We start from the raw sequence: 72,089 nt of genomic DNA, 5'->3' as shown, positions 1-72,089 counted from the left end.
TATTTATCAGCTCTTAAAGGGATGTATTTTCCGCTACGGATCTCTCATCAACAGCAACCTGTGACATGCCATTTTCACACCACAAATCCCATTACCTTTATCCTTGGCTAATGCTGAGGCCCCACCACACTGCTGTCAAGGCCCACAGCACAAACAATTTGCCTTCTCCGCTTCCATTTTCTCTCCCTCTGCACCCACAGTGCCATGGCAGAAGTGCGTAGGAAGGGTGAGCAACAGGGAAGGGGCTGCGGTGAAACTGACTGCAAACACTTGAAAAAAAGATCTTCATGGAAGGGGACTTGTTTTGCTTCTCTGTTAAACTGTGCTTGAGGAATTATAAGAAAAGAAGGTATTCCGAACATCTAATGTTTGGTCTATTTTATTCACTGTAGAGTGTCTAATTTCACAGCACTCACGTTTTTTAATGGTAATTAATTGAAAGGGGAAGTGTGTATTTTTTTCATCTTTAATTATACGCCCTAGTTTAATATGCACAGAAACTATAAGCCATTTGTAGATTTGCTTAAAAGGTGGAGCTTCACAATATTCAAGAAAAATACAATATACGATAACTTGTTAACCCTCTGGGGACAAAAAACGCGCCCCCGCATTTTGATCTTTTTTTTTTTCACATAGCTGAAACTTATGCCGAGTTCAGACTGCATGATTTTCAAAGTACAGTGTTGTAGTACTCGAGACTCGGACTCGTCTCGGACTCGGTCTCGAGAACATATTTTAATGGTCTTGGTCTTGTCATGGACTCGTGTCCATTTGGACTCGGAATTGACTCGTACTCGAACAATTTTTTTTTTAGGACTCGGAATTATTCCCGAGTCCACTCGAGTTCAATTAAAAATATTTTTCATGATTATTAATGTATGTTAATAAAATATTTCTTTTAATTGATTGACACGCCCAGTGATTGGTGATTTTCTAGTGCGCAACTGCGCATGACAAATTGTAATAAAATTGCTTTTAACACCACCTACTTTGTGGCCTTTTTACCCTAAACTGATCATATTTTTTAAACTCTAAGTAAATTCATTAAAAAAAAAAAAAAGTATTTCTCTATTAAATAAAAGTAAATTAGGTAATCAACCCTCACTGGTCTCGGTCTCGACTCGGACTCGACCGTCTCTGGTCTTGGACTCGACTCGGACTCGACTCTCTCTGGTCTCGGTGTCGACTCGGACTCGAGTGAGGTGGTCTCGACTACAACACTGTCAAAGTAGTCGGGTCGCTGTTCTTTTCACACTGCATGACTATCTTGGCCAGCATTCAGTCACTGCTGTGTTCACACTGGACGATTGATTGGTGACAGAAGGTTTCACACTGGATGACTGTACAATAGGAAAAATCGCAGACAGACTCTGTCTAGCACGCTGCGCGCAAACTACGTTTCACAACAAACACACGTGAGATGTGAAAAGGAAACAACGCGACACCACACGTGCTAGTCCAGAGTTCTCACGTGAGACTTTTTTTTTTCGACCCGGTTGTGGTAACGTTACAGCTGGTGAAACGTCAAACAGAAACGAGTGTTCCTGCCAAATTTCTACTCATTTTTCTTCCATTTATTGTGTCCAAATAGACCGAGAAGAAGCTTTTTTTTCTGAAACAATGCCATATCATGTTGATATGTGATCTATAACTCCTCCCCGAACTCCCTGCTGCTCTGTATCTTGCTCTCTCACTGGCTGCCGGTGATTGCCGATGTAGTTTTCAGTCAAAACACTTTAAACACAGCAGGATTTTGAATCGCAGACAGGTCCAGATATTTAGCATGCCAAATATCTCACGGGCGTCGGCGACTCGTCGGTGATTCTTTCAGTTCGTGTCTTTGGTCATTCACACTGCGTGATTGTCACTCGCGTGAACGAGCACCGATTTGCCTGTGATTTCGGGCATTTGTCGGCGATTTCCAAGAGGTCCTCGCTGCAGTCTGTAGCACGATGACGTATCTGGACGGTCCAATACGTGTTGGACCCTGTAACGCGCGCATGTGCACTAGTCAAGTCAAGTCATCTTGATTTATATATCGCTTTTAACAATTTAGATTGTTTCAAAGCAGCTTTAATTTAATTGTTTTTGCTTTATAGCGGTTCATGAATAATGCTATTTTACAGCTAGTTAGTTTTGATTCTGTCGAAATGATAATTTGTTATTAAATTAGGGGATGACACCGTTCTCTCTAAACAGACTTTAAACGCGATCCTGTGATAAACGCTGATGGCACATGCACATTAAGAATTCATAGTTAGAGAGTTGGTGAACAATCGTTGATCTTCCAAGAATACATTTAAATATGGTCACGAGGGAAGCTCTTATTTTCAGAGCTTTCAGAATAAAACCTTTTTTTTAAATAATTGCGACTTTTTCCTTACAATTGCGAGTATACTTTTCGCAGACTTTATTTCTCAGAATTGTGAGATATAAAGTCAGAATTGCGTGAAATAAAGCCTCAATCGCATGTTATAAAGACATAATTGCTTGAAATAAAGCCTTAATCGCATGTCATAAAGACATAATTGCTTGAAATAAAGCCTCAATCGCATGTTATAAAGACAGAATTAGGTGAAATAAAGCCTCAATCGCATGTTATAAAGACAGAATTAGGTCAAATAAAGCCTTAATCGCATGTTATAGAGAAAGAATTAGGTGAAAGAAAGCCTCAATCGCATGTTATAAGGACAGAATTAGGTGAAATAAAGCCTCAATCGCTTGTTATAAAGACAGAATTGCGTGAAATAAAGTCGCAATTGTGTGCTATAAAGTCAGAATTCTTTTTTCTCGCAATTCTGAATGTATAACATAAATGCGAGTTTATTATTACAAGATTTATTTTCCCCATGCTGTTATTATTTTAGCATTTTCCTTACTTATTCATCAATAATTACTTATAATTATTTAACAGTATTATACTACACAGTTTGAACATCATCTCAGTACAATATTGAGCTTACATATCACTTAAAACCAATGCATTCGAATTATAATCAGAGATCGGCACTGCGCATGCGTAAATGACGTCACCAAAACACACATCCATCCACTACGTATTGGTCCATCCAGCTACGTCATCGTGCTACAGGCTGCAGCGAGGGGTGTCTCGCGATTTCTCAAAACCTGTCGGCGAGCCAAAATCGTGGCTAAAATCATGCAGTCTGAACTCGGCATTACACTCAAAGAAAATATATGTTGGCTTTAATTTTTTATTTTTTTGTCAACAGGTTCCACATAACTGAATTACGTTAACATAATGGAATTATGTAATTGTAAATTACCCAATTTAAGTAGTCTTAACATGAATTTTTAAAGGCTTCCTGACATGATTCAAAGGCATTTTATCATATTCATGCATCCATTTATATTTCATTTGATTCAGTGACATTTAATTAAATTGATAGACTTTAGCTAGCTATTTGCTAGCAGTAACACATAACATCTTAAATGCTAAGATTTACATGCTCCTTCATCCAAAGCAATAGAAAATAATGAAATCAGTCAACAGACAAACAAAATGCTCCACTCTTCTCCACAATGGTAACTCACTGTAATTTAAATGGTTTACTAATTCCAATTTAATTTAACATTAAACACTATTACACACTATCAAGTCTTCCCCTTTTCTAAATTTCTAAAAAAAAAAAAAATAACCCATAAAATAACACTTAATTTTAACATTTATTCTCTCTTAATTCAACCATGCAAAGCATGCTGGGAACTAAAAGCACTGCCCAGTCTGGATGTACACTTTTTTTTTTTTTTTTTTTTTACTTAACATAAATGGTTTGTGTTTAGACAAAACATTAGGTTTTTTGTACTGTGAAGTTGAGACACAATTACATGGACCTTAATAGAAAAAAAAAAACATTTAAAGTCAAAAAACACAATTATTATAAGTAAACTATATATAAATATATTATGTAAAGTGCACAACCTTCCTAGTTCCATCATTAATGGTCATATAAATAAAATCAATACACGATTATAAACTATAGATGGTCTTCTTTTTTGTGTACACTCTTATTAACACCAAAACCTTGTGTTTTTGTAAAATAAATAAAATAAACACGGTGGCGCTTTGAGCAAACTCTGTCTCCGCAAAAATCTTTCTGAAACGCGTCCGAAAAATTAACTCAGTAAATACTTGTGACAGAGACACAAAAGATGTATCTTTATGAAGCTGAAATTCTCTTATTTTAAATGAAGTAATTTATATAAAAAAGCAACTTTTCTCAGTTGATAAAATCTGTATGAAAAGAGAGTGATGTCACTCTTTTTCCTTTTACCTAATTATAGCATATGACGCGTTAATGTGACCATGCCACTGAGAGCGCTAATGTTGCGCATATGGATGTATTGCATGGTAACTGTATTGTGTTGTAAGTGAAAGTCGATTATTTCTCTTGATAAAACAAGCACACTGACAAGATAAATGACTACGGTCTAATCTTACCACTAAAAATCTGTATTAATAATAATATGATAACTTACGTTTAGAAAAACATCAGCAAATACAGCAACTAAATGACATAAGGAATTTACCCCTCAATCAGACGAAGTCAATCGGCAAACCCTTCTTTATACTGGCGGATGTTGTTGAAGTGGGGATCCTTGAAGTACTTCAGGTCACTACATCCAACAACCGAACATTTTGACTTGCCCTCTCGTAACTTCTGCATCATTGAGCTTGGATTATAAAATCGGAGCGAGAAATAATAATGGCAGATTGCTCGAAATGTTGGGCTGGTAGTCAATGTCCTTATTTGTCAGTTCCGCTGCAAATACTGCGACGTAATTGTTCAAAAAACGTAATAGAGAACAGAAAAATCTGAACAGGTTGAAAAATATGACCAAAACACACTATATAAAGATATAAACAAAGCACCTGAAGAGAATAATTTCATCTTTTCTGTACTTATAAACACAAATATACAACAAAATGCATTTCAGGGCTAAAAAATTGGATTTTGCATGATATGTCACCTTTAAAAAAAACGTAGCTAATGAAAACGTTACGAAGAAGGGTCAATCAATGGATTTCATCAAATAAGATGGGCATACTTTTAAATGTACACCTGCTGCAGTGTTTCTTACATTCAGGCTGCAGCCAAATTTTCTCAAATCAGATCTTTTCAGGCAAATTGCCTGCACATTTAATTGCAAGTGATCTAATAAGACATATGGCTTTCAAAACGGATGCAGGAAAAATGTAGGTGCATCATCTCATTCTCCAAATAGGGGGCACAAGAAAAACTTGGAGGCAATGGAGGAGACTGGTATATATGAATATATGTATGAATGTATCAATATTTCCAGCATTGACCGGTTTTTATGTGTCGTTGTGTGTTGCATTAGGAGTAATGCAAAAGACAATTTGAAATCTGTTTTAAACAGCCTGAGCATCCAGAATGAGATGCATCTGTAAAAATCTTATTGGAATCGCATTTCAAACCACCTCTTTCTTTGTTGTCCAGACTTTCAAAACCCATCTGAATATAATCCGGATATGCAAAAAAAACATCATAATCTACAATGGCAAACTCAATTCACTTGCATTAAAAAAAAACTCTCTCCTTCACTCGTTCTTTCAGCAGTCAAGGATTAATAGACATTAGTAAAAATATTTCCATCTTTCTTTGTCTACAGATTAGCAACAGTTTCTGTTTATTTCATTTAATGACACATTGCTAAATGTGTATCTGGAGAGAACAAAAGAAGATGATAAAGACATTTGTCTTTGTTATAGTTTTTGTTAAATTAGCAAATGTCTCTATTTATTTCCCTTAATAACATGCATTATCATGACTTTTCTCTAAATAATCCTCCATCTTCAATCTTATTTAGCATATTTAGAGAAGTTTAATACGTACATGATAATGCATCTCATTTTTTTTTACATTCTCTTCTTCCTCTTTCTGCAGCAAGGCCTCGTTCATTTATCGCACAAAATTGTATTTTAATAGAATCTCTTAAAACAATTAATTACTAGCTCCTCATTCCCTCATACTCCCCTCTTTCTACCCTCCCTCTGTAGGGAGGAGATGTAAGCGGCGATAAAAAGGCGTTTATTGTCAGGCCTGTTGGTTATTAACATGTAAATTAAATCATCACAGCTGTTCTGTTTTCAATCAAGGCAGGCTGATGGGAAAGTGGAAGCCACGCGATGGACCCCAGCGCTCTGATTTTATTCTGCCCACCTTCATTAGAGTATGAGTTGCCTCCACTAAACCCGCCATATACATATATTTCTACAGCTTTCTCATTAATTTTAACTTTGAGACTTGATAAAAAAAAAAAATCTGTCATTCAGAATGCCTGAAAAATAAACAGTCTAAGAATCTGCACATCTGGGATGGCTTGAGGGTGAGTAAATGAGAGAATTTTCATTGTAGGTTGATGCATCCCTCTAACTTTCCTCTAACTAATCTTTTTTTTTTTTTTTTTAGCCATTCCTCAACTTATTTTTAACCTTCTCTCAAGGTCATTTTTCATGGATGTACTGTACGATGTCTGTTCCCATCATGTTCATGCATGTGTCCTAAAAGAATAACCACCAGTGTATTTCAGTGTTGTATCATATTATAAGGAATTTTTGGGGGCCACAGTAGAATATATTAAAGCAATAGCACTGTAAAGCTGTGATTAACAGTGAATTTAGAACAGGCAAGGGCCGCTGTAAGGAATTACACAAGAGTGGAGTGCCTAAAACCCCCTTAGCTATTCTAAATTCACTGTAAATCACAGCTTCACTGGGATTATTGCTTTTATGAAACCGTTATTCCACATGTTTGGCAAGGATTCCCTAAATAAATACATAGACACAAAAATGTAATGCTGTTGATAATATTTTTAATTCTTCCGAGTCAAAGCAATTTAGTTCTCATAAGTGGAATGATTACCAAGCAACACACAGACGTAGTGGCCCATACTGATGAAAGACTATAGAATAACACAAGACACGTCATTTGTATTGTTTTGAATGGGGAAAAGTGCAACACTCAATATGGCGGAATAAGTCCAGCCATCTGAATAAGGTAAAGTCATTGCTTCACTGCAGCTGACGTTAGAAGCTCCGGTTTGATGTGAGAAGGAAGAGATAGGAGCTGCACTTGCACATAGATATCCACAATAAAGGCTGGATATCTCGTCCACGCTGCTGGCCAATGGAGGTCAACGTCTACACCTGGCGGCCATCTTGTCACAGGCAGCTCGCTCACTCGTAACATTGTGTTTTAATGGTGCATGTACTTTTTAAATAACCATAACTTGCTCAATTTTCTACCGATTTTCAAACGGTTTGGGTTGTTATAAACATCAGAGATGTAGTTATGACACTGCACACTGTGTATAAATAAAAGATCATCCAGAATTATAGCCACGTTAATAACGTTTGTAAGAAACCAAACCGTTTGTATATCCGTCAAGATTTCAATGAGATAAGAGTATTTGTGTTCGTGCTGATCACTCATCTTACATCAGCTTGCCTGTGACAAGATGGCCTCCGGTGATTAGGGTTGGGTATCGAGAATCGAGTATCGATTGGAACCGAGACTAAGTTTTTGTTTTTTTCCGGAATCGTTCAAAAGTTAAAATTTCGATTCCTAGTTTCGATATTCACAGTCTGCCGAGCGGAAAAAGAAACCGCTGAACAACACCAACGAAGAAGCGTCTACCGGAAGTGTTGGCATAACCGCGCGAGTCGAACATGAGTAGCTTACGTCGGCGGTCCAAAGTGTGGCTTCACTTTTCTAAAAAAATAACGAAATCTCGGCAAAATGCAAAATTTGTGACAGAAGGAGTATTTCCTTCAGAAAGACCGTTGGTTAGCAAGGTTAGCTAAACTTTTTTGACCCTGCCTCTTAAAAGAATCGGAATCGAGAATCGTTAGGAACCGGAATCGAAACAAGGAATCGGAATCAGAATCGTTCAAATTCAAACGATACCCAACCCTACCGGTGATGACGATAAAAACTCCGCCTTTATTGGAGTCTAGCCTTTATTGTGGATATCTATGCACTTGCATGCCTGAGAGGTGTTTAAAGATGACTGCTGAGCGAAATTACTTGTCTTAAAGGGACTTTTAAACTGATGTCATACGGTCACATGTGTATGTTTTTTGTAATTGGCTTCGAGCGTGGCTCAACCAATCATAATAAAGAACTGGATCCTATCTTTTTTATAATGGGCTCTATGCACGGCGGTATTTCAGGTAAAGGTCTAAGGAGGCTGGATTATTTCCGCCGATCGTAGAGTCCAATGCTATACCGAGAATTTATATTGGTTTTTATACTCTAAGGCTATATTAAAGAAACGTTAGTCACAAAAACAGACACCCTTCGTTTTGTTTATGCTTATTTGTTTATTATATTAAATAAACATTACTATATGTAAAATTGCATCTAAACGTATTAAAGTTTCGTTTCAAAGACGGTGGGACAGTAAATTTTGAAGACTCTGCCATAATCCCGTTTTCCTCGGTTTTCCTCCGTTTAAATCTCCCCACCCGGAAACTGAAATGCGAAACTTATTCGTGCATATAGCCTATTCAGTCCCTCCAGGATTTCACGATTTTTTTTTTGTGATTTTTGCGATCAAAATGACTGATTTTGTGGTGGTAATTTCCCAAAATTTGCGAAAAAATGTGCGATTTATATATAACATTTACCATAATAGTATTCAGTCCTTCCAGAAAAACGCAGAGTTTTTTTGTGATTGTTGCGGGCAAAAATCCTTGATTACGTGCCCCGTTTTCTTTAAAAAAGCAATGGAAAGAATATGCGGGATATTTATGCAATTTTATGCGATTGCAGGAATTTGCAAAAATTGAGGGAACTTGCAAAAATTGCCGTTTGATGAAAAAGAGAAAAAAAGTGATTCCCCCAACATCCTGTTCTCACTAGGCTAATGTAAGAGTCATTTCTTATTACTTCCTTTGATAAGCAAGCATACTACATCATAGAAAGTGCTGGGAATATTTAATTTCTCATCTTGTTTTATTTCAGACTGTAACGAATGTAAATAAGGTGTGGCCCCTTTAAGAGCTGCGCGCTCCCTGTTGAACTCTCTGCAGTGTTATATGTGCGCCTCAAACACCCCATGTGTGCGGGTAATTTCTGTTTGATGCTACTTCTTTTATCATATGTTGTTTATTAAGTAACGATGTGACGGTAGAACGTGTGACAGACAGTTATACGAGTTCGATTTGTGAGATGTCAATCGCCTCCGTGAGTCTGTCTGGCGTCGCGTAATTGCGTCACTTCATAACGTTCCCATGGAAACAGGGGGAAATGGCTGCTCTTGTGTGAAGCAAACGCAACATTTTTCAACTTTCTGCTAAGATACATGTGATTTTTTTTGCAACGAAAATGCGAGGATTATGAAATTATGCAAACCCCACATATTTTGCACGGAAATCGGCAATTTATGCGCCGAAAGTGCGGCGTATTTGAAAAAATGCGGCCCCCGCATAAATATGCGGACTTTGGCTGATTTTGCATTGAATTCAGCGATCGCATAATCGCGTTTTTCTGGAGGGACTGCCTATTGTTAGTTGTTAATGAGTCAAAAGATCTCTACCTCTGTTCGTTTAGAGAAACAAAGGGACAGCAGAGCACACATGCTTTTCACGTTATCTTTTGTATTGAATATTATACACAGCAAATTGCTGACCAAAAACATGAGATTAAAGGAGAAAGAATAAAATAAACCCAACAAGTTTACTTTTCTGTTGAAAATTTGGAGCGTCTCCCACTTTCTCCGGCTTGCACATTTCAGAGTAGTGATGTAATCTCATATGGTTGACCTTACAGATTTTGTGAGGTCATCCCTCTTGTTCTGTCTTTTTCAAACTACAAGCACATATGCAGGAACACCAGTTTCTTATTTGCATCAGTCTTCTCAGGTCCTTCAACATCAGCTGGCAACCCAACCCCCACCCAACTGCACTCATGATACACACAGAATGCCTGCACATGTGGCAACTATTAGACAACTCTTAAACCGTAACATTATACCTCTAATAGCAGTCATGCATTAAATTTTAATCACTTAAAGCCTAAATGTTAAAGAACCAGTGGCCATTGTCTAACCAACACAGTAAAAATTAAGTGCCGGTTCACACAGAATGTGCTTTTGTAGTTAAAAATTTGAGATTCAGGTCAGTGGAACAAAAAAAAAATGCAGTCTACACAAGTTTAACTTCTTTTAAATTGAGCACCGTGTTTTATGCTGATATGGTGCAAAAGACACGAAATACAAGCGCAATGGTCAAACGTGTTCATCTGGTGTGTGTTTGCAGTACATAGAAAAATCATTGAATACTTAGGACACATTTTTTGCTGTTAAACATAAAAGATGTATGTCAGTGAAGAAAAAAAAACTGGAAAAAAAATCAGAAGGTCTAGAGATGCACATTTTAAAAGTTGAACAACATTTACCTTGAGTGTCGTGATGTAATCTGTAGTAGAGGCAAAGGCTACCCTTCGAATTGGGGATATCGTGGGACAGGTACAGCATGGAAGAGGGGATTTTGGGCTCAGTTTAGCTCCTCCTAAAGGCAGGCCCAGCTCAAAGGAGGAAGCTAGTTGTCAATGAGGTGCAAAAGCAGGAGGATAGGATGAGGTGGGCGAGAGTGGAACAACACAAGATGGGCTGGCAAGACCTTTGGTCAATGGAAGAGAGTAGGATCAGTTTCCTTATTAGGTCAACATTTGATGTTCTCCCATCATGGCAGAACCTAAACCTCTGGCTAGGAGAGGATCCCTCTTGTCCTTTGTGTTCATCACCTGCCACATTATGGCACATTTTGACAGGATGTAAGGTGGCTCTTAGCCAAGGTCGGTTTACTTGGCACCATGACCAAGTACTGCGATGTTTGGCTTTAGCATTGGAAGGCAAGCGTAGTATGACCAATAAGTTGCTGCCTGTTCTAGAAAAAACATTACACGCAGAAGACCACCCAGGTGAGCAACCACCAAGAAAAGGTGTAAACACCAATTCTCGCTCAGGACAACTGGAAGCTGCTAGGGACCGGAAGTCAACGGCTTATTTTTCCACCCGAGATTGCCACCACTAACCTACGACCAGATATTGTTTTGTGGTCTGGATCAGCACGCATTGTTCAGATGATAGAGTTAACAATGCCATGGGAGGATGTGGTAGGTGAGGCATATGAGAGGAAGAAACTGCGGTATCTCATCTGGCCATTGAAGCAGAACAGCGACGATAGAGAGTCCAAGTTTACCCAGTGGGTTGTCGAGGTTTTGTGGCAGTGTTGTAGTCGAGACCACCTCACTCGAGTCCGAGTCGACACCAAGACCAGAGAGAGTCGAGTCCGAGTCAAGACCGAGTCCATAGAGAGTCGAGTCCGAGTCGAGTCCGAGACCCGAGACGGTCGAGTCCGAGTCAAGACTGAGACCAGTGAGGGTTGATTACCTAATTTACTTTTATTTAATAGAGAAATCCTTTTTTTTTTAATGAAATTACTTAGAGTTTAAAAAATATGATCAGTTTAGGGTAAAAAACGCCACATAGTAGGTGGTGTTAAAAGTAATTTTATTACAATTTGTCATGCGCAGTTGCGCACTAGAAAATCACCAATCACTGGGCGTGTCAATCAATTTAAAGAAATATTTTATTAACATACATTAATAATCATTACAAATATTTTGAATTGAACGGATTCGGGAATAAATCTCGGGAATGGACCCGAGAATAATTCCGAGTCCTAAATGTTCGAGTACGAGTCAATTCCGAGTCCAAATGGACACGAGTCCATGACAAGACCAAGACCATTAAAATATGGTCTTTTAAAATTAAAATTACTGAGTCTCGAGTACTACAACACTGTTTTGTGGCACACCATACAACCCGGTTCCTCAGAGACGTCGGATTCAGTGGCCAAGAGTTGCGTCGCACAGTAAAGAACTTATCTGAAGCAGCAGAAAGGAGCACCAACTGGCTGTGGTTGAGACGGAAAGATTCTAGCTGGCCACGCTACAGTTTCGTAAAATTCCGGAAAACTTGAAGAGTCTATTGGTTTAGGGGGGTGACTCTGGGAATCCAGAGTCACTGTCGAAACCTCTAGAGGTGTCATGGGCTAGTCGACGAAATACTGAGGACAGAAGGTGCCCACTCGAAGACCCTAGAGATGTCCCCTACTCCAGGGGTTCTCAACTCGTGACCCACTGCTCTGCATATTGTGTATGTCTCCCTTATTTAACACACCTGATTCAGATCCTCAGCTCGTTAGGATTGGGATAGAGTCTATCCTAACGAGCTGAGGATCTGAATCTAGGTGGGGAGACATACACAATATGCAGAGCAGTGGGTCGCGAGGACTTGAGAACCCCTGCCCTACTCGACTCAATCCAGACGGTTATCATGTTGGTCCACTAGGGAGACCACACTGTAGTTGCAGTGTGTGCTGTGTGAGTGTTTAGAGTCTAAGACTGTTTTTCTAGGCGTTTTGTTGCAAGGATTTTCCATCTTTTTTTGATCAATGTTAAATGATGTTTTGTTAACAATGTTCAGACGGAAAACACATTCAAATGGTCTATCAGGTCGGCATGAAAGGAGGCCTATCGCCACCCCGACTCCTCACTATCGCCTGGTTGCTATACAAGACAGGGATACCAGGGGAGTACTCTGTGTTCGGCCAAATTCCAAGCTCGGAGACCTCCCCTCGGACAGCATTCCAGATATACATACACTCTTTTACCCTTTTCACTCTTTTCAAACATGCGTACATCTGATTATTTGTAAGTGTAAAAACTCATGAAAGAAAGATCTCTTTTAAACAGCAATTAAGGCCAATATCATTTTCTTTAAAAAGTGGCTTGACCACAGGATTGTCCTTGGCTTTTACATCTGGAACAATGTTGTAAAATGTACACGTTAACCACATTAAAGACCCTTTGATGAGCATTAAAATCCTCTTTGTGGTGTAGTATAGGCATCATCAAAATCTGGTTGATTAGCACACCATTGGTTTTGGCAGAAGCTGGAAATGTCTATCTGTTCAACTACACAGATGTTTTTTTGGAAGCACCAGTCACAAATGTTTACAATCTTCAGGATGAATGGTTAAGTACTGTTAAAAAACACAGACCAACCAAATTATAAAAAAGGAAATCATGCATGAGACACATTAACAGAAAGGAAACCAGAGGAGGGGTTTAGAAGAAGAGGATTAGCATTCAATGTGGAGCCGTTTATCCTGAAAAGCAGCGAAGGGAGATAAAAACACAGTTGAACTGGCGTTGGTTCCCCAGAGAACCTCAGAAATACAACTGTGCCAGGTGAGCAGATTATCTCCTCCTGCGAGCCAAAAGATGAATGGGTTTTAGGTGGGCAAAGTGCTTTCTCAGAGCCCTCCCACATGGCCACTCATTCAAGTTTTGGGTAAATAGGAAGCAAAGACCATATAAGGGGCTTATCCATGAGGTGCAGAATAATCAAAACTGTATACATGTAATTTGATTTATAAGGTGAGATCTTATAGACCATTTCACAAGATGTAAACAACACTGGTCCAGAAGCACTTCCTGTTTCAGTTTTTTAACACTACATAAAAGCTGGGATAAAACAGAACATTTAAAACTGAATCAAAAAGTTAAACAAACATCTTTAAGATGTTTTCTTGACATGTGAAATAAAGAAAACAGTTACAAACTGAAACAGGAAGTGCTTCTGGACCAGTGTTGTTTACATCTTGTGAAATGGTCTATACAAGAAGAATGATATCACATGCTATTATTTCTTTTCATTAAACATTTATAATAGACACCAACCCATGCTTGAATTTTTTTTTTTTATACCTGTAATGAATTATAAAATGAGATTGTAAAACCATGGAGAAGCGAGGGCTTGATTCTTGATGAGTGTGATCTAAACTAACTTATAAGAACTAAACTTCCACATTGATAGTCTAGTACTTTCTGCCTCTTCATTTGTGTTTTCTGCATTTATTTATTAATTTTGGAGTGGTTCTGAATACTAAACAGCCCAGTGCCGTTTTGCATGCTGGTTTCTATTTTTGAAATGTTCTGAAATGATGTTTGCATACATTTGCATAGGCAAGTGCAAATTGATCCATGAATATGCAAATATAGGGGCTGATGTCTGTGGCAGGCTCCACTCTGCAAGAGAGCGCAAACATGCGCACACACACAAACTCTCTGACATGCAAACACTTTCAGACACATCCCTCGCACATCTTGACAGCCCACCCTCCCCTCATAAAAATACCCCCTCTCTCTGTCACACACACACACACGCACAAACACAGTTTTTTCTTTTACCTCTCACAAAGAGAACTGTATATATTTGCTTATTTCAACATTGTGATTAAAAAATCTGTAGCTTTGTTTGTCTGTTTGGGTACATGCACGCGTTTTATGTGCTTATTAATTTGCTCGGTGTACACATAGGCTACAGGGTTTCAGAGACTAACATCTGGGCAAGCTGCCAGAACAAACTATTTGCTACAAACCGTTTGCTCGTATAATAGACCCTGACTTAATTTGTTCACTATACGCATTTTATTCCGTTTCTCTCCCTCTCATTTGCTGCATGTATGTGACATCATTTGTCAATATTAGAAGACAGTTAGTTGACTGCCCTCACCGGTATCTGGTGTGGCCAGCCTTCTCATGAACTACACCAGATCAACTGCAGACAGTCCTTGCTTTGAGATGTTAACTCACTCTTCCACCAAGATATTTGCAAGTTCCTGGACATTTTTGGGGGAATGGCCCACAGCTTTCGATCCAACAAGTTCCAACTTTGCACAATGGGTTTGTAATCTATCTCTTAGCTGGATGTGGCAGAACAGGAAACCACACACAGAGCGAGCAGTATGGCTGGTGCAATGAAAACAAGAGTCTATAGCCTGAAAATATATAAAATGTATGCCGTAATAATTTTAAAACATTTAAAAAATAGAAACCAGTAGAAATGACACTGGGTCTTACTATTTAGAAGCACTCTGTAATAAATAAATAAATAAATAAATAAAAATCAAATGAATAGTCAGAAAGTACTAGTGAAAAGGAGGGGAGGACCCTTGTTAGAAAAAAAAAGCCTTTGAGCTAGTGCTGTCTAACGATTAAAATATTTAATCGCGATTAATCGCATTGATGTCATAGTTAACTCGCGATTAATCGCACATTTTTATCTATTCTAAATGTCTCTTGACTTCTTTTTGTTACATTATTTTTTTCTCATTTTAATGCTCTTATCAATATGGAAAAATTATTATTGAAAATAACATTGGAATAGTGTTGGAATAGTGGAATAGTGTTTCGGCGTCTTGCGCTCGTCATCCACTCAAAAGTAACGTTACTATTTGGCAAGCCGAAACGAGTGTGTGCGGCACAAAACGTCCTCGCGCTGGGCTCTGACTGAAACCCATTCATTTCAATAGCTTTTTTCAATAGTGTTGTTGTTGCTTCTTCAACCAAAGCGCAAGCGGATCTAGACCGGAAACAAAACAACAGGCACGCCGCAAACACATGTTTCGGCTCGAGACGCCGAAATGGATCAGGACGCATGCCGCGTCCTCTTGCAAAAGCATGTGAAATAACTACAAAGTTCGCTAGGACAAAAAGACCGTTAATCGCGCGATAAAAAAATTAACGCCATTAAAATGGGTTTGCGCATTTAACTGAAAGCCCTACTTTGAGCTCTTTATAACTCTATATGACTCCCATGGTAGGCAGCATACAAACAGGCTAATGATTCACTTGCCTCAGTGTATGTTAGAGAACGTCTCGGTTACTTATGTAACCCTCATCCCCTGAAGGAGGGAACGGAGACGTAGTCGACATATCGACTGATTGGGATCACGCTTAGGGAGCCTATCATCCTCTGTACTGTACTGTTAAAACGATCCAATGCACTTTGGCGTGTGAGATCTGTATCTCACACTCCGCCCAAGAGCTCAGGTATAAATACGGAAGTGGATGCACACACCAGTTGTTTTTTTTGCTGAGGAGCCGAGCGGAGTCAGCAGTGGTCCAGCAATCGTGGCGACGAGACTATGTCTCCATTACCTCCTTCGGGGAATGAGGGTTACAGTACGTAAGATAAGTAGACTATCCAGTAGACTAGCCTTACTGTTACCATTTTCTATGCATGGCTACAGGTGTTTACGACATAATATCAGATTAGGCGTTAAGGAATGAGACAAGAACTCGATGCAGAAGATGGGCTTTTATTTAATCAAAAACAAAACAAAACAAACAACAAAAACTACCCCATGGGGAAAACACAACCTGCGACTGGACTGAACTGGACTATGTGCGCTTTTGAGCATTGAGCATTGAAGCTTCATGAAGCTTCGAGACCTTTATGAGTCTTTGTTTCAAATCAGTGATTCTGAGCATGTCTCAATCCGCCAAAGTCAAGCAATTTTTGTAAACGGGGCTTTGTTACGTCTTAACTGTTTTAAAACATTTCGAAATTTCAATGGTTCACCAATGTGGGACGATCTCTGTGAACCCATGAATCATGTGGATCAAGTCTCTATGGGTTTTACCTGAACTCTGATCAGTTGTATGCATTTGTGCACATTTTAATTAGACTTTAGTATACATTCTCATATTGGACTGTTTAGCTAACACAGTCTCATCCCAAGACGTCATATAACTGACGTCTTGGGACATCTTTTGACCATACGTCAACATCCACCGTTTTAGGGTACCCATAAACGTCAGTTACATGACGATCCTGGGATGTCATACAACTGATGCTTTACCTTTAATGTCAGTTAGGGGTAGGTTTAGGTCTGGGGTAGGGTTAGGATCCGATAACGTCATCTAACCGACGTTAAAGGGTACCCTAAAACGGCGGATGTTGACGTATGGTCAAAAGACGTCCCAAAACGTCAGTTACTGTATATGACGTTTTGGGATGAGACTGCGCTGGTTTAGCTGAGCAATCAATGAAAAAAAAACAAAAAAAACAACAACAAAAAAACAAACATGAAAATTGATGAAAAAAAAACATCTTACACAGACACTTGATATTTAATCTTATTAAATGATTAGTTAATTGCATATGATAGATTTTATCTTCAATAAAACACTTGCAATGTGTTTGTAAAAGGTGTTTTTATGCGTGTTTGGCCTGAGTTTTTACTGTATTTCTACTGTTCTGACCAGCAGGGTCACTCACTAGTGTGTGTTGTTTTGAACCATTCGAAACAGTGAATCATTTTGAGAAGCAATTGATTTGATGCTTTGAAAAGCTTAATTTCTCCAATCACTTGACTGTACTGGACTGGACAAGGCGGAATACAGACTAAACACGACAACAAACATTAAACGGCAATCTGGCACAGGACTTGAAACACAAGGAGAATGGCCCTTTCCTAATACCCACACTTGCATTCTTGGCCACTTGAGAACGCATGTACGTGACAGGAAGTAAATGCGCAAGACTGCCCCATATCTAAAAAATGCCGAAAGTGCAGTTCCCTGAACGCATATTAAACGCACACTATCTTGAATACTGCTAAAAGCTAAGTGGCTACAGAGGCTAATCCATTATAAATTCAATTACTTAGATATTACATGTAATTTGGTAGTAAAACAAATTGTTAATGCGTCTTTTTATTGGTGTAAAGATCAGTCGGCTATGTGTATTGTGTACAACATCACAACCCAGATAGCAAACTGACATTGAATCAACGTGGAAACATGACATCGAAACAACGTTGATCTGACCATCGAATTAACGTTGAACCAACGTCAGACGCGTCATTCTTTCAAAACTAGCGGAAAATCAACTTGAAATCAACGTTGTTTCAACGTTATGAAAGCAAACCAATTTTCGCTTTTCATTTAGCTTTGAAGAATGCCGCGTCTGACGTTGGTTCAACGTTAATTCGATGAGCAAAATCAACGTTGTTTCGATGTCATCAGAGACGTCGTTTCCACGTTGATTCAATGTCAGTTTGCTGTCTGGGAAACCACACGCTCACAACAGAAGACAAACACACACGGAGCATGAATGTCTGAATTAACTCAACCGAAGTTCCACCAGTGTACGGCCCGAGCAAACTGAGACCTGCACGCTCACAACGACAAGACAGGTGAGAGCTCTGTCACCAAACCAAGAATAAACAGATTGAAGTGACAGAACGGCGACACATAAACATAAAATTAATACATACAGTATATAATTTAGCTCTTCATTGAAGAAACATTAGTCTATTATAAGGAACGGAAATGTCTTCTTTCTTCATTTTTTTAATGCAGCTGAAATGCAAATTACTGTATAGTATTTTTTTAACAATCTGTTGCAACAATTCTCCAAAATAAAGGGAACATTTAAGAGGTTTTCCTCCTTTCTATAGCCACACAGTACCAGGCTTCGGGATTGCACGCAGATTGGAAGTTCCAGTACCCCAGCTGTGTAAATGTTTTTGGTCGCTGTGCGACTAAAGCTGTTTTTTTTTTACGTACTCTTCCTCCTTTATTTTTCTCCTTGTCTCCTTTTTCTTATCTGGAGCCAAAATAAGCCTAGCTCAGGTTGTTCTTGGCAGTTGCTTGGAATGTCAGTATGACTTTTAAAATATGGTACTTTGTAATTTGGAGAGCGGAGTGAAAGCTGAGCTGCCTGTGCATTCTGTGATTGCCTCTTTCGCCTACACCAACATGGAAAAGAATTCATGCATCAAGAATTTATTTAGCGAAATATGTTAGCAACACTTGTCCAACTTATATATGCTTAGGGTTTCAGTGTCAAACCCTTTTTTATGATGTCATTCATGTTGGCATCACAACATTTATGATGGCATACTTTTTACATTAACAAAAAAACTTTTATATTAAAAAACACATGGACATATTGACATAAAACAGTGTACATTGAGAATAAAACTATATGCACATTAAAAAATTAAATAATGCACATTCAAATAGATGTAGAAATCCTTGAATGAGGACTCACCCATTTTATGAAACATTAGAAATACAAAAAGTTCTTAACCTCAGAAAAACCACAGGCACGCTTGGTTGTGATGTTATCAATAGGTGAACGCTTAGCTCATAAATAATACATTTGGCTATATTTTAATCATTTAACATGAACATAGTAGGTCTTTAAATGAGTTTTCTTATAGATTAAAGACATTTTTACACATCTGAGTTAAGGCTGCGTTGTGTGTTTAATGAAAAAGGCAATATTATAGTTTTAATTTTGAAAAAATACTCCATAGTTGCCAAATGCAGTCTTGGGAAAATGCTTTTTCTTGTGGTCCAAGAGGTTGGCGATCCTGTCGCTTGTTTGTTCCAAAACTCTGGTGGTCAGAGACCGCTTCGAATGTGAGGACTTTTAGAGTACACTTCCTATGGCTAGTGTGTTTATTTCCTTTTGCTTATTTAATATAAAATGATCAAAAAATAGAGAACAAGAAATTGATGGTTATGAATATTTCTCTCTTTAAGTTCTGTTTATAATGTTCTCAAATTCCATTATATGAAATGTAATGTGAATAGTTGTGCTAAAAGTACACAATGGAGACCAGCAGACACCATGTATGCACAGCATGAAAATGTGATCACTGTTACAATAGGTAGTTGATGACAATAAAAATGCAATAAAAATGATCATTGACATAGCGGTGCACAGAAGCGTACGTTAATAAGGTCATTTAGATTTTCTTAGGAATACCCAAGGCTGCATTGGAAGAGGAAAATGGAGAGAGACGCTTCTACTAAAAAACAAAACAAAAAAAAAACATCGACTACACTTTATTTTGATGGTCCTTTTTTAACATTGTTGACTATAAGTAACGTTACACACGTCAACTAACTCTCATTAGAGTATTAGTAAACTCTGCTTAATATCTGCTAACACTTAATTATGATACTCCTCAGATATATAACTTTTTAACATGACCCTAACATTTGAAAAACGAGTCGTTTGCTGAGACTGGTGTCAATAAAATCTTTTAATGGACTAACAAGGACGTTTTCAGTTCTGAAACTTACAGGATATTCTTATAATATGATGACCTCTTAAAAGCTCAAGGAAAATTTGATTTCTCAGTTCATCACCCCTTTAAAAGGGACCATCAAAATAAAGTGAAATCATCCATCCAGGCTTTTGCAGTGACTGGTATCAATTGATTTTATTAATTCTGTCCATTTCTAAATGTGTATTACTCATTCCCCGATACTTAAGAAAGCAGGTGTAATGTGTAGTGTGAGTAAGAGAAGCGTAGAGAAGATGGGCAGGAAGAAGAAGAGGAGAGTTATGAAGTTATATGGAGGTAGGGATAGAGTGAGAGCAGAAGGGATATGGATAGTGTTAGCAGCTGATTAGTATTCGAACGGCGTGCAGCTCCAAAGAGGATTAATGGACTCTGATGCTTAATATCCTGGAGAACAATTAATTTGCCCACAGTTTTGTCATGGTTGAAAGTCAAATGCTGGAACGGATCGATGTGGCCCGGCCCGGCGGTGGAATCGTGCGAGCCCCTTCTGCTGGCTGCAGAATTTTAATTTCATCATCATCATTTCGCCTGCCAACATCTCAGCCCCCTCCCCCTCAGCCCCCTCCCCCTGCAGACAGAGAGAGCTGTGCCTGACATGGTTGAAAGGGTTGGGGTGGGTGGGGCTTTGTTAGACGTACACACATACATACATACAAAAATTCTCAAAGGGCAAAAGCGCGCTTATCTCCAGCCTGAAGCCTGACATGTATTATTTTGTGAAGTAAAATGAAGCAAAGCTAATTCTCTTACACATCTAATCACATTTAAATCTACAGTAGAAATGACACGTTTGGAAATGGAAAGAAAATCCCACTAGCGCCGTCAGTTCTTGTGTTTTTGTTGGGTGGGTTTTTCACATGTTTAGGTTCTGTTTCTTATGTCTGTTTCCTTGGTTTCTTATTGATTGATTATGTTTAACACGTGGGGCTTGTTTAGTTAATTGGTTTGGTCTTGTTTATATTGAGCTTGTTTGCCTTCAGTCTTTGTTGGGTATTCATCAAGTTCACTTCACTCAAAAAAATGTTGTAAAAGCCTTTTGGTTATTTTTCAGTATTTGGGTAGTATTTGCATCACCCAGTTCCTGGGACAGACATAACAACCCAGTGTTTGCGTAGTTTTTGTGTTACCCAGATCCTGGGTCAGACATAACAACCCAGGGATTGAGTTATTTATCGCAGGTTTTTTTTCGATCTCTTCAGGAAAGAGCAGTGCAGCTCCATCAAAATGGTGCATGTCTTTGGTCAAATACAGGTTTGCGTATATTAATTAGGCTACTTGTTTAATTTTTACTTCTAATATTTGTTAAACAAGTTTTAATGTTGGCAATCTGTATTAAAAATGATATAAATATGCAATACTGTAAAATATGATTGAAAATAAAGGAATTATTACATGCAAGCCAGTGGTTGTATCGAGTATTTAAAAAAAATGTTTAGAGGATTTAAGTTAATCCATATACAATAATTAATGTATGAAGTTAATAAGCTTGTATTCAGTGTTGGGGAGTAGTTAACTACAAGTAGCGACGCTACTAACTTAACTACATATTTCAGTAGCTTGGCAGTAGCTCAGTTGCTTTTTAAACAGTGTAGCTTTTCCAGTAGCTAACTACTTTTTGCAGCAAGTAGCGGTGTAGCTCGAGCAAAAGCAACATTGCGTTTCTCGAGCCTGCGCGAATCAGCGCGATGCAAGGATATTCTTCTTGTCGTTAGATTACAAACTAATTTTTTTGCCATTACCGCCACCTGTTGTTTAATCACGCGTCTTGCGGCTAACGGTTCACTGACGTAAAGTGGGTTGACAGTGACACACCCATATTATGATTATCCATGATGGAGCAAGAGGTGACGGCAGATTTGGATGATGGAGAAACAACTGACGTTAATTACCCATGGTCTTATTTGTCCAAGTTCAATCGGTATTTTTGAGAAAATGTTCTAAATGCAATTTATGTTGGATGTATATTTTGTTCTTGCAATGTTGTAGGCTATTTGTTGCAATTTTGCACTTTTGATAAACAGTCTGAGATATTTGAGTGTTGTGTGTAATAAAACAAAACTCTATGAAATCATAATTGTATTGCATTGTTTTAAACACTAAATATTTTAATTAAAACATTCATCAGACACTTATTCAGTTATTTATAATATATAATTTATAGCATGTTATAATAATAATATGTAATATAATATTTATAATATGTTGTTCAAAAAGCAAAAGTAGTTTCAACGTAGCTAGCTACTTTTTGATAGTAACTTGTAGTGTAGCTAGCTACTTTTCCAAAAGGGTAACTTGACTGAAGTAGTTTAACTACTTTAACGTACGAGTAGCTTGTAGCTTGTCAAACTACAGTTTCAGAGTAGCTTCCCCAACACTGCTTGTCTTATAGTTGCCACAGTCAGGTTGCCACAACCTGGTGTCTGTCACCTCTGCGGCACTACACTTCCCAGTATCCCTCATGGCGGAAATCGGGGGTAACACGGATATGACGCCATTGATAGGCGACTCCTCACCCCTGCCCACACGCCCCGTTTTCTTGGTTAAAATTGCAATTTTCTCACGATTTACAAATACTGTAGTTGGAAACATTTGAGATATTGTAAGTAATCAACTAAACAAAATATGTAACATTGGCCTAGTGGTTTTTGGATATTTTACTGCAAAAATCCTGCATATTGTACCTTAAACACACCTCAGATTAATTTATGACAATCTGAGCATCCTTAAGATTGTCGGAAGGTGTAAATCAGGGCTAAAATTGGCCTAATTGTCCTGCCGTTTGAATCAGGCTTTAGATATTGTAGTAGTTTAGAACGCAAATAAATCTCTGACCCATCGTCGTCTTCCTCGTCTAATTTTTTTCGCTCCACATACATGAGTTATGTACAGGTGCATTTGATAGACATTCGTAGCACCCAATAAACGGCTCTGGGCATTCGTAAACCACGCCTCAAATACATGAAAATGAACATGTGGTTCCCAGACCACATCTCAATGTAAATGAGATGTGGTCTGGCGTTAGCCAGGCTAGACCACAGCATCTTCTCGACATGATGCTGTCCAGTATCCACAGGAATCAGCTGCCGGTTTGAGGTTTAAGTTTTCCCAGGTGTCTGCGCTCGCAATAAGTGGAAGGGCAATATGCTTATGTTTCATCTTGACGTCACTACGAAACGGCTTGTGACTCGTTTGAAAAACGATTAATTTCATTGACTCGGAGTTGACTCTTACTTTTGAAAGACGATAAATTTATATAAGGCGCAGTTTCAGATTTAAAACTTTGCAGGATGTTTTCATTCCCTTAGAGCTATGTTACACACTTTAAAGGTCATTTTCAAAAATCCATAATAGGTGCACTTTAAAACCTAAGCGTGAGCTGAAAAAAAAGTCTTGTTTTATCTAACATCTCTCTCTCTCTCTCTCTCACCTCACACACACACACACACAACATGAGACATTCCTCTGCAAGTGTGGGTAATTACTGCTACATTTATGTGATAATGAGAATGTCCTTTAGAACAGTGGTGAAAACTTAACTAGGGGGTTTTCAGCTTAGGGGCTGAAGAGGGAACTCTCTGGCAGTGTGTGTGTCTCGGTGTTATGCCAAAATCCCGACCCCTGCCAGATTATTATTGCTCTCACTCCCCAATATAGTTAGGTTTAAAGTTAAGTCTGGGGGTTTGAGAGATCTTTAGGGATCCTGAGGCATGCTGTAGCACAGAAAAGACCTAATCATTAGGGGGCACTCATGTTTCATTCTTTGAACAAGCATTTTCCCAGTAGATACTGTAGATTTGTATTGTCAACATATCGTTAGCTGTCCTCTAAGGGTATTTTCATTTAGATTTATGCATTTAGCAAATGCTTTTGTATGCCACCGCATTAATGGCATACATTTTTATCAGCTCATGCATGTTAATTTAGCCGGGAATTGAACCATGTTCTGTCAACTGTTTGAGTTTCAGGAGGGCACACAGATTACGTTTTTTTTCCCCCACACTTCTGTTAACTATGTAAAACTGTTTTTAAATTTTTTTATAATAGTTTTAGTTTCATAATTAGTTATAATAGGCTTTTTTTATAAAATGTACTTTAAAAAGTTTCTAAATTCATGTTTACAATCATATGTTCTCGTTTTTTGTAATGAGTGAGAGCTAATGTTATGTAAACATTTTATCTTTACTTTTTAATGTTTAGATGGAAAAAAAAACTCATACAAATTTGAAACAACTTGAGGGTGAGTAAATGATGACAGATTTTACATTTATAGGTGAACTATCCCTTGAACTCACCAACATTTTTTCACATATGTTTACACACTCAGTTGTCATGGCTACACTCTTGGCTAGAGCTCTTCTTCCTCGCAGGGTCCTTCTCAATTGGAAGGCTACATCTTAGTAGGCTACATCTGCATATCTCGGCTGCCAATTTTAATTCGTTAATTTAGTATTTCTTTCTCACCATGACCATGGGGATGGAGACATTTTTGACATAGCCATGTGCACTTACTAGTTCTCATTCATGCTTATAATACTCAGGAGGACTCTAATCTACAAGACTCCAAAGGACTGCACTAGGAAGGACACAACCTCACAAGGATGCAGACGTTCAACATTCATCATCCAACACGTTCTCATATAGTGACACTTTTGAAATTTCATCTAAATCCAACGCACATGGCATCCTTTAGCGGCAATATAACACGCACAGAGCTTTGTTCGGTTATGGTAGGTTTAGTTCTGGGGTAGGGTTAGGGTTAGACCACTAGGAGGCGCCTTCTGGCCCATATATATCTGCGTCTCATATTGACGCTAAAAGGTGCCATGTGCGTTGGATGTAGACGAAATGTCAAAAGCGTCAGTATATGACGCCTTGGGAACGAGAACGGGCTGCCATAGTCACCAACACACTCTGTTCACTGTCATCCACATTCTAATTGCACACACCTGGTCACCAATTACCTACTCATGAACAGCTTTTATACTCTGATCACACACACTCTTTGTCTGGTCACGTCTGTGCCACACAAAGACTGTTCACAATTTTAGCTGCTGTACATACTTGCTTGGATTCCCAGAAAGCAAACTGACATTGAATCAACGTGGAAACGACGTCTCTAATGACATCGAAACAACGTTGATTTTGCTCATCGAATTAACGTTGAACCAACGTCAGACGCGGCGTTGTCTTCAAAGCTAAATGGAAATCGTAAATTGGTTTGCTTTCATAACGTTGAAACAACGTTGATTTCAAGTTGATTTTCCGTTAGTTTTGAAAGAATGACGCATCTGACGCTGGTTCAACGTTAATTCGATGAGCAAAACAATGTCAGATCAAGTTGTTTCGATGTCATGTTTCCACGTTGATTCAATGTCAGTTTGCTATCTGGTTTAGGCCTAATTCATCTTCTGCTCATTTGGCAGTTCTCCGTCAGAAACATTCGTGAGTTTTTACATCAGACCAATGCAGAGAATAATGAGGATGAGACTGTCATTAGTTTAGTTAACTAACCCCCCAGATCACGGCTGCCTGCCATTTTCAGAATCTGTCCCTTCAATTGAGTAGATCCAACTTCTCTTTGGGAGAATTGGAGGACCTCAGCCATTCTGATCCTTTTCACTACGGTCATCCCAGAGTGGTCAAAATCAACTCTAGATTGCCCTCCTGTTGACCAATCACAGAGGAGGCAAAGGAGGAAGAAGTCCAGCTCTAAACACTCTTGAAAGATCATCCCGCGAGCCGCAAATGGCCCGCGGGCTGCGAGTTTGAGACCTCTGACATAGAGTCATCTAACGACGTTAAAGGGTACCCTAAAACGGCAGATGTTGACATATGGTCAAAAGCGTCAGTTGTATGATGTCTTGGGATGAGACTGCGCTGGTTTAACGTGCATAAATGACGACGAAAATGAGACGAAGGGAAGTTGGTGAGGGAAAAAATGGATTTAAACACAGCCCTGGTCCCCAGATCTACTGGTTACTTTGTGGTACCATGGTCTCTTGCTCAGGCAGATTTCTTAATGCTCCTGATCTCCCAATACCGATGTCTCCCACTCTCGTCTGGAGTCTTTTCAATCTCCCCTATCTATTTTACCTGTTGTATAATACTCACCTACTTCTTGTGTGCTCGTCTCACCTGCCAACATAGAACTGTTGATCTCAAGGTAATGTCAAATGTGATAACTATGTCGGCATCTTTGATATTTCTTTAGTCACCGTCACAGTTGAGGTTATTGTTGCCAGATGGTAGTCTTGCACACAGCAAAAACCACACAACAAAGCCCTTCATGACCACAAAAATATTATTATTATTATTCCAACACAGTCTCATGAAGATGCGTATCTATACCACGAGTGTCATTTCTCGTGGCATTTATACGCCAAAAGTGTTTTTTTCGTGTATATGGTACGCACTAAAAAACCCTGGGTTATGTTTAGGGGGGAGGGGGGTGGGGAGTTCGTGCGTATTATACGCAAAAAAGTGCGTATCATATGTACGCGAAAATCGCGTGCCAAATACACGCAAAAACTGTTTTTGCCGTATAAATGCCACGAGAAATGACATTCGTGCCATAGACACGAACTTTCATGAGATCGGGCTGTATTATTCTGTAAGACACAAAGTAGATGGTTAAAATGAAATTTTTCGTTAAGTTTAATTGACATCTGTTTTTAATGTCAGCTAATATTTCCAACCTCCTTTAAAAAAAAAAAAAAAATCAAATTAAGACTGCTCACACAACACTGTCTTATGAATATATAATGATAACAATTGTGAGGATACAAATTTAATGAGATTTAATGGCCTACTGGAGCTCATAGTCCCGGTAATTTCATGTAGTCTTTTTAATGCTTTGGTTAAGCAGTCACCTCTGAGGCTGTGTGTAAAAAGACAGCCCAATGAATTTTGGAAAGTAGAATAAAATGTTACAGTTAATAAGCTTTACTTACATTTAATAGAGACATTGGACGAAACCACCAGAAGACAGGACAAAACGACGAAAGATTTATAGACAAGGGGGTAAGAAAAGGACAATAAGGGAGCGTATGGGACTTAGCCTAAGGAAACCAACCAACAAGTGGATAACATCCCTTTCAGTCCTTAACCTCCTTTGCTCTATCCGCCATTGATGAAATGATACGAACATGTCTCAGATGACTGCAGTGGCCAGAGGCAGTGTATGACTGCAGAGTGTGTGTATGTACACACAGATAGACACACTTCATGTCAGAAGTAATCTTTGTGTATGTTACTTTAGATGTCAGATTCAAAAGTGGGATTATTGTCAAAAGGAAATATGCCTGAGCTCCTAAACGCGGATATCACTGCTAGTAGTACAGATTTCTACACAGCAATAAAATCCCACATGTACACCACCACACCCATACTGTAGTGATTTTTATACTGTACAAATGGTATTTCCCCTAACTCTAACCCTCTCCCTAAACCTACCCATCACAGAAAAAATTCTGCATATATTTAGATTTGATTGATTGCCAACAAAAATGTCCCCATAAGGTCAAAACATACTCACTATCCTATTACTTTCCCCACACACACACACGGAGAGAAAGAGAGCATTCACTCATTTTGTCCACAATGCAAGACCTCATTGAGTAGGTGTGGTTGGTAATAGGAATGGACCAGGATCAATAATGTGGAGGATGGGCCAAATGCAGATGTAATGACTTTGGGCTTCTCAGTGATTAAGATACTGTCACCCTACTGACACTAGAGGTCAGTTACTCTTTAACCCCCTGTTAAGTATTCCTGTTTTTAAATAGATTGTCTCTACCCAATAAAAAGCACAAAAAAGTCAAAGCACACAGTGTAAGCAGCGGTGCAGAGGTATGCTGTAACTGCAACCTCACACACAGAATTTTCTCACTGACATAATGTCTAATATCAGGGCTGTGGATCTAAAACCGTTACCATATACATAGTGTAAGTGGCCACTGGAGGCCGCTAGAGGTAGTATATTCTTAGTGAGGTAATTCATGTGACTGGGTTGGAGGCTGTGCACCCAGGAACCTGTATAACTAATAATTCGATTTGCACTTGCCTGACTTCTCTCATCTCCGAAGATCAGGGACATGTAAGTTGACTCTTAAACTGTGTAAATTGTGAAATCCTGGTGCTCTTCACTTTACAATATTAAGTAGTTCATGTATTTCCATTTTCATGCGTTTTTGGTGAAGTTTGCTTTGTCTTATTTCCACACATGTGTGTGCTGTTTTAGTTCAGAGACCTTCAAGCTAGCGGCTAATTCCGAAAAGCAGCAAATCTAAAATTTGCACCCTTGGTGAGCGGAGTAAGGTGTGTATCATTTGGCTCTATGTATAATAGGACTTCAAGGATGTAAAATGTCAAATTTTGACTGTTATTGGAAATTATTTTTGTTGTTTATCTTGTACCATGAAAGTGTATATGTTAAGGGAGACAATTATTGTCTTTAGTTGTTATTTAAATAACTTCAAAGGTCACTTGATTTGTATTGTACATGTACAAAAATGCATCTTGATGTACTGTAAATGAGGTGAGGATTTTGTTTGCGAATTTGTGTCTAAAGGTTCATTAATCAGCTATTTGTGTTTACTTATAGTTTTCACGGTGCTCACGCTGATTTGGACGAATAAAAATTACTGCACCCGTTTGAGACTCTCTGCCATTTATTAAGGAGCCAAGGGCTGCAACAGTGAAAACTTATCGCGGAGTCATCCACCAATGCAGACGTCTTCATCAGCCAGTGGACACAAGATCATCCGATGTTTGCACGCCAATATATGGATGCCACAGCTGCAGTGAGAGATTTTGTCTAAGTGGGTAAATCCAATCACAGATACACAAACAGGAGCACTACATTAAAGTCAACGGGTTTTAAAGGACTATGTGCTCAGCTAATTCATTACATGGGACATTGGACCTCTAGAGAAATCAAGAACTGCCATATTCTGAATAATTCCAAGAAGGGTTTTGGATGTGTAACACAAAATACGCTAAATGCTAGACCCATAAGGTTGACCAGTACAAAGTCTAAGAGTGTGGCTAAGGTCAACGTTATCTGATAAGATTTAATTCCTGAACTAACAATATCTGAGGAGCAAAATTGTCTGTCACAAGACTATCAGCAGTATTGTTGTTTATGACGTTCAGTAGCTGTTTCTGTTTAACCCCCTTGATGTGTCCACAAAGTGTAAATGTCTGATGTGAGTGGTAATATATAGTTTTAAAGATAAGTTAAAGTCACCACTCATCCAAATTGGAGTCTAGACATAAAACACTCTAAGGCCTTAAAGTACAAACAGACCTACAAGATGTCATTACCTGCTGAGGAAATAGACAAGACCCCAGAAGCACAACAAGTCAGGTCAAGCTCCCGTGACCGTATTTTAACAACAAAGGGTCAAGAATTACATGATCAGGAAGCAAAGAGGAATGAAAAGGCATTCAACAAAGCGTATGATTCTTGGAAAAATTCGGCAAAGGAATTCAGAGTTAAATTGAAGGCTTTCTGCTTGTCTGAGGACCTTGATAAAATTCAAACTAACATTAAGTCCAAACAAGCTATAGTGCATCAAAATTATGAGCCCATTCGACGCAACCATACCACTACTCCTGATATTGTCAAAAGAATGGATGCATGTGACACCCTTACAGCTGAGATTTGTGACCTTGTCAGTAAACGACTTGAGAACATAGATGAGGCTTTCAATGACCAACTAGAGAAAGAGAGGGTGAGAATGGCGCTAAATAAGGATGAGTATGAGTCAGTCTTTGGAAATACGAAAACAGAAACAGTAATTTCAGAGTCATCACAAGGATCCGGCAACCACTCAAGCGCCACCTCCAGGTCCTCTAGCAAACGTGCAGATGCAGAAGCCGAACTGGCCGCCAAGGTAGAACAGGCAAAAGCCATGCAAAAAATACACCTTCAACAGGCAAGACTCGACAAACTGGAGAGTGAATGGAAACTCAAGGAAACACAGATGCTAGCAGAAATCAAACAAAAGGAGGTTGAAATGAAACTAAAGCTAGAAGAGGAAAAAACAAGGTTACAACAGCTACAAGCGGACAATGAAGTGAAGGTAGCAGCAGCTCGGGTGAGAGCGTACAACAATTTTGAGGGTGCTGAAAGCTTTGAGGAGGAGACTGACCAAAAAACTCAGTATAGTGGGCACAATGCTGGACTCAGAACCCCACTAAATCCACAAGCAATGCCATTCCAGCCTCATCCTGCACACTCAGAGGTGCCAGTAGCTCAGGAGGTCAGCCTAGCCCAGGCAATTGCAAGCTCACTTACCCTAAGCCGTCTACCTGTCCCAGAACCAACCACGTTTACTGGTGATCCCTTGAGGTTCATAGACTGGAAGATATCCTTTATGGCTCTTATCGACCAGAAGCCGCTCCCAGCTAGCGAAAAAATGCTCTATCTAAAGAGTTATCTTGCTGGTGAAGCACGGAAAGCCGTTGAAGGATTTTTCTACCGAAATTCAGAGAAGGCATATCAAGGTGCTTGGGCAGTCTTGCAAGATAGGTACGGAAGTCCATTTATTGTCCAAAGGGCCTTCAGAGACAAGCTCATGAAGTGGCCAAAGATAGCTGCAAATGACCCCATTGCATTAAGAGAGTTTGCAGATTTCCTTCAAGGTTGTGTTGAGGCCATTCCTCATGTTAAGGGCCTGGGTATTCTAAACGATTGCGAGGAAAATCACAAGCTCCTTAAAAAGCTGCCTGAGTGGATGGTGCGCAGATGGAGTCGTATTGTTGTGGAAGAGCTAGACAGATCTGGAGACTATCCAAGTTTTGTGCATTTCACAGAGTTTATGCAGACCGAAGCTCGTATAGCTTGTAACCCTATTGCCTCCCCCCTTTTGATGAACGTTAAAGGCACGGACGAGAGGCTTTCAAAGAGAGCCAAGGTGCTCAACACAAGCACTCAAATGAAAAACTCCACCTCAGGTACTCTGAAAAACTCCAACTCAGGAACTCTGGAAAACGTGAAACCAAGGCCACCTTGCTTAGTTTGTAAAGACGAAACACATGGTGTTGTTAAGTGTCCAACCTTTGCAGCAAAGACTACAGATGAAAAGAAGGCCTTTATCCATGAAAACCACCTGTGTTTTGGGTGCTTAAGAAAGGGTCACACAACCAAAGACTGTAAAAGGCGACACACCTGCAGTACATGTGGTAGACGTCATCCAACCTGCTTGCACCTAGAAAGAAACACAAACCCTGGCGGATCTGCAAGCAATGATCCTGTAGCTACAGGAGACCATGGAAGCAAGGAAATTCACAAGGTAATGGCCCATGCATTGACACAGCACGTTTCTGCCACCTCTAGCATTGTTCCAGTTCTTGTGTCATCAACAACAGAGCCCCAGAAAGAAATTCTCACTTATGCTCTACTCGACACACAGAGCGACTCAACGTTCATCTTGGAAGATTTGGTCACCGAACTAAATGTGAACACTCAGCCAGTTCAACTTAAACTCAGCACAATGACAGCTGTCAACACAGTCATAGCAAGCAAGAGTGCATATGGTCTACAAGTTCGGGGACTTAACTCTGACACTTACATCCAACTACAGCAGACCTACACACGAGACTTCATTCCAATCGACAAGTCTCACATTCCTACAAAAGGTACAGCGCTTCAGTGGCCTCATCTGAAACATCTTATAAACAAGTTACATCCACTCCAAGATTGTGAGGTTGGACTGCTAATTGGTTATGATTGCCCGTCAGCACTAGCTCCCTTGGAGGTCATCACAGGTGGTGAAAATGAACCTTTCGCGCAAAGAACAATGCTTGGCTGGAGCATTATAGGGTCCGCCAATCCCCACTTGGATAGACAAGGAAACGAGAGCTTTGTGCATCGTGTTGCAGTGAAAGAGGTGCCAGTGGCCACCGATGTGCTGAAAATACTGGAATCGGACTTCAACGAGAGGAGCTATGAAGACAAGTACGTTTCACAGGATGACGTTCATTTTATTCAGCTCCTTAGTGATAACATTAAGCAGAAAAGAGATGGACATTTTGAGATTCCCCTTCCATTCAAGGGCAGTTGTCCGCCGGCTCTCCCTAACAATAAGAAGCTGGCTACTGTTCGGCTGCAACATCTAAAGAAGAAGTTAAAGGCCAACAAACAGTATTTTGACCATTACACCGCCTTCATGGAAGAAACTATCAAGAAAGGTGATGCAGAGCCAGCTCCTCCATTATTGGAGGGAGAAACTGTGTGGTATATTCCACATCACGGAGTGTACAACCCCAGGAAGCCAGGCAAATTAAGAGTCGTGTTTGATTGCTCTGCAAAGTTCCGGGGGATTTCCCTAAACGACACTTTACTCACAGGCCCCGACCTAATTAACTCTTTAGTAGGAGTCCTTTGTCGCTTTAGAAGAGAAGCAGTTGCTGTGATCTGTGACATCGAGAGGATGTTCTACCAGTTCAGCGTCTCACCAGAAGTTCGCAACTACCTAAGGTTCCTTTGGTGGGAGGGTGGAGTGTTAGAAACAGAACCGCAGGAGTATAGAATGACAGTCCACATTTTCGGTGCTGCGTCCTCCCCTGGATGTGCCAATTTTGGTCTCAAGTATCTGGCACAGCAACACAAAGTTGACCACCCGACAGCTTCAGTATTTGTGGAGAAGAACTTCTACGTGGACGATGGGCTAACCAGTGTTCCAACAATCAAGGAAGCTAAGGAACTAATTGTCGAAGCACAAAAACTGTGCAAAAGTGCAGGTCTACATCTGCACAAGTTTAACTCAAATCAAAAGGAGGTCCTCTCCTGTGTGGCACCCTCAGAAAGGGCAGTAACCACTGATCCTCTCAACCTTAATCCAGACGCAACACCAGAAGGACACATACTGGGCATTCAGTGGTCATCAGAAAATGACACATTCAGCTTCAACATTGACGCAAAGGACCACCCCCCAACTCGCCGTGGTCTATTGTCAGTCGTCGCATCTCTGTATGACCCTCTCGGGTTTGTAGCTCCCTTCACCTTGAGTGGCAAGTGCATCCTGCAGGAGCTATGTCGTAGAGGTATTGGATGGGACGATCCTATTCCTGAGAACTTGCGTTCACGGTGGGAGGAGTGGAAGAATGGTTTACAGAGGTTAAAGGAAGTTGCCATACCCAGATGTTACCATCCTCATAACTTTGGTAAAATTGTTAGAGTGGAACTGCACCATTTCTCAGATGCCAGTAACGCAGGATATGGTTCATGTTCCTATCTGAGATACAAAAATGACAAGGACGAGGTTCATTGCAGTCTTGTAATGGCCAAAGCGAGGGTTGCACCTACGAAGATCACGAGCATCCCAAGATTGGAACTCTCTGCCGCAGTCACCGCAGCCAGGATGAGTATTATGCTGAAGGCAGAACTCGAGATGAAAATTGAACAAGAACTCTTCTGGACAGACTCACAAGTAGTGCTGGCTTACATCAACAATGAGGCACGAAGGTTCCATGTGTTCGTGGCAAACCGTGTTCAATTGATAAGAGAGATTACAGACCCAAATCAATGGAACTACGTAGATACAGCACAAAACCCAGCTGACCACGCCTCTAGAGGTCTTCATGCAGCAGACATCTCTTCGACTCGCTGGTTTTCAGGGCCCAAGTTTCTATGGGAACAGGAAGTGCTACCTACACCTAGGCCTTCAACCGAGCTGCTCACAGGTGATCCTGAAGTTAAATCGATTCAAGTGTTTGCAACTCACGTCAGTGACTGGAACGACATTCTAAGTCGCCTGAACCGGTTTTCTACCTGGACTATGCTTGTTAAGGTGGTTGCAAGAATCAAAAGACTAGGATCTAAGCTAAAATATCACGGTGAAACTGTTACTGTCGATGAACGTAGGAGGGCTGCTGAGGTGGTGATTCAGCTCGTCCAACAGCAAGCCTTTCCTCAAGAGCTAAAGGCGCTGCAAGGGAGCACTCATGGGAAGACAATTCCAAAATCCAGTCCTCTTCTTTGTCTCGACCCCTTTCTGGATGGGGGACTTCTTCGTGTTGGCGGAAGACTTAAGGGATCATCCCTCAGTCAAGAACTAAAGCACCCCATCATTCTCCCAAAGGACAGTCACATCACCAAGCTTATCCTGTCACACTACCATGCCCAGATCTGCCACCAGGGTCGGAGCCAGACCTTAATGGAACTCAGATCAAATGGATTTTGGGCTATTGGTGGGAGTAAACTAGTCGCCAGGTTAATACATAGATGTGTGAAATGTCGGAAGCTCAGACGACCAGTTGAGGAGCAACGAATGTCTGAACTCCCCAGAGAACGCTGTGAAGTCTCAGCTCCCTTCATGTTCTGCGGTATGGATTGCTTCGGCCCATTTATCACCAAGCGAGGTCGCAAAGAGAGCAAAAGATATGGACTCATCTTCACTTGCCTGTCTTCTCGAGCAGTCCATCTTGAAATGCTTGAGGACATGTCCACGGACGCCTTCATTAACGCTTTAAGGTGTTTTATTAGCCTTAGAGGAGCTGTTTGCCAACTCCGCTGTGACCAGGGCACAAACTTTGTGGGGGCGAAGAATGAGTTCAAGGAAGCCCTCAAGCAATGTGACACAGAGGCACTGGAAGCCTTTCTGTCGGATAAACAGTGTGAGTTCATTCTCAATGCGCCTTCAGCGAGTCACACAGGCGGTGTGTGGGAGCGACAAATTCGGACCATCCGCAATGTGCTGAATGTTACGATCGCTCAGTGTCCTGGTAGACTAGATGATGCCTCCCTTAGAACGCTGTTCTATGAAGCTATGGCCATTGTAAACAGTCGCCCATTAAATGTTGAAGGAATCAATGATCCTATGGCACCAGAGCCCTTGACTCCAAACCACCTGATCCTGATGAAAGCTAAAGTCGCCTTGCCACCTCCCGGAAAGTTCGTAAAGGAAGATATGTACGCCGCAAAAAGATGGCGCAGAGTACAATATTTAACTGAACAGTTCTGGAGCCGGTGGAAGAAGGAATACCTCCTGAATATATCCATTAGGCAAAAGTGGCATGTACGGCGACGCAACTTGAAAGTGGACGACATAGTCATCATAAAGGAAGATACACTCCCCAGGAATCAGTGGCAACTAGGGCGAGTGGTTGAAACTACAGAAGGGTCAGATGGCTTAGTTCGTCGGGTAAAGGTACAAATTGGGGAGCGGAAAGTAACACAGAAACAGAACCCCCGATGTAAGCCCTCAATCATTGAAAGGCCCATCCAAAAGCTGGTGCTCCTCCTTGAAAACAATTAACAGTCTGTAGTACACTCAAGTACACTTACATCAGACATGTTGGTTTATTGATTTTATTCAAGGTCTCCCTATTTTGTTCTGTAGCTCCATGCTTAGGCAGTTATAGAACTCTAGAAATCATGTATGAGTAACTGTTTTGTTTTCCATGCTGAGTTCATTTATCATAACATGATTTGGTGGGAGTGTAAGTGGCCACTGGAGGCCGCTAGAGGTAGTATATTCTTAGTGAGGTAATTCATGTGACTGGGTTGGAGGCTGTGCACCCAGGAACCTGTATAACTAATAATTCGATTTGCACTTGCCTGACTTCTCTCATCTCCGAAGATCAGGGACATGTAAGTTGACTCTTAAACTGTGTAAATTGTGAAATCCTGGTGCTCTTCACTTTACAATATTAAGTAGTTCATGTATTTCCATTTTCATGCGTTTTTGGTGAAGTTTGCTTTGTCTTATTTCCACACATGTGTGTGCTGTTTTAGTTCAGAGACCTTCAAGCTAGCGGCTAATTCCGAAAAGCAGCAAATCTAAAATTTGCACCCTTGGTGAGCGGAGTAAGGTGTGTATCATTTGGCTCTATGTATAATAGGACTTCAAGGATGTAAAATGTCAAATTTTGACTGTTATTGGAAATTATTTTTGTTGTTTATCTTGTACCATGAAAGTGTATATGTTAAGGGAGACAATTATTGTCTTTAGTTGTTATTTAAATAACTTCAAAGGTCACTTGATTTGTATTGTACATGTACAAAAATGCATCTTGATGTACTGTAAATGAGGTGAGGATTTTGTTTGCGAATTTGTGTCTAAAGGTTCATTAATCAGCTATTTGTGTTTACTTATAGTTTTCACGGTGCTCACGCTGATTTGGACGAATAAAAATTACTGCACCCGTTTGAGACTCTCTGCCATTTATTAAGGAGCCAAGGGCTGCAACACATAGTATTTTCTTTAATTAAATTATAATATATAGTATATAATACGGCTGGGTAATAAATATCGATTTCTCGATATTAATCGATTCTCATTTTTACAAACCGATATCGATTCTTAAATCTCAAGAATCGATTAGTCATCCTGTTTCATTTGATTGAATGAGACATTGTATCGCGGCAGCGCACGTCCAACAAATCGCACTAATCTTTGTCCTGCTTTGTTACTATTGATATGAAACAAAGTCTCAATTTTCAAATTACGTCCATTTTCTTTTGAAATTCAAAAACATAAATAGCGTTTTGCCGTTTTGGCGCTGTGGCGTGAGATCGCTCTGGCGCAGCTCCAGAGAAGCAGCAGCGCTGATCTCTCTTCCGGGTTAATAATACCCGTCACAGCGCGAAATAAACATGAATGAGCATCTGAAAGTGTGTTAAAAGATAGAGTACAACTTATCGAAATCCGTATCACGTCACATTGATTCGCTCAATCAGCGTTTCAACCGTGGAAAGACGTCAATTAAACAGCTTGTAATCAATGTCATGTATCGTCATATTTACCTCAGAAAACCCACATCAACTCGTTAGTCCACACTCGTTAGAGTTCTTCAATATTTAATGCATATTTGAATAAATTTGGCAAGTTTTTATGACAGCGCATTTAAATGTTTATATTTCATATAATCTTATTATAAAAATAAATAAAAGTGTAATTTAAGTGTTTGTATAACTACAAAACAGTTAATTATTACCTTCATATTAGGTTAATGAAGCCTAGTAGGCTACAACTAGACTATATATATAGACCATAGTTTACAGCATTTAAGATATTTGATTCCCTTGAGAAAAATTGCCATTTATTGTAACTGATATCCAAAATAATCAATATTGAATCGAATCGAATCGTAATCGAATCGAATTGCAAGCTTGTGAATCGAAATCGAATCGAATTGTGAAATTTGTCTCAATACCCAGCCCTAGTATATAATAATATATTATATATGGTGGTCTACACAGAATGGAACCCAAACCACTGAATAAAAGTGTGGTTGTGAGTATAAAAGGCTGACAAACGTCTTTTATATAATTGCTACATCAATTATGTTTTGTTGCGTCATAAAAGTCAACATTCCCCAAAAATGTTGAAGTTTACAGTACATTTTCCGTTTGGTGCTGTAATTCTGCCGGCAATGTTTTTGCTAAGAAAGGCCATGCTGCTGATCAGAAATGTTCGAGTTACACGCACCATTACACTGCACCATTTATTATAAGCACAAAATGTATCGTAAAAAAGTTAAAGTCCTGAATGTGATTTTAAATCACTATTTTATCTGTGTAATTGCAAAGATTTAGGATGATTTGTAATGTTGCCTACTTGGGGTTCAAAGCAGCCATGTCACATTCCTGAGGCTTTCTATGCCTGTGATCAATAATGGATTCAAATCGTCCTCCTTTTCCCTTCAATTTCCAATTTCCCTCACAGCCTGTGAATTGCGTCTTCCCTCATTCTCCTGCTCTCTTCTCTCCCTTCTACCTTGCCATTGGCTGTCACTTAATGGATTAAAGTGCCCCACAATAGGCTGATGCAGTCCGTCAAGACGCAAGGTCATGACCTCTCACTGTGAGCGTGAGAGGGGGGTGGGGGGGGGGGGATACAATTCATATCAGCCAAGCCAGCTGGCCTGCTAAACACGCAATCTCATCCAATTCCCAGACGGTCACAATACGCAGTCACACACACCGCCACATCCCTGAGAGGGGGGTGGAGTAGGCAGGTTTGGGAAGATCCTGATGGATTTTAGATTGGTTTCTCCATTTCACTTCACTGGAGAAAGAAGTGTAGAAGATGAGGCACAAATGAAAAAAATGGAAGGCAAACAAACAAGTACTCCATTTTCATAAAATACTTTTCACAAAACACCATAAGATCTCATCGTTGTGGCTTAAGAATTACTACATGCACAATTGGGAACAAACACCAGTATTGTTTATTATTAGCATGCACTTTAAAGATCACTTAATATCAGTCTGCACAACATACATATTTTGACTTTCAAATCGTACTTTGTTGGAATGCTGATGGTTTTTATACACAACATGAAGTGGAACGCCTAACCCCTTACCATTTAACCCCTCAAAGAAACTGAGGAAACTAATGCCTGGTTCAGATTACACGATTTTAGCCCGTTTTTGGCACAATCCTTTTGACGTAAGGGTGTCGTGGGGATTCGTAAACGACAACGGGCGTCGGGACGCAAGATTCGATCGTATCATCTCGTATAGTTTGTCATAGTGGGCGACAACCTAGGTCGCGTCTGCGATGCTTCACGTCATCGCGACAAAAAGACAAGCATGTTTAATTTTTTAACGGTCGTCCACGACGGTTCCGTCACATTTATGAGGTTGACCAATAGGAGCACAGAAGCTTTTTCGTACACAAATTTCAAAAAATGGCGAAACGAAGGAGACGATGGTGCTAACGTTAAAACTAAAAGTAAAAATATATAAGAAAACAATATTTTACCTCAAGTACTGAACACAGGACAGCCAATACAACACTCACCGCTTCATCCATTGTTTGTTTACGTTCGAAGTCACTCGCTACTAGTTTTGCCTTCTCGATGACATCACGCACGCCGTTAAAGACAGCATGCGATGACTGGTCAGGAAGCAACATGTGTCTCGTCCAGGACAAGCTTTTAGAAGTCAAAATCGCATAATCTGACACAGTGACTATCGTAACAGACAAAAAAAAAATCGTGTAATCTGAACCAGGCTACTATAGTATATAAAGCAGGGAGATAATGAGAAGATTAGTTTAGTCATGTTCACATATTTAAATTGGTATTGTGCCGGTTACTGTTGTGCTATTCACTTTCACTCGGTTGCTAAAATGTTACTTTGCACAATCTTTATATCACCGTCTTGCAAAGTTGACCGAAAATGTACTTACCTTTGCTGTCCTGTGGCAAAACAAGGACAGTTTAGTTTTAGACCAAATATATCAGTGAAAATATTGTGATAAATAGAATTATCCTGCCAGAAGAATTGTGCGATAACTTTATTATTGAATTTTCCTTCTGTAACATCTCAGTGAGCTTTTGTGAGGTTTTAAGCATGCACAGTATGGTTTAGCATTTTCCGTTAGCGTTAAGGCCCGTTCACACCAAGCATGATAACTATAAAGATAGCTATAAAGATATAATTCTAAAAATGCTCTCCATATTAAAGAATAACAGAGTTCACACAACAACTATAACGATAAAGATAAGAGGGACGATATAGTTGGGATCACTTTCAGAACGATTTTTTTCCAGCTGTGATCCAAAATGATTTACATTTCTGTGTTTTAGTGTTTCAATGTAATTGCAGACCGGCTTGATGCATATATATATATATATATATATATATATATATATATATATATTTCAATTGTAATGTGAATGAATTTATACTGTGGGCATCTTTTTCTTCCTGTGCCATTCTTCTCGGGAGATTTATTTGTCACTACAGACAAAAAGAGTAAACTTCAGAATCCATGCACACAAATTAAAGCTATATGTCTTTTAGTGCATGCTGTACCAGCGAGGCTGTCAGCATGAGAAATGGTTGACAGCCGACAACTGTTTGTGGCACATCAGAGAGAGAGACAGTGTGTGTGTGTGTACATGTTTATGTGAGTAAGTGTACGGTGTGTGGTGGGAACTTGCAGCACTGATGTGTTTGTGAACAATGGATGCGGCATCAGTTGTTTTTATGTGAGTGGCATGCATGTTAAGGAGAAAAATTCATTGTGTGTCTATGTGTGTAAATGTGCACATGTGTTCCAAAGCGGGATAATCAAAGCCACCCCAAACCCACAAATCCACATCGCCCCCAACACACACAGTAGACTACACAGTCCCTGTCATTCTTCTGCTAGCTTTTCCTCTTGGACAGTATTAATTGGACTGCTGGGATTTGTCGCACTATTGTTTTATTATTTATATTAAAGCATGGGGAAGTAAGCAGTGGCCCATCGTTGTATTTCTATCTACTTGCTGCATGCTATGAATATTTGATGTCCCATCTATTATTTATCAGAGGCAGGCTTTATCATTTATCGAGAGGAAATAAATCCCATATACATTTCAATTTCACCACGGCTGATTTGCATGGTAGGATCCCCTGAGGGCCTTGTTGCAGACTTTGGAAAGCTAGCATGAAAGGACTTCTAACAAATCCCCATTCACACACATATACACAATTTGGCATGGGATTGCTTACTCCCACGTGAGAGGATGTGAAGCATAGTGGACAAACAGCCAATCGCCTGTGAGGGTTTAATAGTAAACATCTTCTATTGGAAGTGTAAATATGTTTTTTTTTGTTTTGTTTTTGTTTGTTTTTTTACACGAGCGAAACATGCTAGCCGCCATGTTCACAATCGATAAATGCTTCATATAGTAGGAGTGAGCTCACTCTTAAAAAAAATGGGTGTAAACCAATATTTGTTGTAGATAACAAATAAGATTCTCTAGGTTTTAGTTTAGTTTAGATGAATATATGTGCCGAAATACAGTATTGCAAGTTAATATTTACAAATTAAATATAGTCAAGTTGCAAAACAGCAAACAACAACCTACTAAAAACTACACTGTGTTTGTTCTTTTTTATTACAAATCCACTTGTTTTAACTTTAAATTAAGTATCATCAAATTTACCATAAAAGTCATTTTCAAACTCAAAAGTCAAATTGAACCTTGTTTAATTTACAAAAGAAAGTTGAAACTGCTTTTGTCGCTCCACGTAAAACCTTCGCTCATCTACACAAATGAAGATATTTTTAATTGCATCTCTCCTTCCATAGAGATCCAACGCAAGTTACACATTCAAGGCCCAGAACGATAGGAAAGACATCTTTAAAGTAATCCAGTGGTTTGACCTCAATTTTATGAAGCAAAGTCAGTGTTTTGTTCGCACAAAAAAACAAAACATAATTTGTAGCCATGGTAACAGACAAGGGTAACTAACAAGGCATAAAGCAAGCATGCTTAAACACAAGTAGAGAACACAGGCGATGTGTCCCAAATCAAATACCCTACTATATATAGTATGTGAAAAACAGTACACCAAAAGATAGTATATACATAGTTTTCGAAAAACAGTAGGCAAATAGTACCGCATTAGATTCATACTTGCATTCATACTAATACCCACATTTATGCTATGTAAAGCATACTTTTTTCAAAACTCAAACTTCACTTTATTCAAATTCAAACGTAGTACCTATTCCAGCGAGGGACAAAGGGAACAGAAAATAACTTAAAAATTTGGCAAACATGTCCATATGGTAAAACCGATGAACCCATGGGCACCTGTTACTGTTACTTTATACTCAACATTTGAATCCAGTGGTCATGATGCCTGGTATCACATGTCACATTAACTGGACTGTGTTAAAATCACCTTTGTTCCGGTACATTTAGTGAAACAGCTGGTAATCGAAAGCATGTCTGGACAAGTTAAAAACTCTATGAGCTTTAAAGCTCATTATTAAACTTAGAAGTCAATGTGACAAATTTTTCGACAAGATCTGAATTCCAGGGTCTCAAATTTTTTAAAACATACTCACGCGAGCGCATATACGTGCTGTATAATCCCACACAGCAGTGTCAACCACCAGTTTTATTGCCAGGGCTTTCCCCACTCCAACTTCTTTTCTTTTTTTTCCCCCTTTTTTTCTTTCTGGTGGGGACATCAGTGACTAGTAAGGAGTTTTAGTCAAGAAAAACAGCTCATTTTATTTTGATTCTGTATTGGCAAAGACTGGATGTTTAAACTGGCACAGAATTAAATGTAAATATTACATCTAGCCAGTGAGAAAGTAGCTTGAGGGATTTGGGGGTTCGCTGGCACACAATTATAAAGCTTTGCATGTGTGTGTGAGTAGCATGAGAGAAAATCTTGTAACATGATTGTGGTCCTTGTAAATAACCTAACACTAAATAAGCTAATTATTCTCACTTTGGATGCAAGTGGTGTGATTATTTACTCACCCACATTTCATTCCAAACCTCTATGACGTTGTTTTAATCTTTTAAGAATATATTTTCCCATATTCCTTCTCTCCACATTATGATTGTAAATGAGAACTAGCTTTGTCAAGATCCAAAAGCATAAAAGTATCATAAAAGTATCATAAAAGTGGTCAACCTGACTTTCCAGTCAGCTCTTTAAAGTCTTCTGAAAAGGAAAATCTGATCCGATATGAAAATCATGGCTTTGACTCTTTGAACCAAAGGTCTAGAGTCTAGTCACAGTGAGAAAAATCTCTCTAGAGGGGAATGTTATTATTGAATAACAACAGTAAATTCACACAGTTATTGAATGTCTTCGGCTACATAGAAGGTGGGAAACAAGCCATATTTAAAGGTGCATTGTGCAACATTTCATGTTAAAATACGTTAAAATAGTAGTTTTTCTAACCCATCCTTAAACAATTGCCTGATGGGCTGAATGAGCCCTTCTCTGATCACTGCTATTGCCTCTATTATCCTGTACAGTAAAATAAATAAGAGGGATTCAGAACGGATTTGAGACTGGGTGTGATGTCATGCGCGTTCACGCTCACCTGGCTATGTCTGGCAGGTTTGTGTATTCACCGCCATTGTCTGTATCAGCGAAGACAACTCGAGCGACAAAACTTTAGTCAACTTTCGACAAAAGTAGAAGATGGATTCAAAAACACCGGCTTGTAGTTCATTCCAAACCCCAACGCAAACTCCACGTATAAAGAAAATAAAACTAAAACTAGTGCCAGGCGTCGGAATAAGACGAGAGTCAACATCGGGACGCTTTCAACAAATCGAGAGATCTCTGGTGTGCTCTAGGGCTCAAACGGGTCCTATACAAAGAAATAACTTATATTGTTCATGAACGTGTTTCCATAATAATACAATCATAAGTGGATACAGTAAACATAAAACAGTTCAAAATGGTGGTTGATGGAAACAAAAACCAAAGTTTTCTCAAATGCCTTTCCTTTATATTTAAAATGACTTGCAGATTTATACCTTTATTACCTCTGAAGAAAATATGACTGTAACAAAAGATTTGTGCGGCTGATGCTCCTTAGGTTATGAACAGCTCGTGCAAGCGTACGTGTGCGTGTGGTCCATGAGCTCAGCTTGTCGCCAGAGGGGGCGTAGTTCTGAAAAAACTCTTCAGAGACTTGCGCAATGCACCTTTAAAAAACAGAATTTACAGCCCATTCTCACCCCCAAGGCGTCACCTAATTGACGCCTCTGGAAGCATTTTGACCTTGCTTCAATATCTGACGCTTTAGACGCCCTTTAGCGTCAGTTAGATGACGCCCTAGCATCGCGTGTAACCCTACCCCCACCCCAGACCTACCCGCGTCATCTAACTGACGCTTTTCCTTTAGCATCAGTTAGATGACGCCGTAAGATCGCGTCATGTAAGTGACGCTAAAGAGCGCCTAAAGCGTCAAATATTGAAGCATGGTAAAAAGGTGACGCCCTGGGGTTAGAATGAAAACTTGGGAGTGAGCGAATCAGGGAAGGATACGTCATGACTGATAACACCCAATCATGGAGCCAAGCGCCAGCCCCTGTGTCAGCGTTTCTGAAATCCTACGTTTTGTCTTGTCCACACTAAAACGCCCTCCGGAGATTCAAAACAAAAAACGGAGCTGCAGCGTTTCTAAACTTCTCCGTTTTAGGTCTTCGTTTTTCCCGTTTTAGTCTGGACGGGAGGTGCAAACGTAGCAAAAGGTCTCCGTTTTTAAACGAAAACGCAGTAGTGTGGACGGGGCCTTAGACTAGTAAACATCCATTAAGAAACCACCTAGAAATCCCCTATGAACCACCCAGAACAGCATAGCAACCACATAACAACACACTAAAACCTACACACTACAACGTTATATAACGTGATGATGCGACTGAGGCTTGCACTGTAAAAAGATATAAACACACAATTTTCTTCAAACGCATTGCACACCTGGCACATTTCCCAGCAAATCATGATTAAGAAATAGGTGTTAAAATGAAATTGAACCTTAAGATGCCAAGGAAACGAACTGCTTTTCCGTTCTACGAGGCTGCTTTCCATGTTCTTCCAAAAAAAAAAAAAAAAAAAAAGTGGCCTTAGCCTTGAATGCTATTAGGTCACTTTGTAATTAAACTGTAATGAAATAATTCTTCTTAAAGTATTTAAATAAATAACATTTTTAAAAGTATTGAAATACCTTTTTTCCGTTTCAAAAATAATCTTACAAAACCAATGAATAATATCTGACGAAGGTTTGAATCTAAGAGGCTTTGTAGCAAATGGATCGGCCACAAGCAAGGAAAACATACATTTTGGTTTCATGGTTACTCCTTACAAATGCAGGGTTTAACAGTTGGTTTCTGGCTCTAAATGTGGTTGAAGTAGGTCAAAAGATTGAACATAAATGCCCAGTGGGAGTCAACCGCTGACCTCCATGAGGCCGCTCAGTGAGATCTGACATAAAGCCTGTCCAGTTTTATGTGTGTGTTTTTATAAGTGGTTATGTTTGTGCAGTATGCATTTATATACAGAAATTTATATAAAATAAAAATAAAAACCTCATCTGTAAAGATATATTTCCTCACATTAGACAAAAAGTGTTTATTAAAGAGATACCTCTGTTAGGGATGAAGGAGATTGTGTAGCCTTACTAGACAAAGCCAGTTCTTTTTACATTCACACTGCTTAAAGGGATACTTCAGGATTTAGCATTAAGCTTTGTATTAAAAACCTGTAATATTTTGAAATTAACATTCTTTCCACCCTCATATCCCCCTGAGACGAGATATTTATGTATTTTTTTGTCTGGAAAAAATCCTTCGATGACTCAAAAAACGTCATTTTGCGTCATCTGAAGATTTTTTGGCCATGGAGGCTTTGGCCGTTCTCCCGCAGCCCTCACTCGTCCTGCTCGCCACAGTAAACGTAATGAATGGCGACTGTAGAACGCAAAAGCCGAATCCCGGACATTTTGGGCGATCGAAACACATCTTCAGACAGACTCATCACGAGACTCTAGTAGCCTAGACTTGTTTTTTAACTACTGCGCTCTGTACCGGTAGGCGTGGCCTCCAAGGGCAGCGAAGCAAGTGCATTCTGGGAGTTGTTGTCTTTCATCCACATAAGCCAAAAAATACATTTTCTGGCTTTTCTCAGAGTAGAAAGTCCAAATTCAAAAATAGTTTCACATTTCTTTTACATAAATGATCCGTTTTAAAAACACATTCATCTTCCCAGAGGTGAAGTATCCCTGTAAGTGGCATGGGATTTCAGACTGATTTGTGTTTAAACTATTTTGGACCTCTTCCAACTCAATAGATGATGGCCGACCCTATTCCCTCCAAAAATGTCCCCCATTTACTTACATTAACTGCCTGAAGCACACTGTGTGATTTACAATAGTCCTTTACGACTGTTGCCAGTCATATCTCTGCTGTAAGCCATGTCACTGTAGGATCTCAGATGTCATCTAAGTCAAAAATGCGTTAAAAATGGACACATGCAAGAAGGAGTTTTCATCAATCCGTAACACATTCGGGGACTGTGAGCTGAATTTATGTGGGATAAAAATGGTGGCAAGCAAAAAACAAAACAAAACAAAAACAATCACTAACGTTCATTTTGATTATGGCTTGTCTTCAAGACAATGTGTGTAGAGCAAGTGATGGTTGTTTTCTCACTTAATGCATCATCAGGTTCGGCACTCATGTTGGTTTTTGATTTGATGGTTGTCGTAGGAGAAGCCACACTGCAATACTGTGCCTCAATTTCTGAAACTGACAGAATTTTAGGTCAAATTTGATTGCAACAGTCTTTAGGTCACCAAGTTTTTGTTAGGACTATGAACAAATAAAATGTGTGCATCCCAGCTATAGTCCCAGCTTTACCATCATCAAGCTTATCTGACAAACCAAAGACTATAGGCCTAAAAAAAATCAGATGCTTATATTTGAAACAAATGTCTATGAGAATTTCTGGTTTACATGCAGTTATCGCAAACTATTTTGTGTAAATAAGCAAAGGGGGACCTTCTCTTTCCTCCATTCACTGCCATATGCGAGCACACACATAGGTTTACACTACGTGGAATGTTTCAGAGTTCTGAGGACCTCTGCTTAACAGGTCAGTCATCTGTGTTTATTTGGAAAGGAAAGCATCAGGAAATTGACCCAAAGCCCCCTACTGATCATAGGGCTACCCCTGTGAATTCCTCAACAATTAGACCACTGTGCCTATTTGGCTCAAAATCAGAAGAAAAATAAAGGGTTGGAGAGGTTTCTACTGCTGACATGGAAACAAGTGTTCTTTAAGCCAAAAATATATTTTAGCTACTTGGATAGACCCTTTTTTTATTTTATTATTATTATTTTTTTGAAAACCTTCCTCACTCCCAAATCATATACAGGGTCTACAGCATGTTGGACAAGAGAAGGACCATAGAAGCATGACGATTCTAACAGATGTACCGATGTATTCAAAGAAGATCCAGAGTCTCGTCCCGAGATGGCCGGCGCCACGTCAGAGTCTCGGGACAAGATAGCCTTTTTTTAGATAGCCGAGAGATAGCCGAGATAGATAGCCGAGACTCTGGCGTGGCGGCGGCCATTTCGGGACAAGACTCTGGAACTCTGGAAAGGCGGCGGCCATCTCGGGACGAGAATCTGAATCTCACACATAAGCTGTGATGACTATCATAAGTGCCGTTTCATCTAAAGCGGGTTCGGGAGCAGTGGCCATCTTGTTCGAAGAAACAGGCACGACTGAAGCCTTGTTGACACTACATGACTTGCTCTCAGGAATGTTCAAGTTGTTGAGCTGTTCACACCACACGACACAGCGTGATTTATTCGCAACAGGAGGTAACGCACTACACGAGTTGACAACAACTCTGTCACCCAACGATTCGATCTTGTCTACAAACCATGTTTTGTCACGAAAAATCACGCGATTAAAAACCGGAAATGACGCGAAACAGCATGCACGCCAATACCTAGTGAAGAATACTGACCTCGACCCATGACTTGCTCTGATTGGCTGTAGCTCATGACATCACGTAAGGTAGAGTCGTGCGATAGCTCTGGATATCTAGTAAGCTATATTTTTTTCTGGGCTCAGCGATGCGACTGCGAGGCGTCTGCAAGCATCTTTTATGCGTTGTTGGCTCTTTCATACTAACAGATTGGCGAGTGTTCAAGCTTGGGCTCGGCAGGACTGACGTGAAGCTCATGCTGAGGAGAAACTGTGGGCTTGTGGGGCTCCTTACCCGCAAAACCCAGTGTAAATGATGAGTGCAGTGAGGGGTATTGGCATGAGGTAGTAAAGACGCTCATCCACTCCATGGCGAAACATGTCCTTCAAGACACCATCACCAAAATCCACCCCATGGCAAAGCCCACAAATCTCCTCCACATAATCCTCAATTGGATAGTCACCATCTAGTATTCTGTAATGAATAGTCAACTTAAGGAAAGTTGTAGAGAACCCAAATGCAACTGTATTTCTAAAACGATTAAACATGAAACAAAGGCAAGAAACTAGAAACTCGAAACAGGAATAATAACATGGACAGGGCTTCCAAACAGTGGTACTTGAAAAAAAATATATCAATACTAGACAAAGACACCACAGGGCAAATATGAGGGTTCAAATACACAAGACAAATGACTAGACAGGGACACCTGTAAACAATTAAACAATGAACCAATGACAACATGACACAACAGACAAGGGAACATATGGCAGGATCGCATAACAGACAAGAACAAGGAACAAGAAACAAAACCCAAAACGTGACACTCTCAATAGAAAATTTGTTGCCTGTAGTAGTTAGGATAGGGTTAGGGTTAAGGTTAGTGGAATGAGTTGTTGCAAAATTTCTTAAAGTCAGTAGAGAGTCTGTTGGGGAGCATCAAAAAAGTGTTAGCAGATATTAAGCAGACAGTCTACTAATACTCTAATGAGAGTTAGTTGACATGTAGTTGCAAAGTTACTTATAATTACTGAAATGTTACCAATTGTCGTCATTTATTTTCTCTCCTCTTGTTTTTACAAATCAGCTTGATGTTCTTTGTGAGAAACACAAAATAAGTTGATTATATGATATATATATATATATATATATATATATATATTATTATTATTATTATTGTCACTATGATGTTAGTGAATAGAAACTGAGGTTCCCAAGCAACCAAAATAGACTAACCCTAACTCTAACCCTAACCCTACACACACAAAAAAATAAATACTTTCATAAAAGTTTCATACAGATAATTTTTGTGACTTATGCTGTTTTCCAATTCTTCAAAAGACTTTGAGGAAAAAATTGTTTTTTTTTTACAGAAAATCTATACCTCTACTAACAGAAATCACAATAAAGTATTAAAACCAATAACTTATATAAAAAACGTAAAAGTGTTTTATTTGCGATTAATCGCAGAAAAATATGTGATTAATCTAGTTATTTTTTTATTGCTTGACAGCACTAATATATATATATATATATATATATATATATATATATATATATATATATATATATATATAGTATTATCTTTTCCATGGAAAATAAAAAAGGGGGTTTGGAGTATTTTCATTTTTAGGGCTGATAAAAGCACAACAGGCTCTCACAAAATGAGAAAAGGTTCCCACCATCTCTTTCTCACACACATCACACGCCACACCAAACCAAAATGTGCACACACAGTCACTCCAATTAGGGGGAGGGGGGCAGTTAGGTAGCGGTTGGGATTAGAAATGAGGCAGAAGATTAAAGTCCTCAGTGAGTGTTTGAAATAGAGCTTTATATGGAAAAATTGGATTAAGGTCTGCTACAAGTGACCATACACATGTGCACACACACACACATGTTGTGTTTTCATGTTTTATGGGGACTTTCCTCAGACAATGAATTTTATAGTGTACAGATTGCTACTGCAGTCTTAGGGTCATTGACTTCTGTTAAAAAAAAACTGCTCCTGAGGAGCATATCCACTTTTGTAGAATACGCAAAACACATAAAATGTCTTTACAATGGCAAAGCAGATCAATAATTAGTCGAGTAATGGTACTCGCATGTGCAAGTTGCTTGGTTAGAACATTAAAATGGTGTTGATATGAAGTTGCTTAGGTGTTTCAGAGGTTTGTTGTTCATTGCAAAGTGTTTGCTGGGTGTTCTGTGCATTTCTCGGTGGTAACAAGACAAAATGCCCACTCTCAAATCTCTAAGATTTTTTAATACTTGGTATAATACTTATACTACTAAAGCCAAATTAGTTCAGGATGAGTACAGAATGTAAAATGCTCTACAGTATAAGTTTGTTGTTGCTGTAGCTGTTTCTGAACTAGAGCGACTTTTTGTGTTTTCCTTTTTCTTTTTGTTAACATAAGAGGACACTTTGGTTTCAGAAAGTCTTTTAATCCTTCCTGAGCATGAAGGATTTCAAAATTGGTGCGTTTCTGATCCAGCGACATGATTGGCTGTTGATGTTTTGATTTTGCAGGATACGTTCCTGGGTCAACGTATTTTGTTCGTCCTGGGACAGCATTCCTCTCTGAAAATGTATTGATTAATTGATTGATTGATTGGAATATTGTTCCAGAAATAACAAAGATGTTACCATATGCACTTGGTAAAACCAGGTTTTGAGTTGATTTCAGTGGGTTCCACTTCCACAGTAACCCACTCTTCTCCATAGTTTAAAGTTCACAGTAAGTGAAACATTTGCCCATGCATTAATGCATACTTTAATAGCTAAGTTTGCATAAATTGTTTTGTCACAAAAAGGACTAAGTGTATACAAACCTTGCCTTCTTTGCAAAATGTTTCTCTTTTTAAATGTTTTTGCCTGTGCTACACACATTACTCTTGCTAATTAACTAGAATTGTTAATGTCATGCATGAGCTGTGGTCAGCGAGCATTAATGGCACATAGACTGCTTGCTCAGCAAGCTCTGGACCAATTTATTAGAGTAGCAAATGGTGTGCAGGATTGGGAATTAATGAACACAAGAATTTTATCCCCATCCGGATATAGTCTCTAACTCGAATCTTTCCATTGTGAAATCTTCATGTTTCAGGGCATTGGTGTGTTTTGATAAAGATGGACGTACTCCTGCAGGACATCACTAAAAAGTGTAAGCGACAGGTAGAAGACAAAAACATTTATTTGCATTTTGTATTCTAATAACTAAACTATTAGCACAATGAAAAGAATTGATACAATGACGTGCACGCGTACAAAGATGCATGGAATGAAAGTTGCAGCCCTCTGGTTGAGTGCTCACCACTTGTCACATTGTGGCACATGGAAGTAGGGCTGTCGCGGTAACCGCAATATTGTAGTACCGCGCTTCTGACAAGTCAACCGCAGAGGATAGCACGTAACCGCAGCAACCGCGATATTCACTTTTTTTTTTATAAGGCTATACCCTTCTTGTTTTGAACTTAATGCATGTGTATTGAATGTTAAACAAGTTCATAATGATAACAAGACTGTTTATCATGGTGATGTGTAGCCTACAGGCTTCACACAGACAGTGAATGAGGGAGATCGGCAGAGCGCATGCAATTACCTGCGTCTGTCTTTGAACTCGTGAAAAGCTTGTCGTGTCAAAGGAAGCGAAAAATTTGTCGCATCATCATTTTAACGTTCTCTTCACGGGTATTTTCCCATAAATGCGCGTCAGCAGCAGCGCTTGTCAGCATCCCACAGCACAAGGAAGCTGAAATAAAATCAGTGAGTCACGCATTGAATCAATGGGTCTCTAATAAGTGAAGCATCAGCTTCAGCATTGCCTATGCGACGCATTGCTGCTCAGCTGAGCCTTGAAAAGTTGAATCTCAAAGTTAAAAATAATTAACATCTTGTTGAATCAGCTTTTTTAAACGTGTTCGTTGAATGAACGGTTCAATGACTCGCTCAAAGTCCGTTGTCATAACAATATGCGCGCTGAGTGAAAGTCTTTCAATGCGCATACTGTAGAAATGCGAAACTCTATTTAGTTTCGGTTACTGAAAATGTCCTCGTTTTTGTCCACATCGTAAACATTATTTATATAGCAACAAAAACATATAAATTAATTAAATAAATAAATGGCGGTAATACCGCATATCGCGCTATTGAGCCACTCAACATTACCGCAAGGGAAATTCCATAACCGCGACAGCCCTACATGGAAGACACACTTTTGACCTGATGCCAAGGAGACCTTCGAAGGTTAAAAGGAACAAGCATGCTCAGCATGGCAACCAATTATCTAATTAACATAGGACAACAAATACAGGCATGGCAGACTTCATAAAGGTATTTATGAGGAACGGTAGCACATTTCAGTCGATTTTGGACAAAATTGGACAAGATTTGTAGAAGTAGTGAAAAATAGTTTTTCATTTACTTCAAAATGAAGGAATGACAAATGTGATATCATCAGAATTGCCATGAACAAGGAATGTAATGACACGTAGAAATTAATTTTTGGACAAAGCTTTCAAAAGTTATGTTTTGGTAAAAATCTCTGTTTTTAAATTCTCAGGTACCTTCAGTGTATGGAATCAATTGTCTGTACCAAATTTTATGCCGATATGATAAATCATTCAAAAGACATTGCAATTATGACCAATTTTCTTCGCCTCCTAGTGGTCTAACCCTAACCCTACGCCTAAACCTACCATGACCGAAGCATCTCATTTGACGCTAAAGGGTGCCATGTGCGTTGGATGTCTACGCTTTGGCAAAAGAGTCGTAAAATGACGCCGTGGGATGAGAATGCGTTGACGATTCAGCATGATCCCAAAAACACAAGCTATGATCAACACGAGCAATTTTTCAGACATCATGACCTGTAAAGTCTCGTTTTGATAGACCTCAGTATTGGCGAGATACAACCTCTCATCCAATTTTGGGTAAAAATTGTTATGTTTGCATCATCATAACTTTTGAACCAAGATGAATATCAAAATTCTGTTCAGTCGTTTATGTGAAGCTGAGTCCATACAGTCCATTTGAGCCGAGTATTAATGTAAGATATTAGTTGGGATCATGAAGAGAAGAGTAATCGGTTGAACAAAGGGTTCAAGATTTGTTACTGGTGCTGAGGATTTGGACCAAGAGAGCCCAAAATTGGTCAAATTACTTTTTAGGACCACCAGAAATTACCCTTTGGGTCTTGAAAAAAGAAGAAGAAAAGAAAACAAGAAAGAACCGACATAATAAAACTCTTGTCTTGTGTGGTTATTGTGCACTGAGCATGAGGGATAGTAAACTAAAAAAGTAAAAAAACAGTCAAGAACAGAAATACAGATTTTTAAACGCTTATATGCATTAATGGAAGAAGAGAAAAGAAGTATGCATGCACATACGTGCTGTGTGTGAGTAGAATCTGAAGAAATCTAGTTGGATTTGTCTCCCTTTGGAGGAGTCCATCACAGAGTTTAATTACTTACGCATGTGGAAAATGTTCAAGCCTTTAAAAATGTTCTTCTCTCCAAAAAAAAAAAAAAAGTAGAAAAAAAGTCAGACCAGAGTTCCAAACAAATATGGACTTACAACTATGGCCTCTCTGTCTTTCCTCTGGCAAGGGTCAAAGTTCAAGAGGATCAGACCAATTGGACACAGGCTTCTTGTCTCAAAAGTGGGGGAACGCTGCAGCTGACCTGTAAAGCAATACCCCTCTTTGGATCAAAGCCTAAGAAAAGTTTCATTTAAATCCCCAGAGCCAAAATATCTGCTGGTTACACAGTTTTAACATCTATTCTCCTCTTCTGCATTTCAGACCCCACCCTGCACAGTTAACTGACATATTTCCAGAGGTTTGAAGAGTAAATATAAACCATTTGTGCTTTGAAAAATGGAATTTCTCTGGTTACAATTCCACTCCGTTTTTAAGCATTCCAGGGAGACGGGAAGTGGAAACGCTTAGCGTGAAACGCTTAGAGTCCATCTGCTTGCCTCTAGCCCATATAGTATAGCCGACATCACCAAGGTATGAGTTATTTTGGTCTTTCATATGACTGTTTTAATGTCCCGACTATGGGGTAATCCTGAAGTATGATATATTGAGGGAAACCTTGGTGCAGGTGAAAAAGACGATGTATTAAAAATATACTTGAAATTCAAGAAGTATGTTTATAATACATTTGTATTCCCAACATGAAAAAATACATTGAAATGCATTTTAATATATTTCTAGAAAGTACATTGGTAATAAATATATTCTTAGTTACACTTTTAAGAAATATGCTAAACACAAGATACAAGGTTTTAGTGTATTTACAGAAAACATATTTATGTTACTCTTACTTGAGGTATATTCTGTGTGTACTTTGTGTAAGAACATAGCAAAATAATTAAGCTTTTAGTGGGTTTAAAATATAGCCTACACTTTATAAACACGTATTCCTTCTGCAATATATTTAAACTATTTGTGTAGGCTATTTATAATTTTAATATTTTGAAAAACATTTTTCACATGAAAACATTACGGTTTATCAAGCAAGTTCTTTATACACCACTGAAAACATAGTTATGGATGTCATATTGCATTTCTGTTAATACTCAAATTTTTATAATGCATAGGCCTAATGCGTAAACATAAAAAAAAAATGTTGTACAAAAAAGTAACTTTCACAAAAGTCTGTGTCTTTTTGTTCACCTCAAACACCAGTCGAATACTGGTATTCCAACAGGCTTCACTGTAAGCACATTTCTCAACACAATTATCCTGTAGAGCCTCTTGTTGCATGCCTATTGCATTGTGCCATTTCTGTAGACATGTCAAGACTGTAGTTGAAACACACACACACACACACAGGTGTGAGGACTGAAAAGGCTGAGACATGTGTGATTATCCTGACACCTTGTTCACACTTGACCTGGCAGCCAGAAGTAGACCAGTCATAGCAGTGGAATGCTCTCACTGTGGTTTAATGTACATGCAACACCCTGCGCTGTGTGAAAATTGCAGTTTTTTTTCTCCCTTAACTCTAATGCGAGTGGAATTTATAGTAATGAGATGTAACTACTAAAATGTGAGCCACTGAAGTAAGGATGCAATTTGGGATGATGATGATGATAATGATGAGGCTTTCTGTGTGATAACCTTGCATGTTTGTAAGTTTGTTTCTCTGTGTGACATGCTAAAGCTTTGAATTTCTGAATTCATTCCTACAACATGCGAAGAAATAAATGCATTATGCACATCAGGATCAGACATGTTCTCTTCCATGTCAGGAAGTGTTGTTGGCGCTCAACTGACAGTGTAACCACACAAGCAGTGCTGGTCTGTAGTGTCACCACAAACAGTGAAATTACAAGTTATCTATTTCTCAGCAGTGAGATGTTGGTGTTATTTACAATAGCTTTTCAAAGACTCAAACAATTGAACACTAGCAATGCTGGTCATACATAGATTAGATTGCCAGCAAATGATAGCAGGAACTATGAATTAAATGATAGTCACTATGGACAAAAGGGTACCTGCCAAATTTATAAAGCAAATGTAACATATTTTAACTGTTATGCAACAGTGTAGAATTAACACTAGCTTCAACATTACATTTTCACTAACAATAGTGAGTGCTGGATTTAAATATTTACCTCCATAATATCACCTTGATGCTCCTTATAATACCATACATACACACAGTGCATTGTTTTTTTTTCTGAAAAAGGAGAGAAATCCTTAGAGTGTTTCATGTTTTTTTTAATCCAATGTAAATTCATGTTCCAGTTACACTTTGTTGACACTTTCCAAGTTTGATGGTTCCCTTTTAGACATTCTGTTGACTATAAGTAATGTTGCACACACATGTCAACTATAACTCTCATTAGAGTATTTTTAGAGTATTACTAGACTGTTTGCTAAACACTATTTTTTGATGGTCCCCCAACTGGCATTCTGCTGACTATAAGAAACGTTGCAAGTACTTGTCAAATTATTCTTCTAACCCTAACCCAAACATGACACTCTACTAATAAATGTTTTATTACTGTAACGAGGCCCTGGGTGTATATACAAAGTTCTGTTATGAAACTCTAGATGGCGCAGGCTAATAGGTCCTTGAACTAACCTGTTCATAATCACAACGTTATATCCTCTCGTGTAACTTTGGCTAAAGCGTTTGTTACAGTGCACTGTGGGGGATAAAAGGATTTAAGTAAATTATGTATTGGCACATTGCCTTTTATGGCTGATTGGTTCCTGCCGTATCAGTAGCCAATGAGATCGCTGCTCGACCTTCAAATACTTGGGAAGCATTTGCCTTAAAGGACAAGTTCGGTATTTTACACTTAAACGGTATTTAATACTCCATTTCACTTGACTAGGACAAAAACTACGATAAAACCTGTTGGAAAGCATTTTTTATGCTATATTGTACAGCAGCAGCATTAAACGCAACAGCAGCAAAAGCATAAAACCAGATGTATAAAAGTGACGCTGATACACACTCATCAGCCTGGCGATGAAGCAAGATGCTCTCTAAGGCCTCAAGGGGTGTGGCAGGACGACGCAGTGTCTTGTTCCCTTCTCAGGGAACAAAGTTCCCTTTCGAGGGAACTCTCACTACGTCGTTGAAAACAACTCTTTGGGGAACAAATGCCCACTAGGTCATGCACCGAAATAGGCCTGTCCTGGAGTGAAACTGATTCAGGCACTCAGCTCGGACGAGAGCACATGAGTGTCAGGCGTACTAGGGAGGTGCAGACTATAAAACCTGATAAAAGAGTCTCGAGAGGAGGGCCCTAGAGGACGCCATGTCTCTAGTAGAATGAGCTCTTACGGCCAAAGGTGAAGGCAAATTGTGCACCTCTTAAGCCGAAGCAATAGCCTGGACAATCCAATTAATAATTGTTTGCTTGGATGCAGGGAGCCCCTTTTTAGGTGACCCAAAACACACTAAGAGTCGGAAGCAGTTGGAAAACACACTAACTCGTCCAGGATGAGGACCTCTCGACCTCTCTTTGGAAATACTCAAAGCTCTGATGGGGCAAATGAAGCTTCTCTTCATCTGCCGACTCATGAGGTGGAGGATGGAACGCCTGCAGGACCGTCAGCCGAGCCGTATTAGCAGGCACTTTAGGCACATAGCCCGGTCTCGGGTGCAAAAAGCCCTTAACCTTGCCAGGGACAAACTCCAAGCAAGCTGATGTCACTGCCAGAGATTGGAGATCTCCCACCCTCTTAAGAGAGTTGATAGCTAAGAGAAAGACCAATTTGAAGAGGTTCGAAGGGGGCCAGAGATAACCCTTCGAGAACCACTGCCAGGTGCCAGGTTCCAGGCAGGAACCCTGGACCTGGTTGTCGGTCTCATCCTCCAAATACCACGGAGAAGTCTCGGCCAGGCCTGTACCATGGCATTCAACCCTAGTGGGGCTAGATGTGAGTAGAACCAAAGTGGGCAGTGGGATGTCTCTCGAGACGCAAATAGGTCCACTTCCATTGGTCAACTTCACCACATCTGGATGAAGTCTCCATTCCCCGGGCCTCAGCCCCTGCCTCGACAGGATGTCTGCTCCCTGATTCTGAACCCCCGGAACATACATTGCTCTGATAGACAGTATTTTCCCTTGGGACCAAAGAATAATCTGCTGTACCAGTCTGTACAGAGGGCGCAATCTGAGTCCCCCTTTTTCGGTTCAGATGAGCTACCACTGATGTATTGTCCGATCGTACTAGGACATGGTAACCCTTGATGTCTGGAAGGAAGCTCCTCAGAGCCCTGAACACAGCCAACATCTCTAGACAATTTATGTGCCAAGAATGATGATGGTTCTGCTACAGACCCCTGGCAAAGCGGCCGTCCATGACCGCGCCCCAGCCAGTGAGGGAGGCATCTGCCAAAACGGTTTTCCGGTGACATGGCGTTCCCAACACTGGCCCTTGGGACAGGAACCAAGGTTTCTTCCATATTAAAAGGGAAACGAAGGCATCTGCGCGTTACTCTGATCATACGAAACGGAATCCCCTTGGGGGAAAACCCCTTGGCTATGTGTAGAAGGTCCAAAGGTATAATGTTGGATGCCACTGCCATGAGGCCCAGAAATGTTATGGTTCTAATACACTCTTCTTTGTGTCTCAACCCCAATTTTTGAATGTGGCCAAGGATGACATCTCAATGCCGAACAGCCATTTCTCGAGACTGGGCCAGAATGAGCCAGTCGTCGATATAATTCAGTATGCGGATGCCCTGAAGTGCTGCATCCATACATTTGGTGAATGTGCGGGGAGAGAGTGCTAGGCTGAACACAAGAACCCAATATTGGTAAGCTTTGCCCCTGAAAGCGAACCTCCTGTGACATGGAAGGATGGATACATGAAAATAGGCATCTTTTAGATCTATCGTGACAAACCAGTCCTCAGATCTGACTCACAATGACAGGAATAGTTAGCATCTTGAACCTGAACCTCCTCAGAGACCAGTTCAAAACTCTTTGAGATTTAAAATCAGCCTCAACCCTCCATCCTTCTTTGGAACTATAAAGTACCGGCTGTAAAACCCGGACTCCCTGTCTGAATGAGGAACATGTTCTATGGCCTCCTTTAGCAGCAGAGATTGCACTTCTTGTTCCATCACTTGAGCCTGCTCTGGAGACACTGTAGTCTGCACCACCCCAGAAAATTTGGAGGGGCAGTGCCCGAATTACAGTCTGTACCCTGATTTTATTATATGCAGGACCCATCCAGATATGTTAGGAAGATGATACCATGCCTCTACAAAATCTACTAAGGGAACCAGCCTCTCGAGACTGGCCTCTGTTGTTTTTTGAGCACCCTTCTCGACCCCCTGAAGCGGAACACTGGCAGGCTGTAGTCGATACAGTTTTCGTGACCATAACTGATGCTCATTTTTATTCTTTGAGAAAAACGATGCGAAGTGCGTTCGCTAGAAAATGATGCGGCCCAAAGCGTCACCGACAGCGGGAAACTCACATCGTTTCCTTGAGGCCTCCGCTGCAAGAACAACCTTGGTTGCTCTGCAACGGAGGGGACAGCCCTCAGAGGTCCCACCACCCCAGCTAGGACCTCTTTCTTGAAGGCTGGAGGACTTCTGCTGGGAGCGTTTCCTCTGTTGCCAAGCTCCCGGAGGAGGGGCTTTAGAGGAATCGCTCTCCCTTTGCTCTGCGCAATGTGAGGAGCTGGCTGATGGCTGGGGTTGATCTACTTGATTTGGACTTGGATTTACGGGGATGGATTGCTGAAACACCAACGATTGTTTCTTCGCCTCCTGAAACCTGTTGACGACGATTTAACGGCGCTGCTGAACAGCCAGAAGAAGAGAGCGGCGCATCAAGCAAAAACGATTTATCTTTTTCCTTTATACCAGATAAATTCAGCCACAGATGCCTCTACTCAATGGCGCGGACCGTCTCTTTAGTGGCCCGGAGAGACAAATCTGTGGCCTTACGCAATTCCACGATATCTTCCGGAGTTGGCCCCTCCCCCTCATCCAAATCTTTCAGGAGGTCGGCCTGGCATGTTCCGTGCCCCCATAACATTGCTGTAATCTACCACAGTAGGATTGGAGACATTGGACAAATGCGGTTTATCTCACAATCTTGAGGTCTCCTTGTGGAGATTGGGGAAAAAAAGCAAACCCTGGTGCTGAGGCTGTGATCTGTGCCACAGGAAACACTTGTCTAATTTACTTTTGACTTGCGTTCCCTGATCATCTTGTGGCCAGCTCATGTTGAGTTACAATCTCCACCAGCTCGTCATATGCCTAAATCACGGTCATCCGTATCGATGCTGAGCACATCCACTTCCTCGGTAGCAGAGAGCTCAAGCATCAGGACCTGATGGTGGGCAGAAGAAGCCGTGACACAGGCTTCTGCACCACTAACAGGGGCCTCGGGATCTTTAGATGAAGAATAAGAAAGTGCCGGTGCAGTCTCATTCTCATATGCAAGATCCCGCTGCGAACCCCACAATCTCAAACACCGCACTGCCTCAACGGACGCGGGACCAGAACCGTGGGGAACACGAGCCTGACCGTGCTCGTCAAAGCACACCAGCTACACCAGCTCTCATAGGCAGTGCTTCACAGTCTCCACAGGCAGCTCCCTCAAGAGTTGCCCGGGCATGCTGCGCTCCCAAACAGTTTACACACAGAACATGTGTGTCCCCACCCATTATGAAACAAGAGGAGGGTGCACCAAATTCTCAAACTGGTCGCTGGCCATAATATATCTCTTGAATCAGACAGACAACACCAAATAAGACAGACAGTCGTAACAGAGCGCTTGCTGAAGAGCGAAAGCTGATGTATGTTTCAGCGTCACTTTTATGCATCTGGTTATTCCGTCACATCTTATGTCACGACACAACACCAATCAGGATTGGACTAGTTTCATTCATACTTCAGAAGCGCACGCTTAGGGAGCGTCCCCAAAGAGCCATTTTTTAACAACACAGTGTGAGTTCCCTCGAAAGGGAACCTATTCTATGCATTAAAACCAGATATATTTTTTATGAAGTAAATGCGTTTTAAGTATTTACTTTTATTTTTAAAAGAACTATAATAGTAACACTTTTCAGTTTACATCTACATTTTATTTGTAAGTGTATCAGTCATCAAAATTTGTGTTAAGTAAATCTATGAAAAGGAAACATTTATGCAGTTTTCTTAATATGTTTATCTCTCTCTCTTAGTTTTCTACCATTTTCCCCTTGTTGACAACCTGCAAGTTTGGTATGCTGAGATAACGCGACTGTTTCCTCTCATGTAACTTTGGCTAAAGTGTTAGTTAAAGTGCACTGTGTGTGATAAAAGGATGCAAGTAAATTATCTATTGGTGCATTGCCTTTTATGTAGGACACAATTACATGCTCTTATTGTTTGGTAACAACAATTTGCTTACATTTTCATGCTTTCAATGAAAGCTCATCTAGCATAGTCAGCTAGAAAGAAAATAAGCAGCTCTTGGGTGTCCGTCCCACCCTAAAATTCTCAAAAAAAGGAAAAAAAAAAGAAAGTAATCTTTCAAGGTATAGTAATAATATATCAGCCTCTATAGAAAGTTAGAACCTCCTTAACCAAGTCTCTCCACAGTATCTGTTTTTCATAATTCTTCATATTTTCTTGGTCGTGAAGCAGCACTGAGGAATGTTAAACTCCAGCCCTTCACCACAAGAACATCATTCACATTCCTCTCCACAAACAACAGCCATAACCATGACAACCTTTGCAAAACATGGCGGCTGGTTTGACTTTGTTTAATTGCTCACCCTCACTTTGCTTCATCACTCCATTACTGCACATACATTTCGATTCGCACTTTCAACATGACTATGGCAAGTTAATTCAAGAGGCCCAGAAGCTGTCATTCACAGTACTTTATTTCAAGAGACTTTGGTGATTGGAATGTTTGGATTTAGTTAGAGTGATTCAAACGACACCATTAGCCTAATATGGCTACACTTAATTAATTGTGTCACACAAAAGCATGATTTTGTCACAGTCCTTAATAAGTGTGGAAATATTACTAGCCAATCACACAAACTAGAAGTTCGCCGAGGCCATCTTCATCTGCCAGGCTCTAGTGGCTTTTCCACGATTCATCAACTGGCTACTTTGATGGTGACCTGCTTCAACTGACTTTTTTTTTTAAATAAATAAAAAGCTTATTAAACAAATTTAAATAAATAATTATTACAGTATCGGTATGACTTACCACTTCACTTGAATCGGTTCAAATACGTCAATTTGTTTTTCTGACCCCCATAAAGGGTATTCCAGTGACTTCATTGTTCTCAGTCCTAAAATCTACAATAAGCTCCTGACAACAGTCTAATAGTGGCCTTTCCCACACTTTCTCCTAGAGCCACTCAAGTGGAGGAGAGTTAATTTATATCCGCTGCTTGGCTGATGATGGGCCCTCATAGGATGAATAGGCAGATTTTTTTTAAAGGAATTGACTTTTTCTACTTTCCAAACCAATGAGAACAGAAAATGAAGCCATTTTGCAACATTTTACAACAAATGTAAAAAAAAAAATCCATGCCATTCCTTTTCATAAAATGAATATGTTTACATGCACACCTGAAAACTGGTCATTGTGAGAAAACGTTATAAGACACGAAAGTGATGTTTTCCTTTACATGTGTTACGATAGTAACCTGTGTATGCATGAAGTGTCATCAGTAATCAACTTTCTCTATGCGCACACTTCAAAAACCTGTAAGAACATGAGTTTGAGTGTTTTTCGAAAGAAACCTGATGTACTGAACGGCTTTCTCTTTATCCTTTAAATGGCACAAACAGAACAGTGTTCATGTTTGAATGATGTTTCAAAAACCTGCTGTGCTATCTGCAAAAATCTTGGAATAATGGAATGTAGAAAGTAAATGGAAGCTTATTGTGACCAGTGGCTGTCAAAATCCAAAAGCACAACCAGTTTTTTTCTACAAATTGCAATTGCCATTAATGTAGTTCATACAGCTCATGCACTTTATTCCAAGTCTTAAAACCAAACTTGCAGTCAGTATTCACTGAAAATATTGCCTCTGCTATTGATTCCCTTTACATATTATCAAGAGTGCTGTGCTTGTATATCGAGCAGAACTAGAGGCATTATTTCCAGTGAATAACAATTTGTGGGCCATTTGGCCATTACACTTATATTTCTGAAGGAGAATCATAAGAAAAACAACTTCAGGCACTTCCAACAAACAGTGGAAACAGAAAAGGGTTTTAAAGAATACTTTAGAGTTCTCTCGCTAAACTCTCCCACACAAGAGATAACTGTTACTCAAACAAAATCAAAATCTTTCTCCTGAAAATCACAATCAAACTTAAAGGGGTGATGAACTGAGAAATCAAATTTTCCTTGAGCTTTTGACAGAGGTCATCATATTATAAGAATATCCTGTACGTTTCAGAACTGAAAACGTCCTTTTTAGTCCAATAAAAGCTTTTATTGACACCAGCCTCTGAAAACGACTCGATTTTAAAAGTGGGTAACTATGAATTCAACGGGGTTAAAACACCACCCCTGCAGAAAAAGATTAACACCTACTTCAACACAGCCGGTTTAGCCCCGCCCACCGATTCGCGCATTACACGCATAGCTAAATAACATAGGCCTACCTTGTGATGACAAACCGGATCGAGCGACGACGAGGACTACAAAATATTGTGCAGTGCCTGGTTGTGGAAGTAGACAGTCACTGCATATGCTTCCTCTGGATTCCAATAGGACCGCAAAACTTATTTTTAATGCCGTTCCAGCTGATGAGGTAAAACCGTCGCCTTATTTCACTGAGGATTGTTTTGTAAACAAGACTGGATTTGCAGACCGATTAAAGGGCCTTTCACACAGGACGCGGTATGCGCTGCGCTATGAAACCCATTCATTTCAATGGCTTGCGCCGCGCGAAGGCGTTTTGTTTCTGCGCCGACCTAAGCGCAAGCGCAGCGGCGGTCAAAGTTCAAAATAGTTTAACTTTTGCCGCTGCGCTCTGTGACGATTACCAGCGCGGCCAATAGAAACGGGACATCCAAACAAACACGGGAATCAAAATGGACGAACGGCTAGTACTGTGTGTGTCGGAATTTTTCGAGCTTTATGTTACAATTTTGAGGTCGTATAGGGACATCACCAGAAAAGCTGTGTCATGGAGACATATCTCCATTCAATTTGGCATGTCAGGTGTGTTTAAAATATATTTATAGCCTATATATAATTTGTTCCTTTGTCAGATACATGGAAACTATCCAAAGTTCTGTTAATCCCAAAGCAATGAAAACTGTATCTATATATTCATCCTTTATGTCCTCTTAAGGTGAATGCAACGCATTCTTGCTTTTATGTTACCCTGGCAACTTATTTGTGTCTGTGTATTTTGCTGTAATTTTTTCTTTTTTTTCTTTTATATATGTTTGTATGTATTGATTAAATGTTTAATAAAAAAAAAATAATAATAATAATTTGTTCCTTTGTGTCAGCTTTAGTGTTTGAATAAATGTTTTATTCTAAAAAGAACTGAGCTCGTGTGTTGATTTCGATGTTTATATATATATATATATATATATATATATATATATATAATATTCATATCAAGTCAGATCAAGTCACGCGCAAATCACGTTGTATCTGATCTGAAGGGCAACGCTGAACAGAGCGGCAAGCGCAGCGCATTCCGCGTCCTGTGTGAAAGGCCCTTTAGAGTAAAGAACGTGCCGTCTATATTGGATCTGACCGGAATTGTGCAACACACGTCACGGACTCTGGGTCGAACATTTATGGGCAAATTATTCCGGATGCCATTTTACAACATTTGAGTTTTCAAAACTTGCCACGTACACCGACGAGGTGAGTTTAAACTCATTACAATGCAAAACGGTTATCCACTCACAGCAGTGGGCGTTGACTTCCAAGTCTTTAGTGCAGACGCCCATTAAAAATCGAGTGTTTCTGAGCTGAGCTGAAAACTAGGGTAGAAAATAGCTTATTACTTATTCATTTTGATGTTTTTGAATGCAAAAACCAAGCGAACGTCATAATTTCACCTCAGACAGCAATATAATAAAATTTAAAAAGCCAGTTCATGACCCCTTTAACGGGCCCATAATTATTGTTATTGAATATATCAATATATCAGTTCTCTATTAAAGGTGATATAATGTTGCAATTTGCCTAAAGGATAATCTAGCACAGGATAATCTTTGCACTAATCTGTACAATTTATGTGAACCCTTCACTGTTTGATTACTGATTTACAAGTAATAAATAATTGTATGCTACTCATATCTGTAACAAGTTGAGATGTAAATTTGCAATTGGCCATGCTTGACTTCCATATGCACTTTACGACTACTTTAAAGCGCTCATAGTTTTAAGGCAATTTTCAAATACTTCTTAAAATACTTTCAGTGAACAGTTCATAAATTATAAGATGTTTTGTCCAGTTGCAGAGACATGAGACATCAGGATCAGACATTAATTGAGTCAGTCAGGCTGTGTACACGACCCTTATTGAAGTCTTACTGTAGATATGGGGCCATCTTGCTTCATTAATTCGTAAATATTTGACTTAATAAGCAATCTTTGATTCAAATATAGGATTACACTTTATTTCGATGGTCCACTTTAGACGTTCTAAGTAGAAACAACTTTAATTAGAGTATTAATTGACTGTAGTAGACTGTTAGATTAGGGTTTGGGTCGTTTAAATGAAGTGACATAGGTTACTTATAGTCATTAGAATGTCTGTTGTGGGAGCATGAAAATATTAGCAGATATGCAGACGGTCTACTAATACTCTAATGAGAGTTAGTTGACATTTAAGTTGCAAATTAACTTATAGTTAGTAGAATGTCTAATGTTGACCATCGAAATAAAGTGATACAACTGGTAAGACAGAACATCACTAATGAAAAGGCTTGGACCAGTATGAATGTGGGCAAATGTTTCACTGAGGAAATAGCCCTTGTAAGCGTAACCTCTTTTCTAACGCTTTCATTGTTCTTCCCAAGTTTCTTCAAGACCTCTAAGAGACAACCTAGGCTGCTTACTTCAGAAGTGCCGGCTTGGTGACAGGTAATTGAAGGGTCATGTACTATTAGCAGGAGGTGCAGTCGTCGAGGTCCTGTCACCTTGCAATGTCACTCTGATGACTGTTCTGCAGCACTCTAAAATCAATGAAGGGAAGGCCAAGTTGATGTAGGGTTGCTGTCAGTTAAACCGATGGTGAGAATGAGAAATAGAAGAACATTTAGTTTTAGATTATTGATTGGTGTTAAAGGTGTCAGCATTGAATTCACGTACCATTGAAAATGAGTTGGTATCTGAGTTCAATGGCGGAAGATTTTCAGTGAATAACTGCCGTCCCAGATCAATATACCTTTCTTCAAATGAAGATTTTTAAAATAATCATTCTCCATATAATGCGAGAGGATGGGTCCAAGCAATGGTTGCCAGGTCTGTGCAACAAAAGTAGCACAATGGACAGTCAAAATGAAAATCAGGTGTTCGATTTCACCGCTGAATTTGTACATCTGGGGTGTATTTAGTTAGGGAACATGAAGTAAAAAAACAAGCATCAAAGGAAAATCAAAATAGACAAACACACCCATAGCCTGCTGAAAAGACTATTGCAGTCTGCAGTTCAGTTTGTGCTACTCTGTCCCTTGAGGTACTTCCTAGTAATTCAGGATTAGCTTGTTCAGGTGTGTTTGGGTTTTGTGATTTAGGGTTGGAGATGAAATTTGCAGTAGTGGATCTCGAGGGCCAGGGTTGCCCAAATCTGATAATGTATCGGATGTCTTGCTGGGAAAGCTTATGTTTTTTAGTATAGCTGTTTTTTTAGCTGAACTGTTGGACGTACATACCAGTTTAAGCTTAATGTAGTTAAGCTGATCTTTAGAGTATACTAGTGAACTAGTCAATGACGAGCTTGGACCACCGGACATCCTAAAGCAATCTGTCATAAAAAGAAAAGTTTATGGTTGTTCAACCATATAGAAGAGTGAGGAGCAAAATTAAGAGTTGGAGGTTCACAAAGAATAAGAGATGGGAAGTCTATTGCACATAAGGTAGAACCTAAATGTATAATTTGCATTCAAGTACAGGTCTCTGCAGAACATAAAGGTGGTGTTTCCAAATTTGGCTGTGTTTTCAAAACTGGAGAGGTTTTTACTTTCGTTTCTTAAGGCTATATATAGGCAACCATACAGGCATAAACCATATTTCGCCATCACATGCTGATATTTATGGTATGTAGTTTATTAAAATCTCGTGCTGACGAATTTTTTCATTACTGACATTGTATTTAACTGACCTTGTACAAGCATTAATATAAAGAAAATGTGTTAACCTGAAATTATGAATCTATGATGAACTTTACGCTTTAGGACCATATTATTGACCATAGCCACAACCTGATGACAAAACTAAAACAAATCAAGTGACAAACAGATTCATCAAATGGAGCTTGCTAATAAAATTTACCGCTAGATTGTGAGTGGAAGTAGATTGCTTGGAGCTTTTTACAACGGGTAGGCTATAATTCACACAAATGAAATTTTAAACTAGTTTACAACAACAATTCACTTACCAGTATGAGGGTGATCTCTCTCAGTGTTTTTCTGGGAGTCTCCCACTCGATTTTAGCAAATCAGGTAAAGAGGTAAATCTACAGTATATCTAGATCACTAAAATATGTACCTGCATACACCATTCACACAATTTCTCATTAAAGCAATTATCTAATCAACCAGTCACATGGCAGTTGCTTCAATGCATTTAGGGATGTGGTCCTGGTCAAGACATTCTCCTGAACTCCAAACTGAATGTCAGAATGGGAAAGAAAGGTGATTTAAGCAATTTTGAGCGTGGCATGGTTGTTGGTGCCAGATTATTTCACAATCTGCTCAGTTACTGTGATTTTCACTCACAACCATTTCTAGGGTTTATAAAGAATGGTGTGAAAAGGGAAAAACATCCAGTCTGTGGAAGTCCTGTGGACGAAAATGCCTTGTTGAGGCTAGAGGTCAGGGGAGAATGGGCCGACTGATTCAAGCTGATAGAAGAGCAACTTTGAAGGAAACAGTAGAGAGAAAAAAATCTCTGATGACCGAGGCACTCCTTCATTTAAAATGTCTTTATTGTACAAGTGACATGTCCTAAACGGACAAATTTAAAAATCCCACACGTAGTGGCATGAAGCCTGAAGATGAAGAGCAACTTTGACTGAAATAACCACTCGTTACAACCGAGGTATGCAGCAAAGCATTAGTGAAGCCACAACACACACAACCTTGAGGCGGATGGGCTACAACAGCTGAAGACCCCACCGGGTACCACTCATCTCCACTACAAATAGGAAAAAGAGGCTACTATTTGCAAGAGCTCACCAAAATTGGACAGTTGAAGACTGGAAAAATGTTGCCTGGTCTGATGAGTCTCGATTTCTGTTGAGACATTCAGATGGTAGAGTCAGAATTTGGCATATGAATGAGAACATGGATCCATCATGCCTTGTTCCCACTGTGCAGGCTGGTGGTGGTGGTGTAATGGTGTGGAGGGATATCTATTTTTAGCTGTTTTCCATCTCTTTGGTTTTGTTTTGTCGACCTTCTGTTTTTGTTTCTCACTTTAATGCATATGTCATTGATTTTTTTTTACCTTGTATATGCTACTGTTTGGTTAATGTGCAATACAAAAAAAAAAAAAAAAAAAACTTTTTTAGTATTTTTTTTAGTACTTTTTTTTTCTTCCAAAAAGAGGTCGAAAAACGCCTATTCCAGTATGAAAACGCCCCCACAAAGTCGGGAAACACCCTTTTTTGGTTTTGCAGAGACCTCATACTTATTGCATTTGCTGATGGCTGGGGAGGGGGGAGAAAGAAAAAGAGAGAGAAATACTTTTTAATTGACTGTCAATGGTTAGGAGAAGGCAGACCTAACCTTATTTTAAAGTGAACTGCATAAAGCTTGCATGTTGGCCCTTTGGCACTGCATCCATGACATGATTACTAAAGATCTCTCTCCAACCACCTGCTCCCCGTGTGTGTCTCTATTCTTTGCTCCACTCTACACTCCACTGCTTGAGTGCTTAATAAGGCCTAAAAAAAAAAAAAGTTTGGTTCCGGTTGGTTGTCAGTTGAGGTCATGGGTCGGTAGGGAATTTTTTTTTTTTTTTTTTTTTTTTTTTTTTCAGTGGCAGCAAGGGATGGGTAGGAAATTCAAGGGATAGTTCACAAAATTATTTTTTATATGTTTTAGCTTACCTCAAGGGATATGTAGGTGTTTTTGTTTCTGCAGTATTTTCAATTTTGATATTTTTTGGTCAAAACTAAAAATATCAAAGTGAACTATCCCCTCAAGCCTTTTCACGTGCTTGTCCTCCAGACAAGTAAGTAAATCTGTCAATCACTTGTCTGAGTAAAAAGTTGCTTGTCCGGATTTTTTAAATTTATTTATTTTTTATTCTGAAGCAATATTCTCATCAGTGTTCAATCAGCTTTGATATTTAAAAAGGCATATTGTAATATCTGCACCTTTAAGAGCAACTCCTCCACCAATATTATTAAATGCCCTATAGTGTCTTATTATTCTAAATAATTGAATTTATTGATCAAATTTAGGAATTTAAAATGAAAGATGAAGCATACTGTTACCCTAGGTAGGGCTGATCAAATTAAATCATTTACAATGAAAAATTACAATTTCATAAAATAATGTTATGAAATTGATTTAAATGTGCAAATAAGAAATATTGGAAAGAATTATACTAGGCTACTTATAAACATAACACTAAACTGCCAATAGGTGGCGGCAGGCGGCCGTATTAACGAGTGAGTTATTGATTCATTAATTCAAACGATTCGTTCAAACGGTTGATTCATTCAAGAATGAGACAGCTGTTGATGTTTATGAATGGGTCATTGAATCTTTGACTCAACCGATTCGTTCAAAATGCTGAATCATTCAGTAATGAAAACAGGATTCGTTCCTGTGAGATGCGTCGTTGTTCTGCTGTGACTTTTCTTTGGAACTATTTTCGCTGCTGAAATGGAACAAAAACACCCAATATTGCTTATAAACAGTAAGTGACTTAATCTTAACTGTTTATTGAACTGTTGTAGGAAATCAATGTCACTTTTTCAATCGTGATGGTATTCAGGAAAAATAATTGAGGCTGCTTAGTGCTTAACATATGTTAAAATATAAAAACTCCACATTTAGATTTTTTATAGGCAGAGTATGTTGTTAACTGTGTGTGTGTGTGTGTGTGCTCCGCTCATGTGTGTAGATTTCTCTGCGCGAGCGTCAACAGCGCAAATTTACCATCAGTAATACAGTAGCTGCTGCCTGCTACATTTATTATCCACAATCGATCGCAACTTGCAATAAATTTAATAAAATCAGAATCATTCTCTCGGTTTAGTGATTCCCTAGTTATTTTTTTGTTTGTTATTGATGTTCTAATCAGGCTACTTGTCCGTTGGGGCGAGTAAAATTCTCTTTTACTTGTCCTTCAAAAATCCATTTGTCCCGGAAAAGCGGACAAGTTAGACGGGCTCTAGAGATACGAACCGCGGCAGGTTAGAGTGTTTTGGATTGCATAAAATAATGAAAGAAACGAACAAATACATGGCGAAAGAAGTGATAGACAGCAGAAGATGGAAAAAAATTGTATTTGTGTATTTATTTAATTTTTATTATTTCTTCCCCAAGCTCATAAAATAATTTTGGGTCGCACATAAATTGACAGGGTCGGTCGGAAACCGGAAACAAACAATTTTTTTTTTTACGCCTAAAGCATCATCAGCCCTGATTGAGATAGATGATTCCATGGCTGAGAGAGCACTCACATGTGTGTAACAGTAAATTAGAAGAGGGAAATGAAGTCTGCCTGAGTGTTTGTCTGTACCAGTTTGTATGTCGGTATGTTTGTGATGATATTGCACCTATAGGCCTCAAGTGCCTTTTTTTTATTGTTTCTGATGCACGTCTGCAGAATATGCATGCATTTTTTGAACCTGTGAAGAAAGATTTGCATTACATTTACCTTCCAAAGTCTTGGAATGTGACTATTATGTGTATTTAATGAAAATTGTTTATCATTTTTGTCCCCATTCATTTTCCTTGTATGCTCATATGGAAGAAAACCATATGCTTTTGGAAGAGATAATTACAGAATTTACTTTTTTGTATGAGCTATACCTTTAAAGAACTTCCACATTTTCCAAATAACACACACACACAGACATATATATATATATATATATACATATTAGGGCTGTAAAAAAATTAATTGCGATTAATCGCATCCAAAATAAAAGTCTGTGTTTACATAATATATTTGTGTGTGCTGTATAGAATTATTTTGTATATATAAATACCTATGCATGCATGTATATATTTAAGAATTATTTGTGCTTAAATTCTGTATATATATATATATATATATATATAAATAAATACATAATCTATATTATATAAATATAAATATTTTATATAGGAATAACACATTTTCTTAAATATATACATGCACGTGTTTGTATTTATATATACAAAATAATTATATACAGCACAGACAAATATATTAATTTTGAAAAATAAATATATTAATTTTGAAAAATTAATAATTAATTTTTGCACAGCCCTAATATATATGTTTTATTAAATGGCTCTATTTGTGTTCCATAAAAATAATAATAATTTAAAAAAAAAATACTGCAACATACAGAATTTTCATTTTCATATCTTCAACAGCTGCATATATGTATTTCTTAGTGCGAGTCTATCTCTTTTGGCATTGAGTTTTTGGCCTTGTTCCTATCGTCTGTTTCCTTCCTTAGAGGAAACTGAGAACCATGCCAGTCCCGAGACAGGAGACATGGGCTTGCAATGATAATACAAATGAATTACCCCTACAAATAAACAAGTACAACAGTTGTGCAGCAGGAAAAGACAATGCTTTGGCATATCAGACTGACTCTGACCCAAAACACTGAACATTGACATTTGTATAGTTTTCTATAAAAAAAAAAGTTAAATATTCCAAAATTTTGACCGGTAGTGTACACAGAGATTATACGATTTTAGATACAATTTTACCATGCACCCCGGATATAAATGAAAATAACTTAATAAATATGTTTGGAAACGTAACTGTTTAAACATGATGATAATGTTTATCACAGTGCATTAGCCCCAAACCATATCTACTCTCCTTTTTCTTTCTAGAACATGACAACAGCTTATGCTTCTAATCTTGCAAACTCAGATTCTCCTCCAGGTTTAGCTTTAGTGTTTTTAGACATGGTGGTTATGTATCTGTAGAATGGCCCTGTTTGCGCCTGGGGGCTGAACTGTCATTTGCATAAGTTCAAATATATTGGTCATGCCCAATTACTGTAGCTACATCAATGGATTTGAATGCTTGCTTAATTAATTGCCTACCCCAGAGAGAAGAGCGTTTTTCTTTTCTTTTTTTCATTTATGCAAGGAAATAGTTATAATTGGCTTGGTAGGTGTCATGGACTAGCCTAGTGACATTCAATTTCTTACATAGACTTGATACACACAAATAACAATATCACATATTCTGATTTTTGCCAGCACTAAACACCTCGTTCATATCAGCAAATTAAAATTGTGTTTTGCCTAAGTTAGATATCATTCTGATTAATAGGCTTTGCTGTTCTGTTTGTTTTTCTTGTCTGCAAAATTTGTTTCCAGATACGTTTTCAGACTACATTTACAGGACTTCTCTCACCAAATGTGACGTATCCCGATCTTCAAGCAGAAGGAGCTGGATAAAATATTTTGAGTGATATCAATCGACAATCTGACATGTTATGAAACTGAGTTACTGCGTTGCTCTGATTGGTTTGTAGGTTTACCGACTATCCAATTGAGTGCAGAGGTTTTTTTTTTGGTTTTTTTTTCCTGGTTCGGTTAAGACACGCCTCATAATCAAAACGATTCAGACTCAAATTCTCACTAGAATATGAGTATGATGAAGTCAGGCTAGCTGCTTATAGTTAAATTCAACTAATTTCATAATTTACACAGTTATTGAACCTGTCTAAATCAACACTGAACTTCAGCTGGATAATGACACCATTGTCTTTTTTAGAGCTGTTTTACAGCATGTTTGCATTGCTTTTCTGTTTATCATTGTAAAGATGCTTAGAAACAATCCGCATTGTAACTTGAGTAGATTTTTTTTTCCATATAATGCCATAAACTGTCTCATTTTAGTCAAATTACCTTTACAATAAAAGTGAGTAACCCCTGCACAATATAATTTAACCCTTTGAAGTCTGCACCAAAAAAAGTGATGGTTTTTTTTTTTTTTTTTTTTTGCTTGCATTTCTTATCTT

General features: G+C 39.2%; 2 protein-coding genes across 2 annotated transcripts; both read left to right on the top strand.

The window, feature by feature from the left end:
• The first annotated feature begins 27,948 nt into the window (after positions 1–27,948).
• Positions 27,949–34,274, top strand: LOC120474279 (uncharacterized). Its single transcript, XM_089129759.1, has 3 exons — positions 27,949–28,103; positions 28,248–34,204; positions 34,258–34,274. The coding sequence occupies exons 2-3, from the start codon at positions 29,323–29,325 to the stop codon at positions 34,272–34,274; spliced, it is 4,899 nt and encodes a 1,632-aa protein (XP_088985885.1). The 5' UTR covers positions 27,949–28,103; positions 28,248–29,322.
• Positions 34,197–36,186, top strand: LOC120474281 (uncharacterized). Its single transcript, XM_089129869.1, has 2 exons — positions 34,197–35,606; positions 35,751–36,186. Exon 1 carries the CDS (start codon positions 34,285–34,287, stop codon positions 35,269–35,271), a length of 987 nt encoding a protein of 328 aa, XP_088985995.1. The 5' UTR covers positions 34,197–34,284; the 3' UTR covers positions 35,272–35,606; positions 35,751–36,186.
• Positions 36,187–72,089: the final 35,903 nt, after the last annotated feature.

This window comes from Pimephales promelas, chromosome 4, assembly GCF_988280905.1.
Source record: "Pimephales promelas chromosome 4, fPimPro1.hap1.1, whole genome shotgun sequence".
NCBI lineage: Eukaryota > Metazoa > Chordata > Actinopteri > Cypriniformes > Leuciscidae > Pimephales > Pimephales promelas.
The sequence above is the reverse complement of the archived record's forward strand: the minus strand, read 5'-3'. Positions and strand labels throughout refer to the sequence as shown.

Excerpts from the sequence above, each read along its gene's own strand:
- LOC120474279 (XM_089129759.1), top strand. The coding sequence starts at position 29,323 with ATGTCATTACCTGCTGAGGAAATAGACAAGACCCCAGAAGCACAACAA.
- LOC120474281 (XM_089129869.1), top strand. The coding sequence starts at position 34,285 with ATGTCTGAACTCCCCAGAGAACGCTGTGAAGTCTCAGCTCCCTTCATG.